The sequence below is a fragment of the Trichosurus vulpecula genome, chromosome 2 (assembly GCF_011100635.1).
Source record: "Trichosurus vulpecula isolate mTriVul1 chromosome 2, mTriVul1.pri, whole genome shotgun sequence".
Classification (NCBI taxonomy): Eukaryota; Metazoa; Chordata; class Mammalia; order Diprotodontia; family Phalangeridae; genus Trichosurus; species Trichosurus vulpecula.
The window spans coordinates 145971571-146043659 of NC_050574.1; the positions used below are offsets into that span (position 1 = coordinate 145971571).

The 72089-nt window shown below is 38.2% G+C and overlaps 1 protein-coding gene across 1 annotated transcript; it reads left to right on the top strand.

Annotated features, from left to right (window-relative positions):
* Positions 1–781: 781 nt before the first annotated feature.
* On the top strand, positions 782–56722 carry MMP20 (matrix metallopeptidase 20). The gene is made up of 10 exons (XM_036745336.1): positions 782–907; positions 9278–9525; positions 14511–14659; positions 15898–16023; positions 18431–18592; positions 19304–19445; positions 37467–37603; positions 39696–39852; positions 53947–54050; positions 56622–56722. The coding sequence occupies exons 1-10, from the start codon at positions 782–784 to the stop codon at positions 56720–56722; spliced, it is 1452 nt and encodes a 483-aa protein (XP_036601231.1).
* Positions 56723–72089: the final 15367 nt, after the last annotated feature.

The window sequence follows — 72089 nt, forward strand, 5'->3', positions numbered from 1 at the left end:
TCTCCTTCGATAACCATTCTTTGTTCATGTGTGTATAGATTTCTCATTTCACATGTTTTATTACTGGATCTTTTCATAAGTCTCATCTCCTGTGAAGTTCTGGGTTTCTCTATTACCATGTTTCTTCCTATCTTGTAGCTATAGTATCTAGCATGGCGGATATTTAAACAGTCCCCCTCTCTTCGTGCTCACACCTTCCTTTTCAGTTTAAAGACTTTCTAACCAGCTTTGTAAGACCCTGGACAAGTACATTCTTACTACCCTTTCTTAGGTCCACTCCATGCCTGGCCAGGAGCCTGTCATTCTGTTGTTGTTCCTAGAAAAAGAGGGGAATGAAAAATTTCAATGGATTTTAGGTTTAGTCCTAGACTTAGAGAATGTTAGGGCTAGAAGAGACATTCTGTTTATTTTGATTTATCCCCTTCATTTTATAGAAGAGAATACTGAAGCCCAAAGAAACATTTATTGGGTCCTAGTTAACTGAGTTCTTGTCATTTGTACTAGGTTTTCATCACTCATAAGGAATATTTGTTTTCCTTTCTATGACTTTTCCAAGTCACCAAGAATGAAGCTTTTCCTGAAACTTGTGAACCATTGTGATACCCCTTCATCAAAGATAAACAAAACAGCTGTATAATTACCTTCTGAGACATGAATCATCTTGGCCCGGAGTTCACAGACCTGTTTGGCTTTATAAAAGCTTCACAAGGTCGAAGTGCAAACGTGTACTATCTGCTGCTGACACACTGACTGATAGACTTTCTAAACCAGCTTAAAGGAGATGAAGATACTACAGGCATCTGGCCTTTCTTTTCTCCTGATCACTGCTTTGAAATTGTCAGCTGTTGCCTCGGCCTTATTTGCATCCCCTGCCAGGTCAACAAGGAGGGACTATTACATTGCACAGGTTAGTGAAACTCTGCACATTCTTATATCTGTAAAATTAGAGAGATTGTAAAGAGAATACAGGTGGAAATCCGCATTCATTGTTCATAACTTCTAGACTATTTGGAGCAGCTGTTCTTGAAATTATAGACCCTAGTCTGTGTTTTTTCTCAGTGGTTGAAACATTGCAGTCAGTAGATACTCAATGAATAGCTGTCAAATGAACAAGTGAATGAATGAGTCAATATTTTGTAGATAGTTCAGCCTTCCATAAGATTGCAAAGTAAGTAATTTTTTTTTTGTCTTTAATGCCTGGCCCCATTACTTTCAATGCCATTAAACCCCTCTGTGGTGCACCCTTCCATGTCACCAGTGCCTTCAGGCTTCTTTCCATTTCCCTTTCTATTAAAAGATACTTTCAATTGGAAATAGTATACTCAATTTTGTTTAGCATTCAAGGCCTTCCACAATTTATCCCCAGTCTATCTCAATATTTTACTTGCCCTTCAGTCTAGGAAAATGGGACTAACGCATATTACTTGAATATACTCTCTGCCTTTATTCATGACTCTTCCTTTCTGTGGAATGCCTGTCCCTATTGTTCTATTTGTCTAACTCCTAACTTATTTCAAGTCCTGGTCAAATGTCACCTTCTCCAAGAAGCTCCCAAGTGGAAGTGGTCTCTCCCTCCTCTGAATTCCTCTAGCACTCCACATTTAATCTTGTATTATACTTTATGAGCGTACCTACTTTAAGTTCCCCTACTAGCAGGTAAGCTCCACGAATACAACCACATCTTATTTATTTCAGTATCTCAGCACCTCAAGTGGTATCATGCAAGCAGATGATAAACATTACACAATGTATAATATTGATAGTAAGATTACTGATGGTCTCTTAACTGCTACATCTTAGAATATTCACTTGGTTCTCATTCTCTTTGACATCTCCACAATTTTTGGTACTTTTGACACCTACCCTACCTTCTTCCCAGGAGCTCTTTTCTCTTTACTCCTATGACACCGTTCTCTTCCAGGTGTCCTCCAGGTCACACCTCCATGATCTCGTATATCTCTTGTGCTTTTGACAAGTTCATGCTCTTAACATATCCTCTCTGTACTATTAAAACAGTCTCCTAATTGGTCTCCTGGTTACCAGTATTCTCTCCATCCAATTCAATCTCCACATAAATGCCAAAAAATTTTCCTAAGAAGCACATGTAACTATGTCACTTACTCAAAAACCTTGAGTAGTTCCTCCTTGTCTATGGCAAGCATGAGAACCTATTTAGCCTGGCATTTAGGAACCTCTATAGTTTGGCTCCCACCTGTCTCTCAAGCCTCATTTCATACTACTCTCCCTCATGTACTACTCTACATTCTAGCCAAATTGGACCAGTAGCTGCTCCCAGAACTTGATATTCCATCTTAACAACTACCTGTGTTATTTACACCAACCCATCTCCCATGGCTGGAATGCACTCCCTCCTCACCTCTAGAGTGCTGGACTTGGAATCAGGAAGACTTGACTTCAAATCTAGCCCTAGATACTTAGTAGCTATGACCCTGGGCAAGTCATTTAACCTCTGTTTGCCTCAGTTTCCTCTTCTATAAAATGGGAATGATAATAATAGACCTACCATCCAGGGTTGTTGTGGGGCTAAAATTAGATATTTGTAAGGCATTTTGCAAACATTAAGATTCTATAGAAATGTTTTGTTTATTATTGGTGTATTTGTTGGTGTTGCTGTTGTCATTCTTTTCCCTCAAAGATCAGTTCAAGTGTCACCTCCTCCTAAAAAATTTTTCTGATCCTTCCCCACCCAATTTTTTGCCATCTCTCATCCTCAATATTCCTTGAACCCTACCTTATGCAAATGCAAATGTGTCCCACCTGTAGAATTGGAATGAAAGTAGCTACCAGTTTTGTCTTTATATCTCCAGCAAGTAGGAGAGCACCTTGAATGTAGGAGATTTTTAATAAATGTTTGTCAATTTTGGAAATTATATTGAATTACATCAAAATAATAATAATACTTCACATTCATATAGCACTTTCAACTTTTCCCAAAGGATAAGCGCTGACTGTGGCCATACCTCCTCAGAAGGCAATGCTGCTGGCATTTTTAGAAGGTACAACACTATGACTGCCAGAAACCTCTCTATCCTGAACACAGCTACCCCAATATCATTCCCAATATGTCTCTACCCGCTGTGGTCCTGGAGAGTATCTTTTCTTAAAGATGCAGGAGCATCTAGCTCTATAAGGGAAAAGAAGACATAAGAAAGGAAAGAATTGCTATTCAGAATGGACTGCAGTCCAGTCATTTAACTCCGTTTTTTCCTCTATAAAATGTGGGAGCTGAATCAGGCGTCCTATGCCTTCCAGTCAAGGTTGTGCTGGTAAAAAAAATGTTTAACAACCAGCTCTACAAGGAGAAGAAAAAAGTATACATATTAAATATATACATTTAATATGTGTTTTTAACATTTTCTACATCACTTTATTAAGTATAAACAATCAATGACTATAAATTAAGCCCTAATTTGTAACATGTTCCAAAGTCTAAGATGTCAATTCTCACACTGAAAACTTACCCATATGCTCTTGCTAGCCAGTTTGAATTGGCTCCAGCACACATCTACTCCTCACTTTAGTTCCAAGAACACAGAGAAACAGAGCTGTTAACTTTCATTTTATACTGTTTTATTTGCCACAGAGAATGATCTTTCAACTAGAAAGGATAGAAAAAAAGGTAAAACCCAAGATAAGTGGGGAGATAATAGAGTACCTAACTACCTTTGATGAGTTTAAGTCACCAGACCCAGATGAACTACAATCCAGTGTATCCTGAGAGAAGTGGCAGATGTGATTGCTGAGCAACTGTGAATGTCTTTTGAAAGATCATGGAGATGCAGAGACCAGTCATGACTTCAGAAGACTGAGGGAGAAGCATGCTTCTCACCTCTTGGCAGGGAAGATATGAAATAGAAGTACAGAATGAAATATACATTTTTTTTAGAGATGGCCCATGTGTTGATTTGTTTTGCTTGACTATGTGTATTTGTTAGAAAGGTAGAGTGGAATCCATACAGCGAACTGGCCCAAGAGCCGGAAAAAACCAGGGTTCGTGTTCCACATCAAACACATACAAGCCATATCAATCTGGGCAAGTCACTTGAATCCATTTTTTAGGCTACTCTAGAGAAAGTTCTGTTGGTCAAGGGAGTGTCCTCATCTGGGAGTTCTCCAAACCAATGGAATCATATCTCCAGACCCTACCCCACTACATATATATAGCAAGCACAAGATTTTCTTTCTTTTTTGAAAGGGATGGGGGAGGGATTTAGCGAAAAGTGAGATTTTTAAAAGGAGCATCAATAAGACCTTTTTAAAAATATACAGGAGAGCAGTAGATGGTACAATGAGTAGAGCACCGGCTCTGGAGTCAGGAGGACCTGAGTTCAAATCCGGCCTCAGACACTTGACACATGTCCTAGCTGTGTGACCTTGGGCAAGTTACTTAACCCCAATTGCCTTGCCTTCCCCCCAACCAAAAGACCAAAACAAAAATACACAGGAGAAAACAAAAAGAAGTTCATAAGGAGATATAAACAAGACTATTATATTATTGCCTTATTATTAATGTCTTTAAAAACAAATTGTAGCAAAAGTTTATGTTTCCATATAAAATATATTGGGATGTCTCTGTTTGTTAATGATTGTTAAATTCATCATTAAAAAAAACTTTTAAAAATTAAAAAAAAATCACATGGTTCTGCAGGACTCAAGAAATTCATATATTGTCCAAAATTTCAAAAGAGGGAAGAGAATGGAGACTTTCACAAATTGTAGACCAGTGTGAGATTGCCTTTAACTCCTTGCAAAATTCTAGAATGTATTATAAGAGGAAATAGTTAGTAAACATATCCACCAGAGGAAGTGGTGCTTTGCTATTCAAGGACAACTTGGATAAGTCATGTCAGATCAACCTCACTTCATTCTCTGATACAGTCACTCGAATGGTAGATCGGAGAAACACTCTAAAGTAGTCGTTAATAGTCCCATGTCCACTGGGAATGTGGTCTATAGTGGACTAGCCCAGGGATCTTGGCTGATTCTATGCTATTTAACATTTTTATTGATGACTTGGATAAAGGTCAAGATGGCAGGCACATCAAATTTGTGGATGACACAAAGCTGGAAAGGGTATCTAACACAATGTGGGTGGCAAATCCAGCATAATAACAATAGCTAGCACTTATCTAGCACAAATATTATCTCATTCAATCCTAACAACAACCCTGAGACATAGGTTCTATTATTACAAATGAAGAAAGTGAGATTAAGTGATTTGCCTAGGTTCACGCACATACAAGTAGTAAGAATCTGAGGCTGGATTTGAACTCAGGAATTCCTGGCTCTAGGCAGCTAGGTGGCTCAGTGGATAGAGCACTGGGCCTGGAGGCAGAAAGACCTGAGTTCAAAATTCCAGCCTCAGACATTTACTAGCTGTGTGACCCCAGGCAAGTCACCTAACCTCTGTTTGCCTAACCCACTGGAAAAGGAAATGGCAAATCACTCCAGTGTCTTTGCCAAGAAAACCCCACAGACAGTACTGACACACTACGGCCCACAGAGTCTCAAAGAGTCAGACACGACTAAACAACTGAACAACACCATCAACAGCTCCTGACTAGGCACTCTACCCCCTGCACCACCTAGCTGCCTCAAAAAAAAGAAGATCCAAAAAGATTTTAATGGGTTAGAACAGTGAGTCAAACATGAAATGAAATTTAATGAAGATAAATGTAGCCTCATGACTGTGTTCATAAAATCAATTGTGGAAGTACAAGACTGAGGGAGCAAAGAAAGTCTTTTACCAGAGAGCTGTCAATTGGAAGAGAGATTGCACTTGTTCTGCATAGCCTCAGAGGGGAGAACTAGGAACAATGGATGGGATTTATGGAGAGGTTGATTCAGGCTCAGTGTCAGAAAAACTCTACAGCAAATAAATCTAATCAAAAGTAGAATAAGCTGCTTAGGGGAGTAGCATTTTCTCGCTTGCTTGAGATCCTCAAGCAAAGCCTAGATGACCACCTAGAAGCAGCTGGGTGGTGCAGTGGATAGAGCACTGGACCTAGAGTCAGGAAGACCTGAGTTCAAATTCAGCCTTAGCTGTGTGACCTTGGACAAATCACCAAATCTCTGTCTTCCCTAGTTTCTTCATCTATAAAATGGAGTTAATGATAGTACCTACCTTCCAGGGTTTTTGCAAGGATTAAATGAGACAATTTTTGCAAAGTGCTTAGCACGGTACCTAGCACATGGTAGGTGCTTAATAAATGCTTGTCTCCTCTTTTTTTGGAGGAGAGGAGGCAGGGCAATTGGGGTTAAGTGACTTGCCCAAGGTCACACAGCTAGTGTGTCAAGTGTCTGAGGCCGATTTGAACTCAGGTCCTCCTGACTCCAGGACCCGTGCTCTACTCACTGCACCACCTAGCTGCCCCCGCTTGCTTCCTTTCTTTCCTTCATGTGTTGGGGATATCCTAGAAAGGAGTTTTGTTCATATTCAGATTGCTTCCAACTCTAAAGTTTTGTGATTCTTTGAATAGTAGCAAAACATCTAACGTGTATCCTTGTGTCCTGAAACCTGAACACAGCACCCCACATGCTGTCACCTTAAGCATAATAGAAGACATACAAGATGATAGTTTATAATATATACAAGATATATTGTATCTAATATATACAAGATATATTGTATCTATATTGCATATAATATATACAAGATGATAAAGCTTATAGAATAGAAGCAGCAAAGCTGTGAACTTGGAATCAGCAAAACAATTTCCAGTCTGGACTCTGATTGTTACCAGCCATGTGATTCGGGGCAGGCCATTTAGACACACTGCCTGACACTTGTTTACCAGGTCGCCAAGGGTTTGTAATCTGCACTGAGGAAAGGACTTCCCCTGCAGGAGTTCTCTACCATTAAAAAAATTACAGAAATCATAGATCCTTTGTAAAATAATAGCCTTGTGGGTGAGTTTTTTTTAATAAACCCATTCAATGTTCCTTGGCCCACATGAGCTGTGTCTCTCTACTGAAGAGAACAAATATCTGATTTAATCATGGATTTTTTTTTTGGTAGAAGAGAAACCCTCAGCCTCATTTAGTCATACCTCCACGTCGCCATGTCATAAGCATAAATAACTTAATTCAATGTAGCAGAGGCAGCATTTGAACCCATATCCATAAACTACAAATCCAATGTTATTTCCACTAGTCCACCCTTGTAAATAGGGACATTAGAGAGTTCTATACAAATCCTGATTACTTTTCTCCCCACAATAGAGCAATACTCTTTCAAAGGTCAGGTAATTTTAAGTTAATTTATACTCAATCCACTATCCAGTAACATTTAAATTAATTTCAGAGTGCTGCCACAGAGTGCTGCCACCTGACTCTGGAGTCAGAAGACATAAGTTTAAATATTACCTTTATCATTTTCTGCATGTGACCTTGAGCACACAAGGCACTTAATCCAATGGGCCTTCCTCAGCTAAAATGATGGGACTAGACTGGTTTACCTCTAAGATTCCTCCTAGTTCTAAATCTATGATCCCACCTGTAAGAATATCATACTTTTCATTGTTATATTAAGTAGTAGGCTCATAAGACTTCACAAAGGCCAGGTGGATCACTGAATGTACACATTTTGATAAATATCTCCACTTAGACATTTGTCTTACTCTACGACTTTTCTATAAGAGCCCTAAATTTAACTTTTTCCACTTTAAAAAGTAATTCTTTCTTCTTTACATCCTTGATGTAGGCAATTCCTCCAGAAGAACTTCTAGTCTACTTATGTAGCTGTGTCCAGGATGAATTTTTTATGATCTTCTATAAATTCACTACAAAATGTCTGATCCAACATGCTGGAGACCCTCTTCACTTTCTCTTGCAGTCTTGACAATCTCAGCAGAGTACATGAGCTATCCACAGGTTATCCTTCCCTCTGACCACATCACCAGCCAACCTTTTGAGTCCTTTTGTGCGTATGAGTATTTTTGACTCATATATTTCTTTGATGACATCCTTTATACCATCTATCCTTTATAATCCCTATTGTCAATGTGTTACAATGACTCATACTCATGACAAGCCTTTCCACTGCCTTCAGTGTAACACCCATTTTCAAGTCTTTAGAAAATTCCACTGTTGTTATAAAGGCTCTTTTTTCAGTAACACCGCATAGATTTTTTCTTTCTGTAAATTAAAAAAACAAGTTCTTATTCTTTGGCCATTCATCAGTTGGGGACTGAAAACTAGAAGTATGTATAGAATGATTTTATGCACACACACACACACACACACACACACACACACATGCACTCACACACACACACACACACGCGCGCGCGCGCACACATTTATGTCTAATGGTAGCCATCTGGGGGTGGGGAGAATGGAAGAAAAAAAGGAAAAAAAGAAAGTTACATGATAACTTTATTATATATTTAAAAGAAATAGCAAGCTATGCATAATAGTTTGCAGTTTCATATGCAATCGTCTTTTTTCCTATTATTCTATATCATGGAAATGCTTGAACTTCTTAAGTTCAGAATAAAATAAATATTTTTAAAGAAGTGCAGTACTTCTATAACTGTATAGAAGGACAGTAAGCTTGGGGGTTTGAAGGTCTGGATTTGATAGCTAGTTTCATACTTACTGGATGAGCAATCTTGGTTGGGTAAGTCATTGATTCTCGCTGAACTTCGTCTATTCAATGGGCACAATTTTATCTGCACTATGTCATACAGGGTCAAGAAGACCAAATGCGATAACACACAGGAAAGCACTTTATAAACTGCAAAGTCCTATACAAGTGTAAGCTATTAATATTAATGACAAATAAAGAGGCAATACCAAAGTATCCATCCATGTTTTATTTCACAGAAAGGGAGGGTGTCATAGTGGGTAGTGTGCTAGACTTGCATGGGATCTGGTAGACTTGGGTTCAAATCCTGTCTCTGACACTAGTTGAAGTTGCCTTATCTGTAAAAATAGATCTGTAAAGTATCTCAAAGTGCTAGGGCAGGGAACATATGACATCATGTATGTAAAGTATTTTGCAAACAGTTATGGATTAACTAGCATTTATTAAGCACCTACTATGGACAGGCACTACGTAAGTACTGGGGGTAAAAAGAAAGACCAAAAAAAGCCTCTGTTCTCAAGGAACTCACAGTATAATGGTAAGAGCTATAAAGGTCAATTGATATTTCACTAAAAATTACTTCTAACCTCAAAGTGCTCTTCTAATTTCATAGAGCATATGCTGTAAATGTTCATATTAAAGAAACACTTGCCTACCTCTTCCTTATAGGCCTACCTTGACAGATATTACACAAAGAAAGGAGGACACCAGATGGGGGAGATGGTTGTAAAAGGACGGAACACCATGGAAAGGAAAATTAAAGAAATGCAGGCATTCCTCGGCCTCCAGGTCACTGGGAAATTGGATTATTCTACTATGAAGATGATGAAGAGACCTCGATGTGGGGTTCCTGATATCGCAGATTATCGTCTGTTCCCTGGTGAACCCAAGTGGAAAAAAAACATTTTGACATACAGGTAATGAGATAGTTTTTCAAGAATCAGAGAGCAATATGTTTTTTGATGTTTCTTTGATAATCTGAGGCATAAGCATGCCGTGCATTATTTTTAAGGGTACACAAGAGTATGAGAGGGGATGGAAATCTTTAAATATCATGACATCATAGACAATAAATTAAAATAGCCTTAGAAGTCATCTGGTCCACCTTCATCACTTTACAGATAAGGAAACTGAGGCTCAGAGGTTAGTGACTTGTCTATAATGATATACTTAGGAAACAGCAGAGCTCAGGATTCAAACTCAGGCCCATTGGTTCCCAATCCTACACTCTTTATTCTGTATCATTCCAACTGTCATCAAAAACAGGCTGGCTTTAGGAGAAAACATTCTCAGGATGACCGTGACACTAGGCAGGCAATACAGCCAGGTGGGATCAACGCATATAAACATGGAAAAGGGAAAAGGAATCTTTGAATCAAATGATTAAATGATGGTGCCTGGCATTTCGTTTTTTAGAACCTTTGATTTTAAAAAATTTGAGGATATGATAAAACTTACCTCTTCTAGAAACCCTTGGAATAACAGTTCAACATGCCTGGTGATATGGTGGCTAATCAAGGTATTTTTCTAGGTGGCCAGTAAAGTGCTATGACTATGTACATCCAGCAGGCGGAGCTCTGAAAATAGATAATAGATTTCACTGGATAAAATTTTAGCCAGGTTTGTGGTGGAAAGAGGTCTGGATTAAGTTAAGAGTCAGAAAGGAGAGATTAAGCATTTATTAAGTGCCTGCTTTGAGCTAGGCACCTTCTTAAACACCTTCTAAATACTATTTCATTTGATCCTCAAGAGAAACCTGAGAGGTTGGTATTATTTATTATCCTCATTTTACAGATGAGAATACTGACGTTAAGTGACTTGCCCAGAGTCACACAGCTAATAAGAATTTGAAGCTGGATTTTTACTCAGGTCTTCCTCACTCCAGGCCCAGCTCTATATCCACTGCCTCAATGAGAAGATCAAAAAAAATTTTTTTTTAGTTCGGAGAGTATGAGGTTCTGCTCTGTAGAGGTCTTCAAGCAAAGGCTGGATGACCCTATTGGAAATTATTTTGTAGGGAGCTTTTTTCAGGTTGGACTAGATAGCTGCTGGGGAGACTTAGGAGCAAGGAATGCTGAGTCTTGTACAACAGATGAGGGTAAAATAAGGATTATTTATGGGAGTCTTTTTGAAGCGGTTTCCATGTTGTTTTCTTAGAATAAACTATGCCTTAGAATGACTATAACTATAAATGTGCAGCAAAGGGTCTAGGCCAGGAGTGGGGAACCTGTGGCCTTGGGGCCACTTGTGGCCTTCTAGGTCCTTCAGTGAGGCCTTTTGACTGAGTCCAGGTTTTACAGAACAAATCCTCTTATTAAGGGGATTTGTTCCATGAATTTTGGATCCAGTCAAGGGCCTCACTTAAGGATGTAGAGGGCCACATGTGGCCTCAAGGCTGCAGGTTCCCCACCCCTGGTCTAGGCCACAGATAATCTGGAACAACAAATAAAAAGAAAACCTTTTGATTTTCAAATGTATGAAGTATTTCCCACAAGACGAAGTGATCCTCCCCCCAAACCCCATCTCCAGGAGCAAGGGTAGTCCCTAGTTAGATTTAAGTGGTCCCCTACTTCCTATACACACACCCCATGTAAGCTCCTTGAGGTCAAGGACTGTCTTCTTTATTAATTAATTTATTTGCTAGGTACCATAATAGACACTTAATAAATGTTGCCTGAATTAACTAAACTCAGAGTGATTCTTCATCTTGTCCCTATTGGATCTCACAGAATCACAGAATTTCACAGTGGAAGGAACCTCTGTGGTCATTAGTCTAATCCATTCCTGAAAGTCATTCTTACTATAATAAGTGAGACAAGTAGTCATCCAGCTCCTGTTTGAAGATACAGTGCCTGACGTGTAACAGATGCTATATAAATGCTTACTCCCTCCACACATCCCCTCATCTGATAGCTGAGGGGAAGATGGACTGGAGTAGGAAGAGACAAACAGCAATACCAACCATCAATATTGCAATAGATTAGGCATGAGGTGATGAAGGCCTGGGCTGGGATGGTGGTAGTGTTAAAGGAGAGGGGATACAGTGGCTAGACCATAGAAGGTGTAAAAGGGAGTATGTTTAGTAATCCTGGAAAGGCATATTGTAGCCAGATTGTGAAGGATATTACATGCCAAAGAGAGCAGGCTTGTATTTGATCACAGAGGCAATGGCAAGCTAGAGTTCATTGAGAAGGGGAGAGGCATGGTTAGACTAATATTTTGGAAATACCACTTGGGAAATTGTGTGGAAGACAAATTGGAGAGGGAAGAGAATCAAGGTACAGACACCAACTGGAAGACCATTGAAATGGTTCAGGATGTTGTTTTGTTTTGTTTTGTTTTCATTGAGAAAGACAAAAGATTTGAGTATTAGTTGAAAAAACAATTTTAAAGAGTTGACGACAATCTGAACTAGCTTGGTGGCTATGTGAAGGGAAAAAGGATAGATGCATGAGACTCTATAAAGGAATAATAATAGCAATAACAGCATCTAAAATTATATAATCATCTCAATAGATGCAAATAAATCTTTGACAAAGAACAACACTCATTTATGCTAAAATCCCTACAAAGTATAGTCATAGAAGGACCTTTTTAATCTCCTGAAAAGTATCTAAAACCAAAAGCAAACATCACATAGAATGGAGAGAAACTAGAAGCTTTCTCAGTAAATATAGAAGTTGAGCAAAGATGTCTACTCTCCTCCCTATCATTTGATATAGTGCTAAAAATGTCAGCAATAGTCATAAGGCATAAGGATAGGCCAAAAAAAGGAGATAAGACTATCCATATTTGTTGATGACGTATTGTTTTATTTCAGCTACAAAAGAAACTTTCAGAAATCTACATCATTTCTTTATAATAACAAAATCAAAAAGACAATAATAGAGGGGGAAATCCCTATTCAAAATAACAATATGCACAAAATAGTGGGGGATTGATCTACCGAAGCACACAAAATACTTGTATAGATTCAATTGCAAAGTGTTGCTTAAATAGCTGGAGGATTATTCAGTGCTTGTAGCTGGGCTATATCAATATAATAAAAATAATAATACTACCAATGATAATTTATAATTTCAATGCTATACCAATCAAATTTTCAAAAAGATAATTTACAGAACTTGATAAAACAATAAAAGATCTAGAATATTAAGGGAAATAATGAAAAAAAGAGGAATGAAAGGGGGAATCAAACTTCCTGACCTTGAGCTGTGTTATAAAGCAGCAATCGTCTAAACCATTTGGTGCTAATTAAAAATTGGAGAAGTGGATTAATAAAACAGCCTAGACAAGAGAGAATCATAAATAATAGAATTCAACAATCCGACATTCGATAAACCAGAAAAATATAAACTATTTAGGAAAGAACTTAGAATTTGATAAAAAAAAAACTTCTAGAAAAACTAAAAAGCAGCCTGGCAGAAATTAGGCTTAGACCAATACCTTACACCATATTCCACAATAAATTCAAAATAAATACATGACCTTAATAAAATATTAAAGGTCATACCATTAAAAATGAAAGAGGAGTAGATCATACACCTCTCACAGCTATATAAAGATGTATTCTTAACCAAATAAGAAGTAGAAGAAATTACGAAAGATAAAACAGATAACTTTAATTACAAGTAACTGAAAAGCTTCTGAGAAGCAAAGCAGTCAAATGGGAAAAAAAATTCTATCAGATTTCTCACATAAGTATTTTGTGTCTAAGATATGTAGACAAATATAGAAAATATCCAAATATATGCATATATGTATATCATATATATATATGACCTAAAGCCATTCCTCATAAATAAGTGATCAAAGGATTTGAAGAAACAGTACCCAAGAGAATTACAAACTATTACTAGTCACATGGAAAAATGCTCCAAATCACTAATAGTAAGATAAATGCAAATCAAAACAACCCTGAAGTTTCACCTCACACCGAGCAAATTGGCAAAGATGACGAAAGGTGGGAATAATTCATGTGGAGAGAAAATAGTGAACCAGGAGAAGGTTGGTAGAGCTATGCATCAAAATAACCATTTTGGAAAGCAATTTGGAAATATGCAAACAAAAAGGTTGCTTCTAGCAGTCATTCTACTCTGGCTCCTGAAGTCTCATTACTCCTTTCTCCACCTACTACTGTTCTTAAAAAAAGTTCCCTTAGCTCTACACAATTTTACCTATTAGTGTCATTAGCTCATCTGGTCCATTTTTTTGTTGTTGTTTATTTAATTTATGGAATAAAACAAGCATTTCCATAACATAGTATAATAAAAAAAGAGGATTGCCTGTGAATGCAAATCTATTATGTACAACTTGCTATTCCTTTTAAATATATAATAAAATTATCGTGTAAATTTTTTTCTTTTTTTTCTTTCCCTTCCCCTGACCCTGGAGATGAGAGACCGGTTTTTTTTCAATCTAGATCAAAATCCCCTTCAGCTTGGGCTCTTTTCGGAGATAAACATTCACATAAGCATGTTGCCCTGCTTCTCATTTTTTCTCATCTGTAAAATGAGGAGATTGAACTAAGTGCCCTTCCAACTCTAAATCCTATGATCTCAGCCCACATTGTTTTCCATTAGAATATTAGTCGAAGGCTTCCAATTCCCCATCTCTTTGTTTGAGGATGCTCACCGTGCAATCTACAATTGCTTCTTTCCTTTATTTCCAAGAAATTGTAGGCAAGTATTTACAGTCATCAAATTAGGGAAGAATATTTTAAACCCTAAATTTTCTCAATTTTTGCCTCAATTCTCCACTTTAGTCTGCATGCTTTCTAGAATATTTTATTTAATCAATAAATAAGATTGCTTTCTTAAAAGGTTTGGACAAGTTTTTTTTTAATTAAAAATAGGATTCTCAGTTTCACAAAATGGAAAACATTCTCTTTCTATTTGTACAGAGTCTCAAAATACACATCCTCAATGAGCCATGCTGAGGTTGACAAGGCAGTAGACATGGCCTTACAGGCTTGGAGCAATGCCGTCCCTCTGAATTTTGTTAGACAAGACACAGGAGAAGCAGATATCATGATCTCATTTGAAATTGGAGGTAACGTATCCTTCTTATGCTCTGTGCATAGCCAGCACACCAATGCTATCACCACACACAGTGCTGTGTGACTTTGGATGCAATCAATCAGTGTGATCTGTCTATAATGGGGCTTGATGCACAGAGACCCAGGTTAGAACAAAAGGCACCATAGTTGCTGTCTCTGCACTAGCTGGACTGGAAGTTACAACTGAAACATTTCTCAGAAAATTCTGGGCCACCAAACTGATGTCAGAGAGATCGTTTACTGTCTCATTTTAATGCTTATTTTTGACCTTTGTATCTGATTAAGATCTGCTTGATTTTATTCTTCCTTTTACATAGAAACTACTATACCTGAACAGTGAATTGCTACCTCCTTTTTATTCCTGCTTCTTTCTTTCCCACTGCCTCTCTCCCTCTCACCCTCTTGCTGACTCAGAGCTGAATGGCCTTCAGTGTGTTCATTTCTAGGATGGAGGAAAGCCATTCCCAGGGTACATTAACAATGTGATTTCCATGGGCCATGCACTTCTTCCAGGCAGTGACTTAGGCAAGGCAGGCAAGCAAGAAAAAGACAATATTGTGCTAACCAGTGCTCAAGGAAGAGCTTAGACTCAAATACTTATAGCGATTCCTCAAGGTTCGCCATCACTATTACTACTACAAATCATTAAGGCCAAGACTTCCTACTTCCCTTCCATATGTGCCCCTCAAGAAGAAGCTCTTTCATGACTTCTTTTGCCTATAAGGCTGCTCATTTTAATTAACTCTAACTGGAGAAAAGTAGAGGAAAGAATAGAGGGAAAGGCTCAAACAGCTGGTGGGATCAGGATAGGCCTGATATAGAAGGTGGTGCTTGATCTTTGAAGGAAACTAGGGATTCTAAGACACGGAGTGAGAAATTGGCCTAGTCTAAAACTCCTAGAATTGACCATGGATATTGGTTTGGCTCGTAGTGGGAACCACCAAGAATGCACTGCCGATCCTAATTCTTTTTGCTTCCCCTCGAACACTCAAGAAGCTTTTCCTTACCAAAAAGACAGAGAGTATAAAGCTTATTATACTCTTTTTTGATATGGTCTAACTCTTCTTTATCACTCCATCTAGTGTCTTTTGTACTAAAATACGATTTATGCAATATGCAATGTTTCTCTTTTATCAGGATATATGGCCATGGTTTGGGTGGAACGTGTTTAACTGAAACCGAGGAAAGTCATACTAAATTTTGTTGGTTTCTTTCCCATGTTTGTTGGTAGATCATGGGGATTCGTACCCATTTGATGGTCCTCGAGGGACTCTGGCCCATGCATTTGCCCCTGGAGAAGGCCTGGGAGGAGACACTCATTTCGACAATGCTGAGAAGTGGACTATGGGAACGAATGGTATATATGCACAATTCACCATAACCTGGAAAATATTGTACCTTCTCCTGGGCCTCCAACATGAAACCCTGTGGCTCAACGGTCCAAGCCACCCTTTAACTAGGGGACCAGGCTAAGGAAAACAAGTAAGCCAAAAATCACAAAGGTCATTCAACCCCATAAGGGGAAAGCTCTGCCCTCCGCTGTGCTGCTGAATCCCTGTTTGGTCTGTTTCACTTCAGCATAATCCACATATTCTATTAGAAAGAAGCAGCAACAAGGTCTCTTCTCCAGTCATTGTCACCTGCGAGCAATTCAACTCAAATCAACAAACATTTATTCAGTGCCTCCTGTGCACAAGGAAGGCAGTGTGGAGTAATGGATAGAGAACAGGCCTCAGAGTCAGGAAGAAAGACCTGGATTCAAGTTCTACTCCTATCATCTGCTGGTTGTGTCATGCTGGGCAAGTCCCTGAAAGCCCTAGTGCTCCGGGAAGCTCTCTATGAGTTGAAAAACAGCTGCTTATCTACACTGGTAGAGGGTTGTCCTCACCTGGAGTTCCCTATACCCATGAATCACAAGTCCAAACCAAAAAGAAAGGCAAGGCATTCATACACACACACACACACACGCACACGCACACACACATACACACACGTGCGTGCACACACACACACACACCCTTACCTATTCCTTGCCATGAAGGAGTTTCTATTCTGAATAAATAATAAAAAAGGAGAAGGGAAGGATACCTATTTGACTCTTTAAAGGAACACACAGTGTTTAGAAAGGGAAGGGTTTTCTCTAAAGTGTCTGGAAGAAAAGGCTTTGGGATGGCATGCAGCTCTTCCAGATAGAATGTGGATCGAATGTGTGTGGATAATAAGAAGCTGGCCAAGTGCTTATTCTAAGAGAGAGCTAAAAGGTATAGGGAAATTCATAGATCCCACTGTCCATCTTACTTTTCTGTTGACTTTAGTGTCCTACTTCATTAAATCACTTAGTAGGCAATAACTGTAAACAGCATGAGAAAATGGCTTAGTGGTTAGAGTGTGGCTTGGTTGTTAGAAAGGCTTTCTTAGAGTCAATAAGCTACTATGCGACCCTGGGCAAGTCACTTAACCTTTTAGTGATCTGGACAACTCTCTTGGTTGCAAGCAGGTTACCAGCAGGCATTGGTAGAGGCAATTTCCACACCAGGAGTTGAAATGATGAAATCATAGGATGAAATTATATGCCCTGCTCAGAAAACAAATAACTAGCAAAATTAACTAATCTGAATCCTAGCTCCTCTCTCTGCCCCTTATCTGTCAGTACCAGGACTTACTTATTGCACGTTGACAGATTGGACCAGATGGGGAATTATTGGAACCTGGAAATTAGAGTCTTGATAGGGTGAGTCAAGTGGTTCAGAAAAGTTTTAGTGGGTCTAGAAGAGACTCTGAGCTGATGAGTGGAGCATCAAGAGAATATGGCAACATCCCGCTACAGAGGTCTAGATGGGTTAACAGTCAGTATCTGCGAGTTCTAGTGGAGGACAACAGGAGCTTATCTCAGAACACAGCCTGGGCAGCCTGATAGGAGAAGGCACAGACAAAGCAGACAGTTGGCATGTAGAGAATCTGACCATGGATAACCATCTATGGTTTACTAGAAGTTGTCCAGTCTCTTCTTTGGAAGATATGGGGAATAGGACAGGGTAACAAGGCAGGAGCTTATACAGGGGAAGACATAGGGACATAGTTGCTGGAACTGGAGTTCAAAATGGGGCTTGGTCACAGTGAACAAGACAGGAGGCCAGTAACTAAGTCTAAGCAAACGAGGACCATAGAGATCTCAGGGGTTATTTGGACCAATTTCCTACCCAAATTTGGAATCCTGACTGAAACATCCCCCAACAAATGATCATCTAATGAATTTCAGTGACAGGGAACTCACTACCACCAAAAGTCGCTCATCCTACTTTTGAGTAGCTCTAATTATTAGGACGTTTTTTCCACATGTAGCCATTATACTGTAATTTCCACCCAATGTTCTTCATTAGTCAACTTTCATCTTCCTTTAGTGACCCCATTTGTACAAATGTAGGGAAAGAGACATAAGCCAAACATTATACTGGCCTCTTTTTGATAAAAGTGGAATTGTTTTTAATGACACAGGAAAAGTATAGTTTCTGAATAATTCATGATCTATGATAACAAACTTCTAAGTAAACAAGTTGGTTGCACAATTATCAATGAGAAATACATTATGTTTGATCTTAATTCCCCAGCATAAAGGGATGATGAAAATGAGATAATAAGATAATGCTTAAAGTGCTTCACAAATCTTAAAATGTTATATAATTGCCTATTATTGTTATGATGATGATGATGATGAAATTATAAATCTATTTCCACACTAATCTTATTCCTCCTGTGTTGTTTAGGATTCAATTTATTCACTGTCGCTGCCCATGAATTTGGCCATGCATTGGGATTGGCCCATTCTAGTGACCCCTCAGCACTGATGTATCCAACTTACAAGTACCAACATCCCTATGGATTCCGCCTCCCCAAGGATGATGTGAAAGGGATCCAGGCATTATATGGTATAAAGCCTAAACTCATCTAATAGCTAAGCATAGAGGAGTGAAGCAGGAATAATATTTGATTTCCAACAGCTACAGGTTTTTAAGCTTTGACAATGGCTACTTAAGTAGAGATTACTTAAGCTTAACCTTATCCCAGTCACATTTTATTTCCGCAGTTATGCAAACACCCTTGTCCTCTTAGATTTGGAATTAGAGTTGAGAGTTTTCTCCAAAGCACATTAGACTATGACAGGGTAGAGATGAAGAGAGAAGACTTAGTTTCCCTTGGATCTTAGATCAGGACTCACCTCCTGAGTTAAGATGGATACTCTATAGTCATGTTCAGAAACCTACCTGAGTGAGCTTGCATTTCTTCCAAATGCCCAAGTGCAAAGAAGAAAATAAGGGTATTTGGAAGAGCAATTAATGACAGCTCTACCTCTGATTCTCCATAGCAGAATAGACAAGCCTCCATTATAATAGATTGAAATAGAGCCTATGACTGGGAATCAAGACCTCTTCTCTGAGTTCTACTCCCTGCTGGTGTCCCCAACTAACTCCATGACTTTGAAAAAGTCTGAGCCTCAATTTCTCCACCTTTAAAATGAGTAAGGCTCCAAAAAGAAGGCAATCCTTAAAGGATGAAGAAGTATCCTGAATATCTGCAACCAAAGGACATAGGGGACTTTTAAAAAAGTCTATTTTGCCAACTTTGTTTTTGACTTCTAGGACCTCGCAGAGCAGTCACTGAAAGACCCAATGTACCCAATGGCCCTCCTCACAAGCCATCAGACCCTGATATCTGTGACTCCACCTCATCCTTTGATGCCGTGACAATGCTAGGGAAGGAATTACTGTTTTTCAAAGACAGGTAAGCTGAATATGTACCCAACATCAAAATATACCAGGTTCCTGCATGGTTGCAGGGATCCACATCAGTTGGAAAAGAGAAGAAACATCATTATTTCAGGCAGCCACCTACCTAACAGCCATACTGACAAATGATTCACACATACCCTGGCACTGGCACATCAATGACCATTGAACTCTCCCATTCTACTCTATCTCTCTCTGCCTTTCCCCCTTTACACACACACACATACACACACACACACACACACACACACACACACACATACATCCTAAATATAATTATCTTGAAAGTCTGCTTTTAGAGAACCTGATCCTGGGGGTTCATAAGGGATGAAATTGAGAAAAGCAGAAATAACTGAGGAGAGGAGTTTCCTTAAGGAAAACTCCAGAGTCATGAGAGCATAGATTTAGAGTAGGAAGAGATTAATCAATCATAAGCATTTATTATATATATATATATATACACATATATATACTATGGTATATATAATATGTAGTATGTATTTATTATATATAACATACATACATAATAATATATAGCATGTAGTATATTATATATAATATATATGTATACCTACAATATGCCAGACACCGGAATGTTACAAGTCATCTAGTCTACTGATTTATTTTACAAATGAAAAACCTTGATTCCTGGGGACATTAAGTGACTTATAAGCCACGTAAGTACTAAATGTCAGAAATCAGATTTGAGCAAAGGTCATCTGATTACTAGTCATGTAAGCAACCAGGTAGTGCAGTGGAATAGAGTGCCAGACTTAGAATCAGGAGGGTCTAAGTTCAAATCTGGCTTCAGCCACTTACTTGCCATGTGACCCTGGACAAATCATTTAACCACTGTTTGCCTCAGTTTCCTCATCTGGAAAATGGAAATAATAGCACCTACCTCCCAGGGTTATTATGAGGTTCAAATGAAATAATTGTAAAGTGCTTAGCACAGTACCTGGCACATAGTAATTATTATATAAATGTTACTTTTTATTATATTAACTTTACGACCTTGTAGTTGTATAATCTCTCAGGCAAATCCTGTCACCTTCAGTGAGGCATTTGCCTCTTAGGGACGCAGTTTATTCATTTGTAAGATGGGGTAAATAACACACTAATTATGTCTTAGGGTTGTTGTAAGGAAATGCAGATATCTAAATCAGAATCATGATTATCTTTTCAAAATGCAAACACTGTAAAGACCTACTAGTCATTTGTGTGATATTTTTATATACAATATTGAATGTAAGGGGTTTTCTCTGTTTTTCATCTTTGTCTCAATGCTTAGCATGATGCTTTACATATAGTGGGCAATTAACAAGCACTTGTTGAATTGAAATTGGGAAGATGGCCTCATGTAGGGGGGAAGAGGAAATGCTGATTTGTAGTGCCAATGACAGCTCCAGGTGGAGATAAGGCATTTGTAAATGTGGAACTGAAGAGATGGGGCAGGGGAGAGAGAGACAGAGAGAGTGACAGAGACAGACAGAAAGACTGACAGTCTTGAGGGTCATTTTAGTGGTAGTGATAATTAGAGGCAAGGGAACTGCAGCTGTGACTTCATTGGTATGGGAGTTACTCAGGTGAGGACTCACCTTCTCTGCAATTTATAGTCTTAGAGAGCTGCCTGGAGATTGGAAAAGTTAAGTGACTTGATCAGAGCCGCACAATGAGAATGTGTCAGAGGCAGAAACTGAACTCTAATCTTCCTGGCTCCAAGGCCAATTTTCTCTCCACTCCTATTTATTCCTCTATGTTGCCTACAGGCTAACATGAATAAGATGGCAGAGAGAGAGAAAGAGAGAGAGGGAGACAGAGAGACAGAGACAGAGAGAGACAGAGAGATAGAGAGAGAGACAGAGACAGAGAGAGACAGAGAGATAGAGAGAGAGACAGAGACAGATAGACAAAGACAGAGAGAGACAGAGACAGAGAAGGCTAAGGGCAGAGGCCTAGATGCCTATATAGGAGAATGATACAGAAAAGGAGACTGAAGAGATGTCAGAGTAGAAGAACCAAGGAGGATGGTGTCATAGAGGAGACGAGGGAAGAGATGAAAAGCACTGGGAAATATTTCTGAAACATCACAAAAGGGCTGTTGGATTAAGCAGTTAAGAAATAATTAATGACTTTTAAGGGAGCAGTTTCAGCAGATAGATGGAGAGGAAACCAAATTGCAGGGGTTGAGTAGGAAGTAAAGAGGTTAAGAAAGGGAAGATAGTAAATGGAGACTGCATTCTCTAGAAGTTTACAATGAAGGGGAAGAGATAATAAGATCAATAAAAAGGCAAAATCAGAGCTAAGGGAAGGTATTTTTTGGTTTTGGTTTTTAAGATGAGGAGATGAGCATATTTATAGGTAGAGGGAAAGAACTAGCAGAGAGGAAGAGAAAAAAGGTAAGAGAGAAGGAATTATTGGTGTAGCAAAGTTCTGGGAGAGATGGAAGGGCTGATACTAAGGACCTGTGGGGACAAAAGCACCCCAAACGACTAAAAGAGAAACTGAGGCAGAGCTCAGAGCCAAAGTACTTTATTAAAGGTACCTGGCCCACTCTAAAGAAGTGGACCTCAGACCTTCATCGTGGCCTGAGATTACCCCTCCTTCCAGTGCCTTATTTTTATGAGGCTTGATACCAGATTTATTAGCTGAACATTCTGAAGAGGCTATATACAAAGTACAGAATCCCATTGGTTAACAGGATGTATAAGCTAAAAATGGTATGTTAGCAGGGTCATGGGTTGGGGTGAAGCAGAGACCATCTCCGCTGACTAGATAGTCATAAGATGATGGGGTTGGGCAAGCGGAGATGGCACAAGTCATACATATGCTCCAAGAATATATTGGAGGGACTTCCTGTACCATGCCACCCATGTTTGGTATGGTCATGGAATCTGAGCAAAATAGGATGGAGATATCTGTGTCAGCATTCTTGTGGTTATACAGTAAGCTCCATGGCTGGTAAACAAGTAGTGAACATCATATTAAGGTTTGAGGGCTATCATAAGCGTCCTTCTATTGGAACCTGTATTTCTATGTGATTTATATAAAATATGGATTAATACATTGTTTATTCTTCTCCCCATTATTAGATAGCTGACTAAATATGTATTACTAGATGAGTATAGTAAAATAATTATATCTGGGGACTTCAATCTTCTCAGTAAAAGAGTAGAGTGGTTTAATCTGCATTGAAAGGAGGTGGGAGTTGAATTTGGGAGTTAATGAGAGAAGGCTTACTGTCCTAACTGAACTTATATTTGTTCCTTTCTCTCTTCCCACACAACCATCAACCTTATCACCTCTTGTGATGACTACTACAATATCTTCTCCGGTGGGTCTCCTTGCCTCTATCTTAAATATCCATCTCCTCTCTCTCTCTCTCTCTCTCTCTCTCTCTCTCTCTCTCTCTCTCTCTCTCTCTCTCTCACTGTCTCTGTCTCTCTCTCTCTGTCTCTGTCTCTCTCTCTCTCTCTCTCTCTCTCTCAGTGACTCTCTCTCTCTCTCTCTGTCCCTCTCTCTCTCTCTCTCTGATCTATTTCTTATTTAGGTTATCTCCAATCCATCTTCCATACAGCTGTCAAACATATTACTACTAACACAGGTGTGATCACTCTCCTGCTCAAGAAGCTTCAATAAGTCCCTCTCTCCTCTAGGATAAAATGCACATTCCTCTGTCATACTCCAACTTCTCTTTTCAGACATATTGTACATTACTCCCCCTCATAGACTCAGTGTTCCTGCCAAACTAATCTACTTTTTGTCAGCAATATATGACATTGCATCTCCTGTCCATGTGCCTTCGCATAGTCATTTCCTCCCTTAATCCACCCCCCACCCCTACCGCACTGCAGCCAAAGGTCCCTTTCCTTATTTCTGCCTCCTGAATATCTAACTCTAGTCAAGGCTTAGCTTCTTGCTACATGAGTCAATCCTAATCTCTTCAGGTGATAGTGCACTAACCCCCCCAAAAAATGACTTTGTATTTACATGCATATAAATACTTATCTGTGTACATGCAGTTTTCATCTGGCAGAATATAAAGTCCTGCAGCTAAACCATCTGGTTCGATTACCTCATAAACAGTCTTCTGAAGGCTAGCTTAGGAAATTAACCACTATATATTATAGCTATTTATAATGTTTCAAAGAGAAACTATTTCTACAAGAAAATTTGCTCTGAATTTCAAACAAATGACACACAAATGAATGTTTCCAACACAATCCACTGATAAGCTTTGAGCTACTGGTATTCTTACTATAAAGCCCTTTATAAATCCTATATCATAAAGAGATTTCAGGAAGACATTTTAACTAGCTTGGCTACAATTTTTCCTGGTGATATTTATTTTTCTTAAATTGTTCCATATCTGACTTCTTGAATTTTCATATATCTGAAAGCTTTCCTAACAGAAAATGAGGAATATTTGATACGGAAATGGAATCTAGAGAAAGCCGTGTAATCTATCCATAATGTCAGTTCCTGTTAGCTGCCTCTCCATCATTCAAATAACATCATGCTCTTGTCTCTCCTTACCTGTCCATTGGGCATAAGATAAAGCCATTATGTCCTAGGGAGATAATGATGAAAGAATGAAAACTCTTGACATTCTTTTCCTTCTCTATGAAGTTCTCACATTCTGAAACCATTGATTGGTATAGCATGCATCATTGTTTCAGTGGTTTAAAAAAATTCTCTAGGTGCAGGCTGACCAATAATGCAGTTCCTTGAAGTCTCCTAGTGGTTGGGTGGGGAGGAAGGTTGTTTAAAATGTCTCTAGTGGAAAGCAGCTTCTGTGACTTCCTGATTTATGATTTGGTGAGACACAATTGAATAGAGCAAATGATTTCAAATAACTGGGCCACACTAAGACACATTGGGGAAGAGGAAATATAGAACTAAAGACAGGGATTTGTGGTTGTGATCACAGCTCTGTCACTAACTTCCTGACCTTTGGCAAAGTCTTTTCCTCTCTAGACCTGAGTTTCCTCATCTATAGATTGAAAGGGCCAGAACAAATGATACTTCCATCTCCAGAATTCGATGATTTTACAGTTTGAGTCTCCTGTTGGCTGCTATCTCTGTATCTTGAAGTCCACCTGTTATACTAGACAAAGAACAAAACAGTCTTTCATGGCCCAGTAACAATGAGAACCTGGGGACTTCCTGCTTGAGAAAAAGCTCCAAGTATTTGTTCACTCCCAGAACTTATTCACTCCCACTAGCCAGCTTGGAAATTCCTACCATCAACTATAAGGACATCTAAAGGTTAATGGCTATATAAATGGTTACTGACTAGATATCTGCCACAAAGGAGAGGAAGGAGACAAACCAAGTTTTCAGCCTGGATAACTGGAACTATAAATAAACCATAAATTAGGAACTCAGGCAGAAGAGCAAATTTGTAATGATTATAGACCTAGAAGGGATCATGCAGGCCATCATCCAGCCCAATCGCTTCATTTTACGTATGAGGAAACTGAGATAAAGGAATTTGTCCAAGGTCACATAGGTGATGGGTATCAGTGGTGGTATCAGACGCAGGTCCATCGACTCCAAATCCAGTGTTCTTTCCTGTGTCATGTCGAAGATGTGCAATCTCACTAGACATAGCAAACTGAGGTGACCATGGCACATCTGAGTAGAAATTTTGAGCAAACAGTTGAAGATATTAAAGGTATGGAACTGTTGTTCAGAAAAGAGGTCAAAACTAGTAGCTAGAATTGTGAGACTGAAAGATTATTTTGTGGATTCAATGAGAATTCAATAAGAAAAGGAATGGATAGTTGGGAACTAATCTTCAAGACATGATGTAAGGCATGGAAGAGAGAAAAATTAGCAAAGGATATAGAGAAGGACCAGTGTTAGTGCCACAGAGGACATAAGGAAAGAGAATTTTGAATAGGAGGGGTTAATAGTGTCAGTGCTACTGAGAGGTTAAGAAAAATAAGGCCTGAGAAAAGACTTTAGATTAGAAAGCTTAGGGAAGTGTAGTTTCAGTAGAATGGTGTAACAACGTTACTTGCAGCTACTGTGGCTGTGCAAGGCCAATAACACCAGTGCACAAAAGGGCTGCTAGCACAGGTTCTTTGAATCTGCTTTTCTAAGAAAAGCAACTTTAAGGGGTTAACACTCTCACTTTAATTAAAACTTTAATTAAACATACATGTATCATTTACTTAGTTCAGGGGAAAAAGTCAGCACACTGAACTTCAGAGAAAATACAAACAGAAATTACAAGCAGAAATTATGAACAGAACAAAATAACACAAATAAACAGGCAGGCTTCTATCTCTCTGACCATAGCAATGCATACACAGTTACCAGAGAGAGAAGCACCAACATCTGGGTTTCAAAGCCAGGAGGCTCCAATGGCTACCCAGAGTCTCATCTGGCCAAATCACCAACACTCTTCCAATGAGTGTGTCCCAAAGGCAAAATCTCTCCTCCAGCAGTTTTGAGAGTTCTAGATTAATGGCTACCTCAGAGTACAGAGTTTTTCAGGGCCTGGGGCTTCCCACCTCTCAAGGGCTTCATACCTCTCCTCACCTAATTAGCAAAAGGGTGTGGGCCTTCCTACAAACAAAAGCAAGACTCAATCAAAGGCACTTGATTGCCTTAGTGCTGAGAAGCACTCCAAAAGAAAAATCAGTTAAAAGTCCCACTTTGCTTGTCCTTACAAATGGTAAGAAGAGAAGCCAGATTTTAGATGCTGAAAGAGATACTTGATGGTGAGGAATTAAAACAGGAAGCATAGAATATTAATAGAATGCTTTTGTCAGTGAAAGCAATGAGAAAAATGGGGTAGTAGCTGAAGGAGACAGCAGATCAAAGAAAGGTTTTTCAAAAAAGAGAAGACCTGGAGATGTTTTAAGGAAGAGAGAAAAGAACTGATGAATAGGAGAGATTTAAGAATTAAGAAAAATGAGGTGATTAAAAGAGTAAGATTCTGGAGGAGGCAGGACAAAATAGAGTGGTGAAGAGATGAGTTTGAAAAAGCAGAGAAACAACTATTGGCCTAAGCCAAGAGGCAAAGGGATCTGTTGTTGTTCAGTCATTTCAGTTATGTGCAACTCTTCATGACCATATCTGGGTTTTCTTGGCAAAGATACTAGAATGGTTTGCCATTTCCTACTCCACCTCATTTTACAGTTGAGGAAACTGAGGCAAACAGGATTAAGTGACATGCCCAAGGTAACACAGCTAGTAATGTCTGAAACCAGATTTGAACTCATACTAGGTAGTAGAATGGATAGAGCACTGGACCAGAAATCAGGAAGATTCATCTTCCTAAGTTCAAATCTGGCCAGGTATAAATTATAAAGACAGTTTGAAAGGGAGAAGGTAGATGAGGGAGTTCATGCTAGATGATCTTGCCTTTCTCAGGGAAATAGGAACAAAACTGACTCCTGAGTATGCAGTGACAAGGCCAAGGTGAGGAAAGTTGAACCTCTGTGCAGCCATAGTACCAAGGATGCTTGGGTGGGGCAGCGTGGTGTAACAGAAAGAGCACCAAATCGGAAATTCAAATACCGTATTTCCCAAAACATGAGGCATTACTGGAGTCTTCCTGTATCTACACAAAGCTATATGATGAAACTGCAGCTTTGGTTTCTTATTCCCTCTGAGCCATTAATTCAAGGCCATCTGGAAATTCATTTAAATCAGGACTTTTTCCAAACAGTTCTGATGTTCATTTACATTTGCCTTATTTAATACCTTGATGAAGCTATGATTATAAAGATAGGTGATCACTGTCCAAAAGTGCAGATCCCACCACTGCCACACCAACCTATCCTGTATGTTTCTTGTCCACATCTTTCACTAATTTCTATCAAATGTCCATTCATCATTCTAGTGGCCTTCCTCTAGGTCTATTAACATTGCATGATAATGAATTAATCAATCATCCAGCTTTTATTAAGCACTTACTGTTTGTTCCAGGCACTGTGCTAAGCCCTTGGGATACAAAGAAAAAGCACCGGGGGGGGGGGGCAGGCGAGGGGGGTTGAGCCAAGATGGCGGCTGGAAAGCAGGGACTCTCTTAAGCTCTCCCCCAGGTCCCTCCAAACACCTGTAAAAATGGCTCTGAACAAGTTCTAGAGCAGCAGAACCCACGAAATAGCATAGGGAAGCAGGGCTCCAGCCCAGGACAGCCTTGAGGGTCACTGGTAAGGGTCTATCCAACAGTGCTGGGAGCGGAGCACAACCCAGAGTGGGGTGCCAGGACCAACCAGACCATGAGCCAGGTGGAACAGACCATAGGGCCCAGAATCATTGAGTTATGGCAGTTACCAGACTTCTCAACCCAAACGCCAAAGACAACAGAGCAGGTTAGTGGAAAAACTGCTGGAACAGAGGTGAGAGGAGTGTGTGGTAGGCCCCAGTCTCAGGGGCAGCGGAGGTGGTGCAGTGCTGTGGCTGCATCCAGAGCTCCAGCTGCAGTTGCTTCTGGCCCCAGGCCCACCCAGTGGGAGGAATTAAGCAGCGAATCAGAGTGGGAGTGCAGAGCCTGCTTTGCCCTGCTTGGATCTAAGTGATGGTCCTGGCTGGTAGTTATTGGGGGAGGAGGAACGCTGGTGTGGCAGAGCTTGCTGTGCAGAAGTAGCTCTGAAAACAGTAGTGCAGCCCCTAAAGTTTGGAACAAAGCACTCTCTATTCTACAAGCAGTCAAACCCTGACAAAAAGCTCAAAGGTCAAGTAGTTGGCTGGGAACATGGCCAGGCAGTGAAAAAGGATGCAGACTCAGACTCAGACTCTAGAATCTTTTTTGGTGACAAAAATATCAAAACATACAGCCAGAAGAAGTCAACAAAGTCAAAGAGCCTACATCAAAAGCCTACAAGAAAAATATGAATTGGTCTCAGGCCATGGAAGAGCTCAAAAAGGATTTGGAAAAGCAAGTAAGAGAAGTAGAGGAAAAATTGAGAAGAGAAATAAGAGTGATTCGAGAAAACCATGAAAAACAACTCAATGACTTGCTAAAGGAGACCCAAAAAAATACTGAAGAAAATAACACCGTGAAAATAGACTAACCTAAATGGCAAAAGAGTTACAAAAAGCCAATTAGGAGAAGAATGTCTTGAAAGGCAGAATTAGCCAAATGGAGAAGGAGGTCCAAAAGACCACTGAAGAAAATACCACCTTAAAAATTAGATTGGAGCAAATGGAAGCTAGTGACTGAGAAATCAAGATATTATAAAAACAGAACCAAAGGAATAAAAATGGAAGACAATGTAAAATATCTCATTGGAAAAACCACTGACCTGGAGAATAGATTCCAGGAGAGATAATTTAAAAATTACTGGACTACCTGAAAGCCATGATCAAACATCATCTTTCAAGAAATTATCAAGGAAAACTGCCCTGATATTCTAGAACCAGAGGGTAAAATAGAAATTGAAAGGATCAACTGATTGCCTCTTGAAAAAAATCCCAAAAAGAAAACTTCTAGGAATATTATAGCTGAATTCCAGAGTTCCCAGGTCAAGGAGAAAATACCATAAGCAACCAGAAGGAAACAATTTGACCACTGTGGAAACATAATCAGTATAATACAAGATCTAGCAGCTTCTACATTAAGGGATCAAAGGGCTTGGAATATGATATTCTGCAGGTCAAAGGAGCTAGGATTAAAACCAAGAATCACCTACCCAGCAAAGCTGAGTATAATGCTCCAAGGCAAAATATCGATTTTCAAAAAATAGAGGACTTTCAAGCTTTCTCAATGAAAAGACCAGAGCTGAATAGAAAATTCGACTTTCAAATACAAGAATCAAGAGAAGCATGAAAAGGTAAACAAGAAAGAGAAATCATAAGGGACTTACTAAAGTTGAACTGTTTTGTTTACATTCCTACATGGAAAGATGACGTGTGTAATTCATGAGATGCTTCTCAGCATTAGGGTAGTTGAAGAATATATATATACATATGTATATATATGTATGTATGTATGTATATAGACAGAGGGCACAGGCTGAATTGAATATGAAGGGATGATATATAAAAAATTAAATTAAATTAAGGGGTGGGAGATGAGAGAGGGAGAGATAGAATTGGGTAAATTATCTCACATAAAAGTGGCAAGAAAAAGCAGTTCTGTTGGAAGGGAAGAGGGGGCAGGTGAAATGGAATGAGTGAATCTTGCTCTCATCGTATTTGACTTGAGGAGGGAATAACATACACACTCAATTGGGTATCTTACCCCACAGGAAAGTAGGGGGAAGGGGATAAAAATGGGGGAATGATAGAAGGGAGGGCAGATGGGGGAGGAGGTAATCAAAGCAAACACTTTTGAAAAGGGACACGGTCAAGGGACAACATTGAATAAAGGGGGACAGGATAGGATGGAGGGAAATATAGTTAGTCTTTCACAACATGAGAATTGTGGAAATGTTTTGCATAATGATACATGTGTGGCCTATGTTGAATTGCTTGCCTTCTTAGGGAAGGTGGGTGGGAAGGGAAGAGGGGAGAGAATGTAGAACTCAAAGTTTTAAAAGTGGATGCTCAAAAAAAAGCTGTTTTTGCATGTAACTGGGAAATAAGATATACAGGCAATGGGGAATAGAAATCTATCTTGCCCTAAAAGAAAGTAAGGGGAAAGGGGATGGGGGTGGGCGAGTAGGGTGACAGAAGGGAGGGCTGACCGGGGAATGGGACAATCAAAACATATGCCATCTTGGAGTAAGGGTGGGAGGGTAGAAATGGGGAGAAAATTTGTAACTCAAAATCTTGTGGAAATCAATGCTGAAAACTAAAAAATATCAAATAATAAAATATGGAAAAAAAGAAAGAAAAAGCACAAATATTACCTGCCCCAATGGAGCTTACAATCCAATCATGGAGACAAGATATAATCAGAGCATACAAGTTAAATACAGAGTAGAGGGAACATAGCTTTTGAGGGCATGGCACTAGTAGCTGGAGAGACCAAGAATGGATATATACACACAGGCCACCTGTCACTTGCTCATGCTATTTAATCACCTTCCTTTTCCAATAATATAGCTCTCAGATGATATCTTTTATGTATCACTTTTATTGTGGAATCATTCAGTGGTAATATGCTATAGCAATATATGCCCACCATGCACTGTCCATTGCCCTTTGGGTAAACCCCAAATTTAATTCTCCAGAGGCTCTGATATTCTAAGACACTCAGCCATGAGGCATTGCCTTAAGAATATCAATGTTTTTAAAAAGGGCCTTTGTTTCAGGGGAAAGTTTGTGGTAATTAAAATAACCAGACAGTTTTTCAAAGTTAATCTAGCCTACTCTCTTCCTTTTATTCAGTTCTGGTTAAATCCTTTGTTCATCTTCAGTATCTGTGCAAAATATGTGTGTACTGATGAATCATTGTATGTGTCACCCATGCAAGTGAATAATATAATCTGGAAAGTGGAAAATTTTTATCTATTTGGCTTTTTTCCTAGGTGGGAGGATTAGGCCAAACTCTTTTAAGTGATTATGGATCCCATCCAGGAAGCTCTGAAATATATACATACATACCTTCATATATATATGTGTGTGTGTGTGTGTGTGTGTGTGTGTGTGTATGTGCGTGCCTGTGTGTGTATATATGTGTAATAGTTTATGCCTTCTTTGATATTTACAATCAAGGTCACCAAGATTATCTCTGTTCTTACATCTCTTAAAGCATTTTGTGTAATTTTGACATGAGCCAGGGAATATTTTATTGAAAGGGATGCTTTAAGGTAACCGTTTTCTCTACCAAGTCAGACTTTTTTAGCTTAATTTATTTTATTTCCAATTTATGTAATAAAACAAGCATTTCTATAACATAATATAATAAAAGATATGCTTGCACATGAAACTGCAAATTTATTGTGTACAATTTGCTATTCCTTTTAAATATGTAATAAAGTTATCATGTAAATTTCTTTTATTTTCTATCCCCTCCTCCACCCTAGAGATGGCTGCCATTAGATACAAATATGAGTTCATATGTAAAATCATTCTATACATACTTCTATTTATCAAATTTTTCTGGATGCAGAAATCATCTTCCTTCATATGTCCTTTTTAGTTAATTTGGTTATTTCTAATAGTCAAAATGACTTATTCCCTCAAAGTTTTCTTAAACCAATATTGCTGTTACTATATACAATGTTCTCTCAGTTTTGCTCATTTTATTCTATTATTTTGTACAAGTCTATCCATATTTTTCAAAGATCTTTGAGCTCATCATTTCTTATAGCACAGTAACACTATCATAACAATCATATGCCACAACTTGTTCAGCCATTCCCAAATTGATGGGCATCCCCTCAATTTCCAATTCTTTGTCACCACAAAGAAAGCTGCTATAAATATTTTAGAAAATATGGGTTCTTTTCCTTTTTCCTTAATCATCTTTGGAAATAGACTTAGCAGTAGTGTTGCTAGGACAAAGGGTATAAGCAGTTTAATGACTCTTAGGGCAAAATTCCAGATTGTCTCCAAAACAATTGGATCAGTTAACAATTACACCAACAATGACTTAGTGCCCCAATTTTTCCACATCCCCTCCAATATTTGTCACTTTCCCCTCCAACTGTTTGTTTCTATGATTTGTTCTTTAACCCACTCATTCTTAAAGATTAGGTTGTTTAACCTCCACAAAATAAAATAGATAAACAATTGGTTAATTTGATTGAAAAAGAGAGAGAAGAAAATCAAATTACTAGTATAAAAAACTGAAATGGGTGAATATACCACTAATGAGGGTGAAATTAAAGCAATTATAAGAAGTTATTTTGCCCAACTATATGCTAATAAATTTAACAATTTCAGTGATATCTGAGAAACTGTCTACAAAAAATTTGGTGACAGTAGGCATCCTGGTTTCATACCTGATCTTACTGGGAAGGCTTCTAACTTATCCCCTTACAGAAAATGCTTGCTGGTGGTTTTAGATAAATGCTTTTTATCAATTTAAGGGAAAATCCATTTATGCCTCTACTTTCAGATGTTTCTAATAGAAATGAGTTATACTTTATCGAAAGATTTTTCTGCATCTATTGATATAATTATGTGTTTTTTACTTTTATGACTGATATAACCAATTATGTTAATAGTTTTCCTTTGTTAAGCTATCTCTGCATTCCTGGAAGAAATCTCAATTGGTCATAATATATAATCTTTGTAATATTATAATCTTTTAGCTAGGATTTTATTTAAGATTTTTGCATCTATATTCATTAATGAAATTGATCTATAATTTTCTTTCTCTGGTTTTACTCTTCCTGGTTTAGGTATCACTATTATATTTGTTTCATAAAAGGACTTTAATAGAATTCCTTCTTTGTTTATTATTCCAAATAACTTATTTAATATTGGAATTAATTGATCTTTAAATGTTTGGTGGAATTCACTTATAAATCTATCTGGCTCTGGTGCTTTTTTCTTGGGAAGCTCATTTATAGCCTATTCAATTTCTTTTTCTAAAATAGGTCTATTTAGATAATCTATTTTCTCTTCTGCTAATGTAGGCAATTTATATTTTTGTAAATATTCTTCCATTTCACTTAAATTGTTAAATATATTGGCATAGAATTGGACAAAACAACTCCTTATAATTGCTTTTCTTTCATCTTCGTTAGTGGTATAGTCATCCTTTTCATTTTTAATGCTAGTGTTTGGTTTTCTTCTCTTTTTAAAATCAAATTAACCCATGGCTTAATTATTGTTTTCTCATAAAACCAACTCTTAGTTTTATTTTTACTCTCTATTTAGTGTTTAATTGGAGATTTTTAGTTTGCTTTTTTTCTAGATTTTTAATTGCAAACCCAATTCACTAATCTGCTCTTTCTCTGTTTTATTGATGTAAGCAATTAGAGATATAAAATTTCCTCTGATCACTGCTTTTGTTACATTCTATAGGTTTTGAGATGTTGTCCCATTATCATCAGTCTCTTCAATGAAATTAATGATTGTTTCTATAATTTGTTCTTTAACCCACTCATTCTTTAAGATTAGGTTGTTTAATCTCTAATTAGATTTTAGTCTATGTTTCTGTGGTTCTTTATCAAATATAATTTTTATTGCATTGTGATCCAAAGATGATACTTTTAATATGTCTGCTTTTCTGCTTCTAACTATAAATTTTTTATATACTAACATATGGTCAATCTTTGCAAAGCTACCATGAACCTCTGAGAAATAAAAGGAGTATTCCTTTCCATTTCCATTCAATTCCCTCCAGATATCTTTCATATCTAGCTTATCTAAAATTCTATTCACTTCCTTGACTTCTTTCGTATTTATTTTTTTTATTAGATTTATCATCAAAACCCTTTTTTTAGAGTCAGCAAATGAGCACAGAGGATTCCTGCACCCTCTTTATATTTCACTCAGTTGTATGACAGTAAAGATGTAGTCACCTATAGAACACCATTTGTGAAAGCTTGTACATATCCTCTCATACCTTCGTAAGTAACGCCCTCCATGTATGCAGAGATTATTCTCATAAAAAATTATGTAGAAACAGGAAAGTAGACATATTGCTGAATATTCATATTTCCTCAGCATTTTTGTAACAATAAGGTTTTTTTTATTTTTCAAGTGTTTTTATGTTTTCTATTTTTAGATATTTTGAGATCTTTCAGTGATCTCAAAATTACAAACAAAAAAATACAAATATCCTGCAAATATTCTATCTTGTCTGACTTGTCTTCCAATCTTTGTTCTGTGTCAATGTCTGTTCTTTTATTTGTGTCCTATTTTGCTGTCAACAGCTTGTTTAAACAGGTCAGATTGGACTTGCCTCAATTGAAAAATGTATTGATTTTTTTCTGGTATTTATTTTTATCTTTGCTCTAACAAATTAATGACCTGACTTTATGTGGACAACTGATCAGCAAATCAATACTCTGTTACTATCTAATCATTTACTATTTGTTAAATTACAAAGATTGCTCTTTTGTGATGCTATTTAGTACTTATTATATTTGGCACCTCCTGGCTCTCTTCTTAAAGAAAATATTCATAATGTATGGAAATGAGGTTTCTGGGCAACCTGTGGCCTTTGGTCTTTCTCATTTTGTACTCTAAGATCATTTTTTCCAACATATATTTCACTGTCCTCACGTATGCCCACATTTGCATTGAAGTTACTTAATATTATAGTATATATTAATTTAATTTGGAGTGAATTGTACCAAACACTTAAAATCAACTAATTCCAATATTAAATAAATTGTTTGGAATAACAGGCAAACCAAGTTCATCATAAAATTCTACTTTCTTCTCAAATTTTCCAAGAGATACTGGCATATAGGCTACAGTTATCTTAATTGTAGTATTTTTGCAAATGACTATAATGAACACTACAGTACAAGATAGCCAAGTACACCATTAACTGATTTTTGTTGCTTCTGGACAACTGTGATAAAAACCAACTTTGCCCACTTCAGAGGCATAGTATAGTGAGTACAATGCTGGACTTAGAGTCAAGAAGACCTGGATTCAAATCCTATCACAGACACTTACTATCTGTGCCACTCTGGGCAAGTCAATTAACTTCTCTATACCTCAATTTTCTCATCTGTAAAAATGAGAAGGTTGTTCTTAATAGGCACTCTTTGGGCCATAAATCTGTAATTATAATCCCATGATCTTTAATTTGTATCACCAACAAGAACCTGTGATCCATCTTACCATGCAATTTCTTTTGATCTTCTAATTTCATTAGTAGACAGAATATGAAGATTGTTATAATTTAGACCCTCTAGTAGTTGTCTACTCTTAGGTCTATCTCATTTTCCAACATTCTGCTCATGGTATTTTAGAAGCAAAAGGAGAGCTCAATGTTATACTGCTGGCGTTGCAGAATCAGAGTCTGATTCCAACTGGAACTGGAAGCAAAAATAGAAATTGCCATTCCTGCAATTTAGTAACAAGATTAAGCAACCATTCACACTGAATCAGCCCTTTATGCACATTCATTCATTCATTACACACACACACACACACACACACACACACACACACTGAATTGAGAACTTTTTATTCTAAATCCATCTAGTTAGTGGCTCCTTGGAAATCCATTGCTGTTTTGTCTATTTAATGTTGACAAAATGGTCTAATGCAAATAGTGTTAAATGAAAGCCAGGAGATTTTAGTTTGTGTGACCTAGAACAAGTCACTTCACCCATGAGGCCTCAGTTTCCTCAAATATAAAATGATTGTGTTGAACTAGATAATTTCTAAGGTCCCTTCCAACTCTGGGTCCTATAATTCTAAATGGATGGCTACTTACCATGGATTTTTTTCACTTTCCAAGTCTGAACATGCTATTCGATCCATTTTTAATTGCATGTTGAATTGTGGACTAAATGCCCAGCGTTAAACAGCATAAAACTGAGATAATTTTGTAGACAATTATATAAATTACCATCTGATCTACTATTATTGTCATTGTTATTGTTGTAGATAATAATTAACACCTTCCCTCAAGTTAGTTTTCCTTAATTACATACATTATAAATAATAATAATTTTTTAAATGAAAAGATCATAGTTTTAGAACTAAAAGGGATCTTAGAACCCATTTAATCAAATCTCTTCATTTTATAGATAAGGAAACTGGGTCTCAATGAGGTTAAGTGACTTGTCCATGGTTAAACAGGTAGCACATATTAAAAGTGGGATTTGCATATGGTTCTTTCTGACTTCCAGCACTCTAGCTACTATGCCGTTCTGCCTCTATGATGTATTTTAGTATCTGTGCCAAATTTGCTTTTATGAAATGTTGCAAAGAAAAAAAGCAGTAAAGGGAAAAATAGGATGGAGACAATATAGTTATTTTGCAGCTTCCTCTGGTGCCAATCCGTCAATTGGTTAAGATTTATTAAGCACCTACCATGCAAAGGAACTCTGTTCAGCACTGAGGATACAAAAACAAAGTGAGATGGCCCCTACCCTAAACGAGCTTAAATATTAGCAAAGTACGTTACATGGAATAACCAAGCAAATTCACTAAATTGAATAATGGTATATTAGGTTCATATTCCTTAAATAACAGAACTTATACTAGGGTGGAATAACCAGTACTTTGTCCCAGGACACCAACAACCAGGGGCATGTCTTCTCCTCTCAGAAGAACAACTACCCATGACTCATGCTCCTTAGCCCAAGTCTATGCCACACAACACAATGCTACTTCCCATTCTGAGGAGTCTGACATCATGTTGATCTTCTTCAAGATCTATTCCCAGTTCTCACTGGAGTATGGCTCAGATTTTCTAAGAAATGGACTATCCCCTCTACCAACACAATTACAGCGATAGTTATATTTTCTTCTGTACTGCCACTATCAATGCTACTTCCCCTCCTGCATCTGTTTTTGTCCCAGGTGAAATAGTATCTAGTTATGGATCTGCCTCATCGCTATCAACATCATTACACTTTACCATTTATATAGTGGTTTAGGATTTCCAAAGTGTTTTCCAGGGATTGATTTTTATTCCACTGTTTCATACCACAACGTATTTTTAGGGTCTTTAAGTAAGTAAAGAGAGAAAAAGAAACCATAGTGGGGTAAATTGCATCAAGAAACTAGTTATGAAACAGTCAATAAACATTAAGTGCCTGCCATATGTTGGGCACTGTGCTAAATGCTTAGAATTTTTTTTTAAAAAAGTCAAAAGACAGTCCCTGTCTCATAGTCTAATGGGGGAGGCTAGCAAGTTAATATGTAAAAACAAGCTATGTACAGAATAAATTGTGAATAATTAAGAGAAGGAAGTCACTAATGCTTCTGAGTTGTAAAATGAGGTGGGTGAAATAGCCTCTAGGATCTAAATTTTTAATTTAAATCTAAAATTAGATTCTAAATCTAAATCCATGGTTCTATTAGAGCATTATACATATGGCAAAAAAAAAAATCTCAACAAAGCCAAAGCTTCCTAGCCAAAGGAGATTACGTAGTGGTTTGAGGCCTGTTTTGTTCCAGGTTCACGTCATGTCTCTTATCAGCTATCTTTCTTTTCGACCCTGTTGCCGGTAACCAACAGGCTTTTCTGGAGACGGCAAGTTCACATGCCAGCTGGAATCAGGCCCAGTACCATCACCAGCTCTTTTCCCCAGCTCATGTCAAATGTGGATGCTGCTTATGAAGTGACTGAGAGGGGCATAGCTTTCTTTTTCAAAGGTACTGAACCAAACTCCCTACCACTTTGAAAAATGCAGCAGCATTAGTGAAAGAACCCATGTGCTTGTAGTGTCAAGTGCTAGAGATGCATGTTCATTGATGGAGAAGAAAGGATCTTTGTTGCTGTCTGCCTTTGTAACTATTGTTTAAATTCCTTAACTATAGTATCATTAAGATAGAGATAATAATGACCATCAGAAAGAGACACTGGTATCTACACATGGTGCTATACTAATCACGTAATGCTTTAGACATGGTCCCTGGCCCAAAGAGATAGCGTGTAGAACAGGCAATAAAGGATTGGATTTGGAGTTGAAGGGCCTGGGTTCAAATCTCAATTCTGCCATTTTGTCACCTGCACGACCTGTAATGAGTCACTTAAATGTTCAAGGCCCAAATTTCCTCATCTGTAAAATGAGGGGATGGACCAGATGATGACTAGAAGAAACTTTCCAGACTTAAATCTATGCTCTTACGATATGTCTAAGAGTTCTTTTAAGAATAACATAGACACTTACTAGTTGTGTGACCTTGGGCAAGTCACTTAATCCCAATTGCCCTGCCTTCCCCCCTCCAAAAAAAAAAGAATAACATAGACAGACAGTTATGCTAAAGAAATCTGGGTAAGTGAACTAATATTGAACCCCCACAGAAATTAATCTGCAATAATAATCCAATATATAGACCACTTTAAGTTTTACAAAGTGCTTTTCTCATAACGCTGTCAAATTCACACTGAATTATTATTATTACTGTCATTTTATAGTTTAGGAACATGAAGGACAGAAGTACCCTCCTTGAACCAGTGTCTTCCCCCACTATATCACAATGCCCACCTTTGGTCATAGTAAAGGAGGGATCCAAGGGTGATATAGGGGAAAAGGCCCAAGACCTAGATTCAAATCTCAGCTCTGACACTACCTGTGTGACCTTGAACAAGTAACCTAAAGCCCTTGGGCTTTGGCTCAGCCCTATATCCTATAATCCTATGGTGTTTGCATTTCACCCACTCTATGGCTCCTGCAGGAAACAGCTAGGTGACACAGTGAAATTATGAATAATTTATGTGAATAAATAGAGTGCTGAGCCTGGAGTCAGGAAGACTCATCTTCCTGAGTTCAAATCCAGTCTCAGACACTTACTAGATGTGTGACCCTGGGCAAGTCACTTAACCCTGTTTGTCTCAGTTGCCTTATCTGTAAAATGAATTGGAAAAGGAAATGGCAAACCACTCCAGTATCTTTGCCAAGAAAACCTCAAATAGGGTCTCAAAAAGTCCGACATGACTGAAAATTGACTGAACAAAATGACTCACAAAATTTTGAGAATGGAAAATGGCTAGAGACGCAAGATATCTTGAATGAATTAAAGGCCTATAGGAAATGATTGTGTGACATGGGAGATACTGGCAAAGAACCACCCAGCATAACATGCCTGCATCAAAGGAGGCACTGTGCTCTATGAACAAAGCAGAACTGCAGCCGCTCAAAAGAAATATGAGATATGTAAATTTAGGGAATCCACCAAATTTAGTTCACATGGAGTATTTGTGCCCATCCTGTGGTAGAGCATTCCGAGCTTGTATTGGTCTGATCAGCCATAGTCGGACACACGGTAACTTGACTCTAACATAGTGATGTTATTTTTGGTCCTCTTCAAGAACAAAGGACAACCAACCAACCAAGCTTTTGTTAGTATTACTGGAAGAAAGTCCCCGCCTACAGGTATAGCTAAGCACCTTCCCACATTCCCAGACCTATACTCGTTAGTCAAGAGTCTTGCCAGAGCTAGAGTTCTGGATACTCTTAGGGGTTATAGCCAGGAAAATTGCCCAGGCAGTCTGCCCTAGTTAGAACGCTGACCTGTGTTTTCAGAAGGGAAGTGGGATTTCTAAAGCAATTTGAATGACAGGACTATGCATGTATGCTATACTGTCTCTCCAGCCAAAAAGGAAGGTGCTGTTTGTGAGGAGGAACCAAAAAGGGAACTCACAGGATTTAATAGGAATAAGAAATAGTGCTTCCTCAGGGTAAAGCACTGGGAAGTGGTACTTTGTTTTATTTCTTTTTAAAACTCTTTGTTCTGTGTGCAGGTCCTCACTATTGGATAACAAGAGGATTTCAAATGCAGGGTCCTCCTAGGACCATCTATGACTTTGGGTTCCCCAGGCATGTGCAACAAATAGATGCAGCTGTCTACCTAAGGGAGCCCCGGAAGACTCTCTTCTTTGTTGGGGAGGACTACTACAGGTACTTTCACTACCCTTTTTCTTTTAATCTAGCCAATGGTATTTTGTTTTGCTGGATTGAAAATCCTATTGTGGAGAAGAATGTAGAATATTTGGCGAGTCAGCTGACTGACCCAGACCATTTATGCATCATTCACTGCCTCCCCTGACTGTGTCTGGGGCTGAAACAGGCAGCTGAGAAGCAGAAGATTCACTCAATAATGCCATTGTTCGGTATCTAGGCGACCAATGTGGCAGATGTTTCAATATGCTAACTAAATCTAAAACAATGAGTATAACAACTCAGGAATTGTCATCAGGGAATAGCACATGAACAGAAATCATAACATCACGAGTTAAGAGCTAGAAGAGGCAGAACAATCCAACCACTTCATTTTACAAAAGAGTACCTCAGGCCAGAGAGGGTAAGTGACAGAGTGACAAAGGGGCAGAACTGTATTCAAACTCAGGTCTCTGACTCCATGTCTAGCTTTCTTTCCATCTACCTACCTACCAGCCAGACTTTGGTTCAGCAATAATATCAGCTACATGACATCCAACTCCTTGTATTTGGGGGAATATTAATTAGCTGCAGAGCTCTATGGAGGAAATGTGCTACCTAAAATTAAATGAACTACTTACTAATGGGCAGAAATAAGGTAGTATGACAATGAAAACTGAGGACGGGTTGTGAAAGCAGGAAGACCCGGGTTCAGGTCCTGCCTCTAACATTTTCTAGCTGTGTGACCAATGGCAAATTACTTAACTACTCAGAACCCCAGGCGACTCTCCTGATAGATATCACAAACTAATTCAACAAGCATTAATTAAGCACCTACTATGTGCCAGGCACTGTGCTAAACCCTTATTGTTGTTTAGTCATTTTAGTCATGTCTAACTCTTCATTTCCCCATTGGGGGTTCTCTTGGCAAAGCTACTGGAGTGGTTTGCCATTTCCTTCCCCAGCTCATTTTACAGATGAGAAACTAAGGAAAAGAAAGTTAAATGACTTGCACCTAGTAAGTGTCTAAGGCTGGATTTGAACTTATATCCTCCTGACTCCAGGGCCAGTACTCTATCCACTGTGCCACCTAGCTGCCCTAGTGCTAAACACTAAGGATACAAGGAAAGGCAAAAACATGCCCTCCAAAAGCTAATGGAGGAGGGGAGAAAGAGGCAGTTGCCAATCTTCCTCAACGAAGGCATTTTTTCCATGTAGAAGAAATCATAGGTCCAAATTTCCGCCTTCCCCAAAACAAATAAAATCAAATCACCAAATCTTAGAGTTGAAAGGAATCTCAAAGGCCATTCAGCCCAACCCATATTTGAATAATAATTCTTTCTACAACATCCCCAAATGGTACCAAAACCATCTAGACTTTGCTTGAAGACCTCCATTGATGGGGAACTCACTACCTCCCTAGGCAGCCTCTTCTTTTGGTTCACTATAATTGTTAGCAACTTTTTTCCATATATCAAGCCCAGGTTTGCTTCTTTGTACCTTCTATTCATTGTTACTCATTCTTCCCTCTGGAGTCAAGCAGACAAAGTCTGGCCCCTTTTCCACTGGACAGCCTTTCAAATATTTATACAGTTATAACTATTGCTGATAAATCAAGACTATTCACTTCCAAAATCTTAGCTAGCACAATGAATTATTTTCTTTCTAAGGAGCACAAGTTAATTGTATGGTTGTTGTGGCTGCTCCACTATCAAATTATTTTAGGAGAGGCTGAGCCCAGTCCAGATGAATGGCTCAGCACCCATTCATTCCCTGCATATTTAAAGAGATCATTAGACTTGAAGATCTAAGTTCAAATCCCACCTCACATACTTACGAGCATCTTGACCCAGGGAAAAACATCAAAAGTAGTTCTTTGCCTCAGTTTCTTCATCTGTAAAATGAGGGGTTTGTGTTTGATGGATCCTAAGGTGCCTTCTAACTCTAACTCAATGGGCCCATGCACCCAGGTCCAGGCTAGACATTCCCAATGCTCCTGTGCCTTGGGGCCCAGACGGAATGCATATGGAGGGTTTTCACAACACCTTAAATTCCTTAAACATGACAGTGCTCCACCAACACTTTCCATGGACTTCAAACAAGAACCATGTGAAAGGATAGAGCAGTAATAAGGACTTCAACATAACAGTAAACCATTGTAAACAGAGACCAAAATTATAGCCCCCCAATTCCCATCTGTTGTGTTTACAAATCATAAAATCATTAACCTCAACTGAAGTTTTCTTATGATGCTTCCTGGACCTAGGTGATCTTGGATTTAAAGGCTATGTCAATAAAGAGCGAAGTCTTTCCAGATCATTAATCCACTAGAGCTTGCTCCTTGTTGAGATTGTGGCCAACCTGGCAACAAGGCAATGGAATTTTTGGCCACAGCAAATCTCAAAGACCACTTACTAAGTTATCAGGGCTTGCAATCTTTGATGATAGAGGAAGCAAACACATGAGGAAATCATTAATCCTTAAAGTACCAAAGAAAGACCATGAGATGTTAAAGCTAGAAGAGAACTTAGAAATAATCCAATTTAATCTCCTCATTTGACAGTTGAGGGAACTGAGGCCCAGAGGATGGAATTGACTTCTCCAAGACTGTACATCTGCTTAGTCACAGAGCCAAGGCCAGAATCCAGTTTTCCTGCCTTTGACCCTAATGCTCTGTCCAAGCACATCACAGCCTTCTATCATCTGTTACTTGTCATGTAGCCTACGATCCTCTATAAATACATACTTCCCATCCTTCCCCTTAGAGAGTGATTATTTTCCCCATTTCAGAGTTGCTAGAGCACAGAGAACAGAAAAGCCCAGTGTATCATTAGCAGTAACATGGGGAGGCATAAGCTGTGACTTCTAATCTTGTTTCAAACCTCAAAACCACACCATTTCTTTCTCAGACCTTCCTTTCCGAAAAATAAACCCAGGCTGTTTGAGCTCAGAATGTGTTTCCATGGGAAAGGGGGTATAAACCACAGTGTTGACATTCAGTGAGTCACAAGCATTAAGCAATTCTTCCTTCACTGTGGACTTTGCCGAGAAGCAGACAAAGGAACAGGTCCATTCTTTGTTATTCATTACAAAGAACAAGTGGAGCCAAAAAAAATGTTTTATTATAAAGGGTCTAGTTCTCCTTCTTATGGGTTAACCCCACTCTTCTTTCCTTCTGCTCCAAGCCTTTGAGCCAGATTCCCTCTCATTTTCTCCTGTCCCAAAGTCCTGAGAGGTTTCTTCAATGCTACCATTGAACAACTGACATTTGCACAACACCTGAAGGATGGTAAAATGCTTTCCTCATAAGAGTCCTATGAAGTAGAGAATGCAAATGTCCCCACTTTACTGAGGATCTGAGAAATTAAATGACTAGCCCATGGTTATGAATCTAGTAGGCATCTGAAGTGTGATTCAAATAGAAGTCTCCTGACTCCGAGTCCAGAAGTTCTCTATCCATCCTACCCTACTCCTACTCACATGTGACTTCTCAGCTCTTCAAATAAAAGGCTAAGTTTGAAGAGATGCTGGAAGTATCTTCTAAAAGGAAGCTTGAAGATTCTCAGTGGATTCCAATCATCTATGCTATTCTTGTCTCCCCTTGTGAAGACCCATTAAATTTACCGACAGAACAATTGGTATACTCTTCTTACTAAAGAAAATATTGTGACTTTTTAGTTGGCCTTATTTAACAAGTAGCATCTTAATGAGGCATGCACAACTGGTACACACTGGAAGCAACCTAAGTAGCCAAGGAAACCTCACACCTCCCACTGTAGACTACAGTGACTAAATTATTTATTCGAATCAAAAAGCTTATTGAGGACATAGAAAAATAGAAAGATAGATAGACAGACATCAGACACATAAACTTTTGACCCAGCCAGTCATTTCTTGCCTTTGGCACCTTGGAGAGAAATCCCAGTGGAGTGGAAGGCAGTGATAAGGAGGAGGAGGAGAAAGAGGAGGAAGATGAAGAGGAGGAGAAGGAAGTGCAGGAGGAGGAGGAGGAGGAAGAGGAGGAGAAAGAAGAAGAAGAAGAAGAAGAAGAAGAAGAAGAAGAAGAAGAAGAAGAAGAAGAAGAAGAAGAAGAAGAAGAAGAAGAAAGACAAGAAGGAGGAGGAGCAGGTGGAAGAGGAAGAGGAGAAGGAGGAAAAGGAGAAGAAACTCATTTCACACTTAATATAATACTTTATAGTTTTTTTTTAATTTTCTCATAATAACCCCTTAAGGGAGATAATGAAAATATTATTATCTACATCTTAGAGATGAGGTAACAGGCTCAAAGAGATCAATGATTTTCCCAAGGTCGTATAACTAAAACTCATAACGGCTCCCATTTAGAGAAAGCTTTAGGGTTTGTAGAGTGCCTTCTTCACAAGAGACCTATGTAGTCTGAGTCCCTCCTGTGTGACCCTGGGCAAACTACTTATCTTTCCGGGGCCTCAGCTTCCTAAACTGAAAAAATAAATAAGAAGGTTGGTCTGGATGACCTCCACAATCTCTCCAGCTCTACATTTATGGCCCTGTGATCCATTCCACTGAAAATTAAGGAAATCAAGGCTCATAGAGGTTAGTGACTGGGTCCCAGTGTCGAGCAACTAATGCTACCCATACCTCACATTTAGATGGTGCTTTAAGGAGGCGTATAGTGCCAATATTCTTAAACTCCTTTTACAAAGGAGGAAACTAAGTCTAAGAGAGGATAAATGAGTTATATAGGGACACACGGGTGATCAATGTTAGCAATAGAACTCAATCCCAGATCTTTCAACTCCACATAAAGCAATGTTCATACTGTACATAGCTATGCCCCAGAGTTTTCTGCTTTACACTCACTCTTTCAAGCAGCCCAATTTTATCCACTGAGGAGAAAGAGAATAATGGAGACAAATGTCAGAACATTGATCTGATACTTCAAGGTGCAGAATAAGTTATAGCAATATCCCTGGCAATGAGTTGTCCTGCATTAGAAACAATATTTTTAATATGGCCTCACTAGAAATATAGACACATCCTATGGTCTCTAGATATCATCTTTGCATTTAACAACCCCAGATTAAGTAATCAGGAATTATTCAATTTTGCGACACTTCGTTCATTCTCTAGGGCCCTCTCCTTTTTCCCTTTCTAGCCTTTTCCCTCAGTTTCCATGCAAGTCTAGTCTCTGGAACAAATAATAATCCAAGAAAATAGAAACCTAAGAAACAAAATACTAGAAATTATTTAGCTTGTCCTTATGGAACAACTGCTGGTGAACTTCTAATTTGTCTGAGTTATTTCAGTGATTAGGACACCCTTGGAAAGTTTCTCTTTCTAGAGGTGCCTGATACATCTAGAGTTTCTGATTATAGATGTACCTAGTGGTAACACCAGGAACCCAAAGGGGAAAAAGTCCCAACAGTAACTTCAGAAGGAGCAGACTGGCAAGGCAGAGCAATGGAACCCACCAGAAAATAGGCTCCATTGCTGCTGTATTTTCCAATAAGAATTGACTACAGATATCTGATCTGGAGGGTCTCCCTTTTCCAACCTTCCCACGTCTTCTTCAGGCAGACCCAAAATATTTACAGATGCATTCTTCCACTCCCATTCCCAGACTCCTGAGAAGGTGAATTTCTGCCCTAATTTATAGGTATAGAGAAGACCAAAACTCCAGAAAATAACAAGGTAAACTGCATTCTAAGAACATAGTCAAATTCACTTAAAATGAAGACCATTGGCAAAAGGAAGTCATTTCATCCACTAAACTGTAAACATGAGTGCTTGATATCATGAATTCCTGAAAATCATCCCAGGTACTATAGTAGTAGGTTATAGCTAGTCAAATTGCTCTCATTAGTAGAAATTAATCCAATTGCTATAGATTTATCCACAATAAATAATGAATAAAATGTTCCCTCCACCTGCTCCACCACCACCAAGAAGGTATTTGTACATGCCACAGATCAATCATTTCTTTGTATAGTTTTTGGTCGTAGGATCATAAGATCATAGATTTAGGCTGGAAGGGACCTTGGAGAACTAGTCCAATACTTATTTCACAGAAGAGATAATTCAAGGCACAGAAAAGTTAAGTGACTTGCCCAGGGTCACATAACTAATACACGGTAGAGTAAGGATTCAGATTAACCCAAGTCCCTCACACTATCCATTATACCACAAGGTATGAGTAAAATTTAAAAGGAGCACATAAAATGGACGCAAATAATCTTTTATGTATCTACAAGTTTTTTTTTTAATTTGCATGCATATGCATGCATTCTTTATTTAAATCTAATCATCTCTTCACCTTTAACAAAAATCTTCGTGCCTGAGATTGCAGTCCAGTCTGCTCTGGGAGTCAGAAGACTTGTTTCTGAGACCTTGTTCTGATACTATTAGACAACGGGCAAGTCACTTAACCATTCTCGGTTTCTTCATATTTTAAATTGGCAAAAAAAAAATACTAGTACTACCTTCCTCACAGAGAAAACAGATCATAAACCTAAAAATACTAATACCTGAAAATAGCTAATAGCTAAAAGCTATTAAAGCTTAAAATTGCACTGAGACTTTCAGGACACCCTGAATCAATGTAAATTCATGATATCATTGATTTAGAGCTAGAAGGTGCCTCAGAGACCATTTAGTCTAACCCCTTCATTTTTATTAGGAGGAAAATGATGCTCAGAGAGGATAAATAATCTGCCTACTATCACAAACATAATATTAGTGATGAAATTTGAACCTAGTTCTTCTGACTTGAGAGCCAAGGGTTCTCTTTACATTATGTCATCTTGCCTCCCTATATGATTCCTATCTTTTGCTCTACCTTTTCCAACATCCTCCTCTATCTGACTTGGCCAAAAGTGTTGCCACTCCGAGCACATTCTAATACCCTTATTTACAATAGTTTTCTTATCTTGGTCTCATTTCTTCCATATCTCTCCCCCTCATTGACTGTGCCCTGCTACATTACACATTTCACATTATTCAAACAAATAATTTCCTAAGAAGAGAGAAAAGTCATACCCCTAGGCTGTCATGGGGCCTGGATCAACTCACAAATCCAATTCAATTTAATTATTGAAAGGTTGAGTTGATGATTATTAGAGCTGAGATCATGGACTCATAAAATCATTGGCGATGTTTTCTAGGCCATCTAATCCATATGTTTCTAAAAAAGGAATCCCTTTTATGATATCACAGAGTAGTGGTTATCTAGTCTCTGTTTGAAGAAAGAGAACCTACCATGTTCATAGACAGCCTATTCTACTTTGGAAAGTGAAATGTGAACTTCAAAGGGCTTAGGATTTGAACCTAAAGTTCAGTTAAATGTTTTATCTTCTCCAATTCACCCATCACTTATTTGACTACCATTCTGCTTTGTTTTGAAGTTACCCAAATCATTTTGTTTGTGCTTTGAAAAACGTGTTTAAAAAATGCCATCAACTAACAACAAAAGCATAGATAAGGTCATAGAATCTAAAGTTAGAAAGATCTCAGAGGCCATTTCATCCAGTCCCTTCATTTTTACAATCAGGAAAACTGAGGTACAGAGTATCACACAGGTAGTAGGCATCCAAGGCTTTGAATCTCCAGAGCCACCATTCATCCTACATTGAACATCCAAGAATTCTAATGGTAAAGAACTATAATTTTAGACAAAAAAGGTTGGCCTTATGATAAAAATTTTAATATACCTGAAGAAGTACTATAAGAAATTTATGGAATGCAAGCTAAGTGTGCTAAGAAGCATCCAAATTCTTTTTTTGACCAAAAATATCTCTTTGGATGATTGTAAAGGTCTCAAACCCTTCATTGATTTTGTCTTTGAGATATTGATACCTTCCAATAGAATGCAAATAATGCCTCAAAGCAAGATGCCATATTAAGCTGTTAGATGCTAGCACCTTAGAACAGTTTAATCTACAAAACAGACCAGCCACCCTTCACAGTAGGCGAGGGAACCCCAGAATGCATGGTGGAGAGAGTAGGAAGGCAGGATGGCGAAAGAGGCACTAACAGGGGACCTTGGAGGATTCTCAACACAGACTATGCCTACATCACACTTTTGCCTAAAGTCTTAAAAAAATGAATCAAAATTGTATTTTTAAGACATCAAATCACAGGATGAAATCTCTATATCCAGTTCAGACCAATAAATTACAATTTCTCAGTCAGTAAGAGTTTGCTTCTTCAAAATTCCATCTGAAACTCATTCCTATAATAGGAAAGAACATATCTGAATGAATATATGTTAGGTCCAGAAAATTACCACTGCTTTCAAAGCAATAATTCCTTTCTTTATCAGAATTGGACAAGTCATTTCTTGGCATCAAGCTGTTATTTTCTCAGGTTAAGCCTTTTTCTTCTCTTTTCTGAATATGTCCTTGCCTTCTCTTGCAAAACCTTGAGTCATATACACATGACCTGGGATCATACATCTATTTGTTCGTCTAGTTTCTATGCATTTTGAATTTCTAGTGAAGCCTTCTTTTCATTTCAGTTCCTTTCGTTCCATCCCATTGTGGGTTTTTGAGGTGCCCATCAAACTTCAATCCACACAATCTCTAATTTTGGGGTATTCCTCAAGTCTTACTGTAAGAATGAGCTATTTGGAAATGGAAAGACACTTTCCTTTTTTATAATTGTGTAATGCTTTATTAAAAGCCTGACATTGAACACCAACATGACCAACTAAAATTGCTTAGTAACAATTTAAATTAATTTATTTCAATGCATAAAATATCATGAGTTTTTTGGTTTTCTCATTCTTTCTCACTAATCTTGCCTTTTGTATAGTGGCTAGTCCTGTGTCTTCTATTCTGAACCCACTTTGAATTACTTCACAAAGATGTTTTAGATTAACTTTGAAGCCACTTGAGAAACTATGTTTCCAGCAACTTCTTAGATGCAAAGAGGAAAACTGAGCTGAATAAATAACTAGGAAACAAATAATTAGGAAAATGTATATTTAAACTTCATCAAATGAAATATAAGAAAATAGTAGGGCTTTTTTTCCCATCAGCCATAAAGTGGCATCAATGTGATGGGGCTTTGCTATTGACATATATGCACAGAAGGGGCAGGAATGCCAGCTAGGTGGCCAGAAAACAAAGAATTACTGCCTCCTGAGCTTATGTTTTATTGAAAATTCATCTTCAAGCTAACCCAAAGAGGATCTTACAAATATTCAACTCCATTATAGTGGTGCACAAATTACTTGGGACAAAGAAAAATAATTAAATTTATTTCTTTATGTAATGAACTGCACACTTTTTTACATCTTTAAAAAATTTTTAATGTGCACTACAACTTCCTCTTGTTACATTAACTTGTTTTACATGTTTTTTAATTGAGTTTTCAAATTTTATCATATGCTTTTAAGTTCTTCATCACGAAACTATGCACAACACATTGGACATTAAGTGTACATTTGACAAAACTTTCATTTTCTCACACCTAAACTTTGATTATGGTCCATAGATTTTCAGTGGGGTTTAAGCCAAGTTAGTTTCCAGGCCACTAAAGTATATTTATCTCCATCTCTTAGATACATTTCTTAACCTTTTATGACAAGTGGCATGGTACAAGTAATATTCCATTTTTTTAAATTTCCATTTGGAAATTTCTATAATTTAGCCACAATTCTCACTGTATCCACCTATTTATCAGAGTTCATCATTTCCCCAGTGGGGACAAGCCTTCCAAGTCCACTGGAAACATAAAAATTTCCCAAGTAACTTTTGGGGCTGGGTGATTTACAGTTAAATGAAGATTCCCTGCTCTTACGGGCTTATCTGAATCTCTTCCGACAAATTTTTAGGCATAGCCTTAGATGAAATTGAGTTTCATCTGTAAAAATTCTGTTTCCAGTCTTATGTATTTCCACCTTTGTATTATCTTGCCCATGACAAGTGTTTTTCTTTCTCTTTGAGTGAAGCTTGAAACACTTGCCTTCCTTACACCAACCACTGCTACAATATCTCTAGTAGTTACTGAAGTATGCTCCTTAAGCACTTCAAGTACATTTCCTTGTAACAATATCCATGCTTTAAAATCACAGAATCAAAAACATGACAAGAGAAAGCTATGAAACGCCAATGCATAGCACAAAATCCAGCTCTTGACCAATAAAACTAAAGGATGGGAAACCAGCTCATTCTGATTTCTTCTTGAAGGTCAAGGTCAGATATTCTGAGGTAGCCTAATATCAGTAGAAGTACACATGCATGACCATTGACGTTGAAAAAAATACTGTTTAGCCCAAGTAATTCACACATGACCATATAATCTAGGGCTAATCATATAGGGCTGCAGTGCCATTACATAAAGGTCTAGAAGAAAAGTTACTTTTATCCTGCTAATATTGTGCATGGCTTTTGCTCTATATTCTCTATAACGGAAAAGTTATTATCCTGCCCTTCCTGAGAGATATTCTAGCCACTCTGGCCTGGAACACAGGTGCTAAGACCAGCAGATGGTCCTACAGATGTGGAACTGGAAGCTAGTACATATAAGGGAATGATGTCCAACAGAGACCATGTACCCAGTAGTCACCAGCCATCATAAGACCTTTTCCCCACAGAAATAAATGGATATGTGGTTCTTAGGTTCCCAGGAGACCCTATAAAACCCCATTTCACTTATAATGTACCTGAATTGTAGTACTAAAGGCATAAACTTAAGTTCTTCCTCTTAGGACCATTGCTGTATCCTGAATGAATTCCCCTAATGAAACCAAGAAGTAGGTGAAGTTTTTGTTTCTGGAATCCTTCCACTTTCTCTCTGGACTTCTTTGTCATCTATCAGTGCTCTCTCCAATTTGGTTCAACAATCATTCATGAAACAGCTATTATGAGCAAGGCAGTCTTCTAAGATAGAGATAGAAAATTGAAAAAACCTATACCTTACCTGCCTTCAAGGAGCTTATGGTCTAATTTAATTAAATTAATCCTCGATACTTAAGTGGAGCCAGAAAAACAACCCAGATCATGCTTCATATCCCATCCATTTGTCTATCAAGTCATTTTGCCGTCTTCCTTGTAACTTCTCCCCAACTGGTATAGCACCCCCAGCCCAGAGCACCAGAAAAAAATGCACTAAGTCTATTAAAGGAGTTAATCCATTTACCTTTGGAATTCCTGACCTAGGTCAAGCTGTCTTGACTCGTGAGTAAGTGAATACAAACTCATCTAGTACAGTATATTTTGCTGGTCCCAAATCAGACTAAATTTCACATCTTATTTGGCAATTCACATTATTGATGTGACCATCTGCCCTGTGGCCACACCTATCGTCCCCAACCTACCCCATATACACAGGGCCATCTCTGTCATCCCGTTCTATATCTTGCCACTGGGCCCAGGTTGTTCTGGGGAAAAAAGTGAGCCCTCCTCCACTTAAAACTAATTCATTTGCAAGTCGTGGCATCATCTTCCTGATGTCATGGTCCTCTTGGAGAATGAAGGACAAATAACAATAACAAAAACCTCCCCATGCACACCCTTCTCCCTTGCTCTGGGCTCTGCAGTCAAATCAGTAGTACCATATTGCTATTGGTTCTCAAAAGGCATCCCAATTGACATCCCTATGGATCAACTCACAATCTTTGTTATTCCTCAAACATAGTTAATATAGAACAAAGATATTTGATGAAATAGCATAGTAAGAAAAATAAAACATTCCCCCCACAATCCTGGGCCACACTATACCACAAAATATGAATTTCATCATCATCAGTGGGGTTAGTGGATACACATAGGAGTCATGGAGGAGGCACAAACATAGAGGAAACACTTGTAGCCCCTATACTTGTCAAGTCATGTCTCCAGTGCTACCAGACCACTGATGTGTACTGGCTATGTTATCAAGCTTCTCTCACTGGGAATGCTCCCTGTTTGGTGTGACATCTATGCTGGGTGAGTTACTCTACTTTTCCCCAATAGTCTCAAATTGTCTACTTGTAACTGTTAGACATTATGTCTCTATTGGGTGTTGCTTCCCTGGCCTCAGATCAGCTAATGTGATAGCTGCTTTCTTGGTTTCAGATGGTGTCTTGGTTGCTGTTGGTTACTGAGCACCTAGTCTCTGTTGGTCATGGCTCACTACTACTGGTTTCTGGAATCATCTCTTTGGGGCCACCCTCTAGCATCTAGTGACTTGGAAGATATCGTCTTCTTCCCTTAGGGACAGGCTTGTAGTTCTTTAATCATATCCACCATCCCCAGCTAACAAAATATAGTATGCCCCCAGGATAGAATTGTGTTTTCTTCTGGATCCCTATGCCTAGGCATTGGCAGCCTTCTGTTATAGATAACTATCTAACTTAAGTGTAGATATTCCCAAAATCTCCTATGGATTAGGTTGAAAATGAATTTTCAACAAAAGCTAAAGTCAGGAGGCAAGATCATTTTTCTCTGATCATCTAACCCCCTAATCCTACCTCCACCAATCATATCTTTTAGCAGCAAAGCCTCATTGCTTTGGTGTTGTATTTTAGCCAATGAAAAAAACCTCACTGTCTCTCCACACTACATTTGGTGAAGATTAAATATATACTTTTATTTATGCTTCTTGTGATTTAGCTCATTTTTTCTTAGTACATCAAGGAAATTGTTGGAAATTAATTTCCTCAAGTAATTTCAAATACCATTCATTTCAAATACCATTCTCCCAAAAACCCAACCCACCATGAAAACCTGTTCCTGGATATTCTGGGGTTATTTTCATCAGGCAGTAGCAAACAAAGCAACCCCTTGGGGACAGATGATAAAAGGGGGCAGTGTTTGTTAAAACATCTCCCACTTCTGCCATGGAAGTGCGCAGAGCTTGCTTATTTCTGAAGTTACCTAAGTCCGTGCCCAGGGATTTTTACAGTAACATGCTTTTAAAAAAACCAAGGTTATTGGAATTACATTGGCCAGCTTATAGCTACAAAACTATAAGCAGTCCATATTCTTCCACCCAATGATTCTATTCCTGGGCAAATGCTCCCAAGAAAATAAAAAACAAAAACAAAGTTCCAATAGATGCCAAAAATATTCATAGTAGCATTTTTTGTGTTAGTAAAAAACTAGAAACAAAGTAGGTACCTATTAATTGAGGAATTAAAAACCTAGAATAGATTAATGCTATGGAGTATTATTGTGCAGTTAAAAGTTACAAATATGAAGAATTCAGAGGAATATGGGAAGATTTCTCAAAACTAATATAGAGCAAAATAAGCAATACCACAGGAACAACATGCACAATGACTACAACAATGCAAATGAAAAGACCACTAAAAGAAAGCTGAACTCTGAATAACTGAAAAGCCAATGAGGGCCCAAGGAACGGGGGAAAAGTATACATTGGTATACATTGTCAGAGACAGTCACTAGCAGAGATTTTGCTTAGTTGGTTTTCTTTGTCACAAGGGAGAGTTCAGTCTGAACTGGGAACTATGATATAAAGATTTTAAAAAGGATCAATACGTTGTTCTACAAAAAGAAAAATAAATGAAATTCATAACAAAGAAATGAAAACTACATGGAGTATCATAAGAATTTTCCTGTCCTGTTGTCCATAAGAGCCTGCTAGCCTCTTAAAGATTCCTAGCAAAATTCTAGAACACATTATTAAGGAAGTAGTTGGTAAGCATTTGGAAAAGAAATTGATTATTACTACAAACTATCTATCATGAGTCCATTAAGAATAAACCCTGATAGATTACCTTCATTTCCCATCCTTTGTTACTGTTATAAGACTGGCAGGAAACAATGGTATTTTTTTTAAAAGATAATGAATCTGGAATGAGAATACCTATAGTTAAGTCTTCACTGAGGGGCTTTGGAAAGATTGTTTAACCTCTAAGAATCTGAGTTTTATCATTTGTAAAATGAGTAAAGTAGTGCACACTCTACTTCCTTCCCAGTGCATTGTGGGCATCAAAGGAGGATTGTTTCAAAGAGTTTTGCAAAATTTAATTAATTTAAATGACAGATATGAAAACAAAAGATATCATTAATTAAATACATAGAAGTCTTGTGTCAGGAGCCACTTCTACATGGCCAAAGTGGTCTTGCATTGGGGTTGATTTTATTGGCCCTATAAATGTGTTTTATTTTTTTATTTTATTCATTCTTCTAGCTTTGATGAAGTAAAAAGGAAAATGGAAAAAGATTACCCCAAGAACATTGAAGAAGAATTTCCAGGAATAATGGGCAAAATAGACGCTGCTGTTGAATTGAATGGTAAGTATCATATCAAACCTGAGATAAATACCATTTCAGAAAAAGATATCTTTTTAGAGTTGAATTTCAAGCATTCAATGAATTTGGAGTGAAAAATGTGTGTGTGTTTTAATATAATTGGTCTCCTTTGCAATCCTAAGTACTTTATTTTATGCATTTAAAAACATTATTTGGAGAAGAGGTCCATAGGTTTCACCAGACTACCAAAGTGATTAATGACAACAACAAAATGGATGAGGCTCTAGGCTCTGCCCAGCACAATACAAGACTGCTTCTTAGACATAGTTTGACATGTTATTTAAAGTGAGCTGGCCAGATCCTTAGTATGCTAGACTCTTTGACACAAGATCAGGGGATAGCTTGACACTGCTGCTCTGTCTCTGCTTCTAGAAAAGCTCAGAAAGGGCAGATTCAATAAGTCAACCAGTATTTAATTGGTTGGAACAATGATATCAAAGTATAAGAAAATATGGCACAGTTGATAGCTGAGTAATGGACTTAAAGAATCAGGAGTCTTGCATTTGAACCTTGCCTCAGACACTTAGTAGTCATGTGTCCCTGGCTAATTTACTTAACTTTCCCAAGTCTCAGTTTCTTTATCCATAACATTAATGTAATATTACTTGAACTACCTACCTTAGGGAATCATTTTGAGAAAAGTACTTTACAAACCTCATGTTTTATGTATATATGTGTATGTACATACATATATATACATATACATATATATATATATTCAATTTGTTATTATTAGACACAGGTCCTGTCTTTAATTGGAAATACTCATCAGAACTGCTTTGATTTCCCTTCTTTTAAAAAAAATTATTTATTTGGTAGTAGGGGGGAGAGATCACTCAAAAATGAAGATTTTACAATGTTTAAATTAAATATCCATCAGAGAAAAACTAGCCTAAATGTAACAATTAAAAAACAATACTGTACAAAATACCATATAGTCAGTCAACTAGCATTTATGAATCATCTACCATGTATGTGCCAGGTACTAAGCATTGGGATTATAAAAGAAAGCAAAAGACAGTCTCTGCTCTCAAGAAGCACACAGTCTAATGGGGAAGAAAACTTGTAAACAACTACATGTAAACAAAGAATATACATGCAGAATAAATAGGGGATAATAGACAAAGGGAAGGTACTAATATTGAGGGGGATGGGAAAAGGCTTCTTTAAAAGGTGAGGGTTCAGCTAAGACATGAAGGAAGACTGGGAAGCCAGAAGGTAACAGTGAGAAACTATGTGACTCCAGTGTGGTACAGCAGGAAAGAGCCACTAGATTTGGAGTCTGTGAACCTGATTTCAAATCCTGGGTTTGTTACTTATTATCTGAGTGACTTTTAGCACATCACTTCCTTTCCCTGGGCAAGTCACTCCCCTCCCCTCAGTTCTTTCCTCTCCCAAATGATAGGGTTATACTAGATAATCTCCCAATTGGACAGATAAATATATGCTGGAGCAGTGGAAGACTTCATTTAGAAGGTAAGACTTGAACTGGGCCCTGAAGAATAGTTAGGATATGGTGAGAGAATGTATAAGTGGAATAGACTTTATTGGGGTTATATACAGGGGCAGTCATATGAACAAAGGCACAGAGTGGAATACAGTATAAGCTATAATATATATAATATTTGATATAGATATATATGTATAGATAGATATAGATACATAAAAGGGACTAGAGGGAAAGATCTAAAGACTTGTTCTGTTAGGCCCCAGAGGGCTGAATCAAGAGTGGAAATTGCAAAAAAGGTGAACTGAGGCTTGATGTCAAGAAATTTTCCTGACAATTAATGATACCCCAAAATGGAATAAGCTGCCTGGAAAGGTAATGGATTCCTCTTGCTGGGAGGTCTTCAAGCAGAGGCTGTCAGGTATTTTATAGCAATAGTTCCTTTCATCTATGATTGGACTTTCTGACCACTGGATCCTTTCCAACTCTTAAATTTCATGATTCTGTAGTTCTAAGACTATTTGATTTTTTTTACTTATATCCCCAGTTCCTAGCTAGTGTCTGGCATGTAGTTCATTTCAGCCATTTTTCAGTTGTATCTGATTCTAAATGACCCCATCTGGGGTTTTCTTAGCAAAGATACTGGAGTGGTTTGCCATTTCCCTTTCCAGCTTATTTTACACATGAGGAACTGAAGCAAACAGGATTAAGTGACTTTCCTAGGGTTACACAGCTAGTAAGTGTCAGAATCCAGATTTGAACTCAGGAAACTACTGGCATGTAATAAGCATTTAATAAGTGCTTATAGAATTGAAGTGAGTAAAGGCTGTAATATTACTTCTACTATGGCATGGGAAGGAGACATTATGGGGAACCATAATGGTTCCATACTGGATCAGAGGGGTTGCCTTGAAGAGCAGTAGGATGAGGCCAGATTATGATAAGCACGAAAAGCCTGTCTAAAAAATTTACTCAGTGTGCTGCCTGACAAATTCTCAATTGCCCACTAAAGTAATACCACTTTTAGAAACATTACTAATTCTCTCATTTGCACACTCTTAAACCCCATTTTTGTTGTTACCAAACTTTTAATTTGTCTCTTTTAGGTTACATTTACTTCTTTTCAGGACCAAAATCCTATAAATATGATATAGAGAAGGAAGATGTGGTTAATGTGGTGAAATCTAGTTCCTGGATTGGTTGCTAAATAAACACATAAAGTATGAAGATCGCTGGAAAGAGCTGACGACTGGATCATGAGAATAGAAGCATAATGTAGGGTAGAAGGGGCTGACTTTTTAGAGGCCTCTGACTTACATACTGGTAGCAGGAAACTACTTGGTGAAAAGGAAAACTAAGCTTGTCAATTCCATCACCATCATTGAATCAACAAGTTCAATCTGTGTCAGACTCAGTTACCTTATCCTACTGTTTTAATGATCAGAATGAACTCCCAAACTCAACATCTCAATTTTCGTTTTCTCTTGGGCTTGAGTAAGAATTTTTGGCTTGTTATTTCTTATCAGGAGGAAGGCCTCTTAAAGGTATGCTGATTCATATGACAAACATTTCATTGACTAGAAAAATTATTGGCTGCATTATTAACAATATTTTTGTAGGCAATCGACATTCACAGTGCTGCAATTTGCTGTGCATTTTAAAAAATTTCCTGTTACTATTAAAATGCCATACAACCAAACTATGATGTGGTTGGTTTGTTTTTTGTTTTGTTTTGTTTTGTTTTGTTTGCTTGCTTTTCCAATTTAGCGCTGCTCTTTGAAATAGATAAGGGCAGGCAAAGTTGTGAATTCCCATACTAGACCAAGGACACCTTGTAACAGGAAATCTTTCCAACTGAAACCAACAAAAATGTTTTATTAGAACATTTCCTCATTTTTCCTTTCTGTTTAGCACCGGCTGGCTTCTATCAAACCATTTTTTTTTTAGTGTGTGAACTATCAGTTGGAGGAACTAGCGATGTCTAGACTAGAAAAGAAATGACTCAGAGGAAACACCTTGAGTATTTGAAGGACTGTCAAATGGAAAACATTGGACTTGTTCTGCTTGGGCTTTGAAGGAATTAGGAATAACAAGGGTAAAAGTTGCAAAGGAGTAAATTTAGGCTTGATATCAAGCGCAACTACCTAAGAAGGCTACTCAAAAGTGAAATAAGCTATCTAGGGCTGGGGGGAGAGGGAGTAAATATTTCCATCAATGGAGATCTTCAAACAAAAGCTCACTAAACAATTTCTGGTACATTAAGCAAGAGGTAATTTGTCCTAGATGGCAGGTGAAGACCAGGCCAACTTTGAAATTCTGTGATGACAATAAATACAATCGATAGAAATATAAGCCTGGGGGGCAGAGCCAAGATGGCAGCTGGAAAACAAGGACTCCCTTAAGCTCTCCCCCAAATCCCTCCAAACACCTGTAAAAAATGGCTCTGAACAAATTCTAGAGCTATAGAACCCATGAAATAGCAGAGGGAAACATGTCTCCAGCCCAAGACAGCCTGGATGGTCACTGGGATGGATCTATCTCACTGTGCTGGGAGCAGAGCACAGCCCAGTGTGGGCCACACCAGAACCAACCAGACTGGGAGTTGGGCAGACTAGGCCTTAGGGCCCTGAATCACTGAGCTGTGGCAGTTACTAGACTTCTCAGCACACCAACACCAAAGACAACTGAACAGGTCAGTGGGAAAATGGCTGGATTTGGATAAGAGAAGTGTGTGGTCTGGCCCCAGCCCTAGGGGCAGTAGATGCGGCGCAGCAGCAGCAGCAGTAGGAAGCTCCTGCAGCTGCTTTCAGAACTCCAGTGGCAGCTGCTTCCAGCCCCAGACCCACCCAGTGGGAGGAATCAAGTGGCAGATCAGAGCAGGAGTGCTGGGATTGCTTTGCTGGTGCAGAGGCAAGGTTCTTTTCCTTTGCCCTGCCTGGATCTGAGACATGGTCATGGTTGTCAGCTCTTAGGGGAGGAGGAGTGCTGGTGTGGCAGAGCTTGTGGTGAAGTAGCTCTGAAAACAGCAGCACAAGGCCCCTAAAGCTTGGGACAAAGTACTCTCCACACTAAAGGCAGCTCAAAGGTCAAGTAGTTGGCTGGGAACATGAGCAGGCAGCAAAAAAGGACTCAGACTCAGACTACAGAGTCTTTTTTGGTGACAAAGAATATCAAAACATATAGCCAGAAGAAGTCAACAAAGTCAAAGAGGCTATATCAAAAGCCTCCAAGAAAAATACGATTTGGTCTCAGGCCATGGAAGAGTGCAAAAAGGATTTGAAAAACCAAGTAGGAGAAGTAGAGGAAAAATTGCGAAGAGAAATGAGAGAGATGCAAGAAAATCATGAAAAAACAAGTCAACAACTTGCTAACAGAGACCCAAAAAAATATTGAAGAAAATAACACCCAAAAACAGACTAACCAAAATGGCAAAAGAGCTCCAAAAAGACAATGAGAAGAAGAGTGCATCAAAAGGCAGAATTAGCCAAATGGAAAAGGAGGTCCAGAAGACCACTGAAGAAAATACTACCTCAAAAATTAGAATGGAGCAAATGGAAGCTAGTGACTTTATGAGAAGTCAAGAAATCATAAAACAAAACCAAAAGAAAGAAAAAATGGAAGACAATGTGAAATATCTCATTGGAAAAACCACTGACCTGGAGAATAGATCCAGGAGAGATAATTTAAAAATTATCGGACTACCTGAAAGCCATGATCAAAAAAAGGAGCCTAGACATCATCTTTCAAGAAATTATCAAGGAGAATTGCCCTAATATCCTAGAACCAGAGGGTAAAATAGAAATTGAAAGAATCTACCAATCACTTCTTGAAAAAGATCCTAAAAAGAAAACTCCTAGGAATATTGTAGCCAAATTCCAGAGCTCCCCAGTCAAAGAGAAAATACTGCAAGCAGCCAGAAAGAAGCAATTTGAGTATTGTGGAAACAGAATCAGGATAACACAAGATCTAGCAGCTTTTACATTAAAGGACTGAAGAGCTTGGAATGTGATATTCTGCAGGTCAAAGGAACTAGGATTAAAACCAAGAATCACCTACCCAGCAAAACTGAGTATAATGCTCCAAGGCAAAATATGGATTTTCAATAAAACAGAGGACTTTCAAGCTTTCTCGATGAAAAAACCAGAGCTGAGTACAAAATTTGACTTTCAAATACAAGAATCAAGAGAAGCATGAAAAGATAAACAAGAAAGAGAAATCATAAGGGACTTACTAAAGTTGAACTGTTTTGTTTACATTCCTACATGGAAAGATGATGTTTGTAACTCATGAGACCTTTCTCAGTATTAGGGTAGTTGGAGGGAATGTACATATATATAGACAGAGGGCACAGGCTGAGTTGAATATGAAGGGATGATATCTAAAAATAATAATAATAAAATTAAGGGGTGGGAGAGGAATATATTGAGAGAGGGAGAAGGGGAGAGATAGAATGGGGTAAATTATCTCACATAAAAGTGGCAAGAAAAAGCAGTTCTGTTGAAAGGGAAGAGGGGGCAGGTGAAAGGGAATGAGTGAATCTTGCTCTCATCATATTTGACTTGAGGAGGGAATGACCTATACACTCAATTTGGTATCTTATCCTACAGGAAATTAGAGGGGAAGGGGATAAAAGAGGGGGGATGATAGACGGGAGGGCAGATAGGGGGAGGAGGTAATCAAAAGCAAACATCTTTGAAAAGGGACAGGGTCAAGGGAGACAATTGAATAAAGGGAGACAGGATAGGATGGAGGGAAGTATAGTTAGTCTTTTACAATATGACTATCATGGAAGTGTTTTGCATAATGATACATGTGTGGCCTATGTTGAATGGCTTGCCTTCTCAAGGAGGCTGGGTGGGGAGGGAAGAAGGGAGAGAATTTGGAACTCAAAGTTCTAAAAACAAATGCTCAAAAAAAAAAGTTGTTTTTACACGCAACTGTGAAACAAGATATACAAGCAATGGGGTATAGAAATCTGTCTTGCCCTACAAGAAAGTAAGGGGAAAGAGGATAAGGTGGGGGAAGTGGGGTGATAGAAGGGAGGGCTGACCAGGGAATGGGGCAATCACAATATGTGCCATCTTGGAGTGGGAGGGAGGGTAGAAATGGGGAGAAAATCTGTAATTCAAAATCTTGTGGAAATCAATGTTGAAAACTAAAATATTAAATAATACAAATATATATGGAAAGAAATATAAGCCTGGCAAAGACTCTAGGAGAAAACAAGGATATAGAAAGATCTGATCTGAAGTCAAAGAGTCATTGTTCAAATCCTGCCTTAGATGCTTACTAGTTAAGTGATGTTGGGCAAGTCATTTAAACTCTTTGGGCCTCTCCTTCCTCATCTGTAAAACAAGGAGCTTAGATTATGTGGTCTCTGAATAATAGCACTGTGTACTAGTGTGCTAGACTCATGATCATCTTCTGTCTTCAGGCAGGACTATGCTAAATGAAACCTTCTTTAAATGACATATCTAGTTTCCTCCAAATGGTCTCTAGGAAAGTAATAACTAGCATTTATTTAGCACATTAAGATTTGAAAAGCTATATATATGTTTATTCTTTTGAATCTTTTCGTAATGCATTCTGCAATGTTAAGCAACTCTACTAAACTTCATGCCAACTGTTAATTTGATCTTTTTTCTGCTGCAATCTGAGTCTACTTTCTAATGTTCATTCTTTAGTAGTGAGGAACAGAGTTGATTATCTTCTTTATATACTTCAGGTTAAAAAAAATCAGCATTCTCTTTTTTTAAATTATTTTCTTTCTAAGGAGAGCAATCTCCTACATATACATGCATAGGGTTACCCTTTAAAAAAAACATCATCTAGTACTGGAGTTGTGAATACTCCATCCATCCAGGCATCTCATAGACCCTCCACATAGTCTCATTCTGGGTAACTTTGGTCCATATTATGCCATTAATTTTCCATAGAGGGTCAACCCTGTGCATAGAAGAATTCCTCTGGTGCTTTTGGTACCTTGAAGGTACAATGCACCTCCCTGACTTAAAGATTTTCTATTTTAAATAGAGGAGAAGCTTGAGAAAATAGCTATTTAAAGCTTTTTATTGAATTTCTGTTGCCAAAACTAGTTATGTGTTGTTAGACCCCTTTGAAGCCCTCTAAATGGAATGTGCTAGACTGAATAAAGGCAAATTTGGCTGTCTTGATTATCCAATGAATGATAGACCATACATTAATAATAAGATGATAGACTGTTGTTTTTGCTGTTGTTCAGTCATGTACGACTCTTTGTGATTCCATGAGCCATGCCATGCTGTTAGTGAGGTTTTCTTGGCAAGGATACTGAAGTAATTTGCTATTTCCTTCTCTGATGGATTAAGGCAAACAGAGGTTAAGTGACTTGCTCAGGGTCACACAGTTAGTAAGTATCTAAGGCCAGATTTTAACTCAAGTCTTCTAGACTCCAGGCCCGGTGCTCTACCCACAGAGCCACCTAGCTGCCTCCTGTAAGATGATGAACTAACCTGCTTCAAAAGCAGTGTCTGCAGTTGGTCTTAAAACTATTTTATGAGCTACCAGGACTGTAGTCTAGTCGTTATGACAATGATTCCTAGCATAAAAAGTGTCAACCATGTTAATGTAAAAACAAAGACTCTTCTTGGCGCTGCTATAGTTGGTCTGCAGTATGCTAAATGGCCTCCTGCTAATAGAATAGCTTGAAAGCTGTGTAATTCTATCATCATTCATTGCATTTGATGACCATCTCCTCTTCTTTACAATGTCTTTTTTGTCAACTAAAATTCATTTTGGGGGTGGTGAACATTTTTAATAGCTTGTAATGTCCCTTGAGATAAATAGGGCTCCCTTCAGCCTTCACACAACCAGCATCAAAGGTTACAGACCTTGGAGTTTTACTTTTCAAAAATTAGACAGTATTAAGCCTCTAAGTTAAAATGATAATGAAATTATATCTTTTTTGCACCAAACCTGTGACTTTATTGGTATAGAAACTCCCAATGAAGAAATTTCCTCTATCAGTGCATATTGAGCCTTGGAGAGTAACCTGGAGATTTGTCCTGGAGAGTCATTGAGAAATTAACTGACATGACCAGAGTCACACAATAGATATGTATCAGAGACAGACTCAAAGCCAGACCTTTGTAATTTCAAGACTTTCGCTCTATATTATAAATCTGAAGTCCCTAAACTTGTTCTTTTCTTAAATATTCTGATAATTATATTTCTTTAGGTTTCCTTCACAATCCTATGTATTTTATTTTAGGCATTTAAAAACATGATTCTGAGGAGTCCTTAGACTTTATTAGACTACCAAAGGGAGTCCCTGCATGAAATAGTTTAGGAACTTGTGCACTATTCCAAGCTATTCCCCCAGGTAATTTCTCATCAGAGGTTAAAGGCACAAGTATCCTTTGGAGCCATCATGTCTACGCTGTGACACAGCATTCTCAACCCCTAGATATGGATGTTGTATACATTGGAAAGAAGCACCTGGCCTTTTACCAAACAAAAGGAAAGAGAGTAATGGTGGTTGTGGTATCATTTCTCCATCACACAACCCAGACACCTCTCTCAGCTGAGAAATAGGGGCAGAAATAATTCACATACAATACACATTTGGCTTCAGTATAAATGTAAGTAGAAAATGTTTCATTAAATAAAGGCATTTTAACCAACAGCCATAATGACTCACATTTACAAAGTACTCCAAGTGTTAGGAAGTGATTTCTTTTGGATAGAACGTATTTTGGGGAAGAGGGAAATGAACAAGCCCCTTGTGACATGTGTGTGTGTGTTTATCCTGCTGATAATGACATCTTTCCAAAGATGGAGGAAATAAGAAGAAGAACTGCAATTCTAGACCCTATTCTGCCCAGAATAGAAGAATTGGTTGGTGACGTGGAGATAACAAGGATTTAGTAAGAGTCGTGATCATGCCATCTTAGAGGCTATGCTAGAGTAAGAGAAACATCCAGAAGAGTCTTACTTCCATGTTGCATCATCCATGGAACACAGGTCACCTTGAGTTCTCAAAGTCTATGCTGGTGGAAGACAAGCCAAGGGAAATTCTACCAAGTCTGAAAGGCTTTAAACTACGTGATCAGATTTTGTTTGCTACCTGTGAACCAGCTCATCACCAGCAAGTTGGCAAATTAACCATATATTCTTTGGCCACAGCAACTCATGACACAGGTTAAAAATCCAAAATGACCCTTGGTCCTCTATGACTTCCTTCTGCTTTTTCAGTGATGGTGGAAGAATAGCAAAAAAGGGACACAAAAAATACAAGGAGTCACAAAAGTTTTATACCATTTATAGACATTAATTTAATGACTGGCACTCCTAAATGTGAAATCTCTGACCAATCACCAGTTTGATACATAATTAGAGGAACAGAATCACACATCTATAAATAAAACTAGAAGACACAAACAAGCTGAACTTCATGGGAAGATGGCTCATATGTTTTCATCAGAGATGTCAGTCAAGGATTCAGCAGAGTTGGCTTCATCCTATGCTCCAAGAAACTTAATTATATTTAATACTTTATCATCTCTTCTTGAAGTGCTCAAGATAAAAGCACTATCATGAAAATAAGAGCATATACCAATATATGTTGCAAAGAGTAAATAAATGACTAATTCTTTGAAAAACTTGAAAAGCTCCTCCAAATCAAGCCAATATATGTCTTAATAATATGACCTTAACATAAAGGTGGACACAAGGGCAGAGTCCTGTGTATAGGAATATAATTTCCAAGGATGGAGAGATTATCCATCTCCTCTGCTTTTCCTTCAATATTGAGCAGTGAATGCTCTCTAATTAAATGGTTATATAATGTGCTACCAAAATGTCACTAGAAAATGAAAACAGTGGGGCAGAGCCAAGATGGAGGCTGGAAAGCAGGAACTTACTTAAGCTTTCCCCCAAGTCCCTCCAAACACCTGTAAAAAATGACTCTGAACAAATTCTAGAGCTACAGAACCCATGAAATAGCAGAGGGAAGCAGATCTCCAGCCCAGGACAGCCTGGATGATTACTGGGAAGGGTCTATTGCATGGTGCTGGGAGCAGAGCACAGCCCAGCATGGGCCACAGTAGGCCATAGAGCCATAAATCGCTGTGCTGTGGCAGTTAGCAGACTTCTCAACCCATAAACACCAAAGACAACTGAGCAAGTTAGTAGGAAAACTTCTGGATCAAGGTGAGAGCAGTCTGGCCCCAGCCCCGGGGGCAGTGGGGTTGGCACGGTGGAGACTGCAGCAGGAAGCTCCTGTGGCAGCTTTCAGAGCTCCAGCTGCAATTTCTTCTGGCCCCAGGCCCACCCGGTGGGAGGAATCAAGCAGCAGATCAGAGCAGGAGTGCAGCGAGCACTTTGCTGGCACAGAAGCACGGTTCCCTTGCTTTACCCTGCTTGGATCTGGGTGGTGGTCCTAATTGGTGGTTCTTGAAAGAGGAGAAACACTGCTGGTGTGGCAGAGCTCATGGTGACAGTGGAGTAGAAGTAGCTCTGAAAACAACAGCACAAGGCCCCTAAAGCTCGGGACAAAGTACTCTCTACTCTACAAGCAGTCATACCCTGACAAAAAGCTCAAAGGTCAAGTAGTTGGTTGGGAACATGAGCAGGCAGAGAAAACAGACCCAGACAATAGAACCGTTTTTTGGTGACAAAGAAGATCAAAACATACAGCTAGAAGAAGTCAACAAAGTCAAAAGCCTCCACAAAAATATGAATTGGCCTCAGGCTATGGAAGAGCTCAAAAAGAATTTGGAAGAGCAAGTAAGAGAAGTAGAGGAAAAATTGGGAAGAGAAATGAGAGTGATGCAAGAAAACCATGAAAAACAAGTCAACAACTTGCTAAAGGAGACCCCAAAAAATACTGAAGAAAATAACACCTTGAAAAACAGACCAACCCAAATGGCAAAATAGCTCCAAAAAGCCAATGAGGAGAAGAATGCCTTGAAAGGCAGAATTAGCCAAATGGAAAAGGAGGTCCAAAAGATCACTGAAGAAAATACTACCTTAAAAATTAGATTGCAGCAAGTGGAAGCTAGTGTCTTTATGAGAAATCAAGAAACTATAAAACAGAAGCAAAGGAATGAAAAAAATGTGAGACAATATGAAATATCTCATTGGAAAAACCACTAACCTGGAGAATAGATCCAGGAGAGATGATTTTAAAATTATTGGACTACCTGAAAGTCACAATCAAAAAAAAAGCCTAGACAGCATCTTTCAAGAAATCATCAAGGAAAACTGCCCTAAAATTCTAGAGCCAGAGGGTAAAATAGAACTTGGAAGAATCCACTGATCACTTCTTGAAAATGATCCCAAAAAGAAAACTCCTAGGAATATTGTAGCCAAATTCCAGAGTTCCCAGGGCAAGGAGAAAATACTGCAAGCAGCTAGAAAGAAGCAATTTGAGTATTGTGGAAACAGAATCAGGATAACACAAGATTTAGCAGCTTCTGTATTAAGGGATTGAAGGGCTTGGAATATGATATTCTGCAGGTCAAAGGAACTAGGATTAGAACCAAGAATCACCTACCCAGCAAAACTGAGTATAATGCTCCAAGGCAAAATATGGATTTTCAATAAAACAGAGGACTTTCAAGCTTTCTCAGCAAAAAAAACCAGAGCTGAGTACAAAATTTGACTTTCAGATACAAGAATCAAGAGAAGCATGAAAAGGTAAACAAGAAAGAGAAATCATAAAGGACTTACTAAAGTTGGACTGTTTGGTTTACATTCCTACATGGAAAGATGATGTTTGTAATTCATGAGACCTTTCTCAGTATTAGGGTAGTTGAAGGGAATATACATATATAGAGAGACAGAGGGCACAGGCTGAGTTGAATATGAAGGGATGATATATAAAAATTAAATTAAATTAAGGGGTGGGAGAGGAATATATTGAGAGAGGAAAAAAGGGAAGGATAGAATGGGGTAAATTATCTCACATAAAAGTGGCAAGAAAAAGCAGTTCTATTGGAAGGAAAGAGGGAGCAGGTGAAAGGGAATGAGTGAATCTTGCTCTCATCGTATTTGACTTAAGGAGGGAAAGACATATACACTCAATTGGGTATCTTACCCCACAGCAAAGTAGGAGGAAGGGGATAAGAAAAGGTGGATGATAGAAGGGAGGGCAGATAGGGGGAGGAGGTAATCAAAAGCAAACATCTTTGATAAGGGACAGGGTCACGGGAGAAAATTTAATAAAGTGGGACAGGATAGGACAACATGATTATTGTGGAAGTGTTTTACATAATGATACATGTGTGGCCTATGTTGAATTGCTTGCCTTCTTAGAGAGGGTGGGTGGGGAGAGAAGAGGGGAGAGAATTTGGAGCTCAATGTTCTAAAAGCAGATGCTCAAAGAAAAAGTTGTTTTTGCATGCAACTGGGAAATAAGATATACAGGCAATGGGGGATAGAAATCTGTCTTGCCCTACAAGAAAGATAGGGGAGAGGGGATGGGGGGCGGAGTGGGGTGACAGAAGGGAAGACTGACTGGGGAACAAGGCAATCAGAATATATGCCATCTTGGAGTGGGGGGGAGGGTAGAAATGGGGAGAAAATTTGTAACTCAAAATCTTGTGGAAATCAATGTTGAAAACTAAAAATATTAAATAAAAAATATGGGGGAAAAAATGAAAGGGTGGATGGGACTAGATGAGAGGTGGCCAGAAAACATCCACAATACTTTTGCTGCCAAGCCAGATTCAAATATAGTTGGGAAATATTTACCAAAATAAACAAAAATAAAATAGGACATGGATAATGTTTAAAAAAAAAGAAAATGAAAACAGAGTCTGATACAAAATCAGGTATCCAAATGAGGTTTATGGAAGAACAAAGCTGTTTGGATCCCAAGATATTAGACTACCTCTAATATTCCTGGCCCTTCAATGAGACCTCGTCATCTCTTGTGTCTGTGGAGGAAAGACAGGCAGGTAAGCAGCAAAGAATTTTCAGAACAAGTACTCTTCAGCAATCTTTGTTACCAGTACATGTTCAACAAAGTGTAATTTGAGGCTGAATTTCCCCTAATTATATAGAGAAAAAGCTCTCCACATGGTGGAACTGATAAAGATTTTCTGAACTCATGGTGAGTTTTCTGAATATCTCATCATTGACACAAAGTCAACACTCTCAGTCACCTCCAATACAGGTGATTTATCTGGAAGGAAGATCTGTGCTAGAAAGTTTCTCATGTTTAGCTTAAGGATGACACAAATTCAGAGATCGTGTTATCTCAGGGTGGGAAGCCCGCCCAGTATAAGTCTTAATCATTATTCTGAAAATGACCTTGGAAGAAGCTATTATTGTCTTAAAAGGGAGGGCTTTTCATAAAAAAAGTGGCAGCAAAAAAAAAAAAAAAAGAAAACCTTTTGCACTTTTGAAAGGCCAGCTAAGCAGCTATGAGCAGTTATAAACTACTGAGAATAATAATTATTATTATAACCATAGTAGTAATAATAACTAGCATTTATGTAGCAATTCAAGGCTTGCAAAGTACTTTTTAAATGTTATCATTTTATCCTTACCACAATGCTGGGCAGTAGGTGCTATTATCATCCTTATTTTAGACATAAGGAAACTAAGTCAAAGGCAGGTTAAGTACTTGCTCAGTTACACAGTTACTAAGTATGGAAAGTTAAATGTGAATGTAACTACATGACAAGCACTATATCCACTACTAAACCACTTAGCTGCTTTACTTCAAAGGAAACTATTAACTAGGAACAAGCAAATGTAGCAAAGTTAAAATACGCTACATTTAACACAAATGTTTCTTCTTAGGATGGGAATATCCCAAAATGGAGGTTGCACTGGTGGTTTCAATAAACTGTAAGTAACAAACCAAATTCCACTCAGGGACTTAGTCCATCATTCAGCCTTATTTCTAGAGGTAGAAATTCATACATCAGTAGTACTTGGACTTCAGGAGTCACAGAAGATATTGGCCATTAAAAAGGCCACCTAGAAATGGAGGACGGTGAAAAATGTTGGAGAAATATGTTCCAGAATTAAATAATGAGAAACCAAAGGATATTCAGAAGGATCCTATCTATATATAATGAATACTTTATTTAAAAAAAACTGGATGATGCTAAGGATATGATGAACCCCAAACATTAAAAAAAAGAAAAGATTTGAGTAAAACTGACTAAAGCTATATCTTACTAAACATAATTGCTTACCAATAAGGAAAACAATTCAAAATTAGCTTTTTTTAATTGCAAGATCATTTTCAATAACACTGCATTCAATCAAACAGGTCCAGCCTTCACTATGTAAACAAGCAGGAGGAAACAAAATAAAAGTAAAGACATTGACTATGAATATTGCTAGCTAAAAGTAAGTTTTAATAATGCCTAAAATTGCCATACTAAGGAAGCCAAAAGATCCTAGACATAACAGCCAAAAACAATGACTTGTAACACAAACTCATTTGCAAAACGTCACAGAAAAGAAGGATGGTAGACAATATAGTAAATGGGCTTAAAATGACAGGCTCCTGGTCAGAGATGGAGTATACCTTCTTGGAGTCTTGCAAATGCAAGGAAAAGGCAATTAATTCACAAGGAAAAGGGAGGGAAAATATGTATGTACATATGTGTGTATATGTAAACACCCATATCCTCAAATGTACTAATTAATAATAGAGAATTAAGAAAAATAATTCTACCACCTATGATGAGGTCATGCAGCATCTAAATACAATGGGGGTGAACAGGAAAGTGCCTCTGATCTGTAGAAGCCTGGGCCACTTGTATATAGGCTCCATGGCCTATCCACCTTGATATATCCCCTCCCCCTGCTGTCTTCAGAGGGACAATGGGATTACTGAATTATTTCAAAGCCTTCAGCACCAAACAGCTGCTTGTTGCCCACAGTAGTAGGTCACAAGTACTCTGCTTACTCCATTACACAAGGAAAAGGAATTGTCTTTTGGGAATTCCAGAGATTCGAGCTCTCTCACCTTGACTGATTGATATTTCCTTTCAATTATTTCCTTAACTTTCTTTAATGATAAGGAAAATTAATCAATGATTAAGTAGGAGTATAGGAGGAAGACTCTCAAACTTGTCCTCCCTTCAATTAAGAGACTTCTTAATTGTATGAAAATGTGTACAGATTATAGAATAGCCTACTAAATTTAATCTAGTGCATCCTAGTTATCAAATGCTATATTAGAAAAGGGGTCTTTTGGGGAGTGGAATTCTCTATTCTCTTGAGGCAAGCCAAAAAAAAGCCAGCATAGTCCAAGAATATCTTTGCTAAATAGACTAAATTGGTTTCTTTTCTATATATTTCTAATCACTATACCATAATGTATTATTTCTAAATGGGCATGTAAACTCTAGGAAACATTCTGTTGTGGTCCAAAGTGCCTGGTGGCAGGGATGAGAAAGCAAAAAATTGAAGATGCCATAATAGGCCAAAATAGAGCACCTAAATGTGGTGACCATGACATGAAGAGAGGGAGAAAAAACAATGAGCAATTGGGTGAAACAGGTCTCCAATAGTAGGGAGATGCTTAGACTCAAGAAGAGGGAATAAAAGAGGTTTTATGCTTGCAGTTGTGTTTTAAACATCAGTGAAAGTTTAGAAAGTGGTGGAAGGCTTTTGCCCTGATGCCAAAAGTAAAGGCCCCTGGATCAGATCCAAATATGAGACAGATTCCTTGGATACTGACCAAAGTTAGCAAGGCTCAAGAGGAACTAGATCCTTCCTAGAGTGCCAGAACACTGCTCCAAGAATTGTCAGGTCATGATCCTAATCTTGGTTCTGTACCTAATTTTACATGAAATTATGGGCAAGTTATTCAGCCTTTCTGTGCTTCATTGTCCTCTTCTATAAAACAGAAATAACACCTGCTCCAACTATTTCCTCACAGGGTTATAGTGAGTATAAAGTTCTATATGAATGGCCACCAATCAACTCTAGAAACTGGTAGCCTCTTCCAGTCAAAAGCTTGACCCAGATCGGGGAATAGTATTCTTGTCTAGCCTAACAACTATCTCTCCCACTCCCAGTAACCTCAGGCTCAATATTTATATGTCCCACAACCTCTAACTACCATGGTCCCATGACCTTGGCACTCCCAAAAGAACTGGGAAGAACACAAAAAGTATTGTGAAGAATGCAGTTGTCACTGACCTAGTGAGTCATTATTGCTCAAATCCCTTGGGGTTTTTGTTCCCAAGACCTAAGGAAGTTCTTAATACAGCCTACAGTAGAAATCTTCCCCAGGGAAATACACACTCCAGACTAACTCAAACACTGACACACAGGTTTCCTTTGTAATTCTATATACTGTCTGCATTTGAAAACATTATTCTGAGAAGGGATCCATAAGCTTCATCAGATTTCCAAAGGGGTATACAATTCACAAAAAAGCATTAAGAACCCCTTTTTTGGCATATATTTTAGGTTCATTTGTATGCTACAAAAATCACAATAAATATTTATTTGGAAAAAATGTGAGCTAAAAAAGTTAGTTGCACAAATTGCCCTAGAAAAAGTGTTGGAAGGAAGCACAAAATGATTTTTTGTTAAAAAAAAAAAAGTAAATGAAATAAAGAGAAGAGACATTGCAATATAAACATTGGAAACCACTGTCAGAAGGTAACCACAACCCTGGCCTTTTTCTGAAGGGTTATCTCTGAAACAAAAAATGGGAAAATAATGAACAAATAAATAAATAAAATTATCTAAGAATTTCTACTTTTCAGTGTACAATTTCCACATTGCACATGTAAAGCTTCCCATTTTGGTCACAAAATCCCCAAAAGATTTGGGATAAAATTCATTTGGCTCAAATTTTTCATGAAAACCAAAACCAAAATAAGTAGCATGTAATTAGTTTCGTGTTTCAGGAACCAAAGCATCACTTAGTTCTTGAAGCAAGCCTTAGTTCAGTATGGAAAATAGGTCTAAGTGTGCCATATTTGAAATCAGAAGACCTGGGTTCAAATACCATTTCTGCCACTTTTATCTGGTCTGATTTTGATCAAAATTAATTTCTCTGAGCCTCAATTTCCTCATTTGTAAAATGAAAGAGTTGAACTAGAGGATTTCTAAGGTCCTCTCAAGCGCTAAATCAGAAAATGTTTAACATGAAAAATATTAATTTCTGATATTTTTAGTTTTCACCTATTTCCTTATTTCTCTTTCTTTCCTCTGACTCTCTTCTTTTAGAGTTCTCATGTTAGGAATACTCCCAGCATCTCAGTACTTAGAATATCTAAATGATCACTTCTGGGGGGAGCTCTGATCTCCTAGTACAAATACTGAAATCAATGAACGCCTTTGGGGGCAATAAATGTACAAGGGGCTATAAAAGTCTATGGAAGGTATGGAGGACTCAGAGTCTAGAAGAGCCTTTCAAGAAGCCAGAGAGACAGACTCAAGAGTTCTTTCACAAAGAAATGAAAGGGCTGCCAAGCATTTATTAAATGCCTACTATGTGCCAGACACTATGTTAAGAAGTAGTGATACAAAGAAAATGAAAAACAGTCCCTGATTTCAAGGAGTTTGCAACTTAATGATGTGTAAACAACTATGTACAAATAGAATGT

What these genes read in the sequence shown, in the direction of transcription:
- MMP20 (XM_036745336.1), top strand. Translation starts at nt 782, where the DNA reads ATGAAGATACTACAGGCATCTGGCCTTTCTTTTCTCCTGATCACTGCT. An exon ending in CATAGCTTTCTTTTTCAAAG is followed by an intron (nt 37,604 to 39,695) that starts GTACTGAACCAA and finishes TTCTGTGTGCAG; the next exon opens with GTCCTCACTATTGGATAACA. An exon ending in GTTGGGGAGGACTACTACAG is followed by an intron (nt 39,853 to 53,946) that starts GTACTTTCACTA and finishes TCATTCTTCTAG; the next exon opens with CTTTGATGAAGTAAAAAGGA.